This window comes from Budorcas taxicolor, chromosome 2, assembly GCF_023091745.1.
Source record: "Budorcas taxicolor isolate Tak-1 chromosome 2, Takin1.1, whole genome shotgun sequence".
NCBI classification, from domain to species: domain Eukaryota; kingdom Metazoa; phylum Chordata; class Mammalia; order Artiodactyla; family Bovidae; genus Budorcas; species Budorcas taxicolor.
In genome coordinates, this window is record NC_068911.1 from 166325297 (window position 1) to 166389200 (window position 63904).

Here is a 63904-nt window from a genome sequence, read left to right on the forward strand (position 1 = left end):
ACACAGAAAATCACACACTCGTGTGTACACACACCTGCACTCCCACATGCCCCCACTCCTATCACTGTCTGAGATGAGCTCAGTGCCAAGCCCAAGGGCCCAGAGGGTGGTCCTGAGACAGGTTCCGCCCCTGCTTCTCCTAAGGTTAGCCTGGTTAGATGGCCCCTGGAGAGTTCTCCATCACTACTCACCCACCAGCTGACAGGCGGGGATGCTGAGGCCTGGCTTTGCCAGAGGGGGCACAGTGTAAATAAGGAGGTAATGAGGCTCACCAACATCGCCCACCTCTCCACTGGAGACCGGGATACAGCCTGCCCAGGGCCTCTCATTGTTGGGCAGGGAGGAGCTTCTGAGCAGAGACACAGACACAGGGATTCACAGGGAGCCATCCACACACACTCAGACCTCCACGGGACACCAAAGGACCCAGGCATAGGCAGTGTCTGGCACTCCCCCTTGGGCACCCCCACACCCTGGCAGAGGCGCCCTCTCACTAGGCATGAGCCACATGCCAAAGCCAGGGCTAACCTTGCAGAGTGTCTGGCTAGACCCCTCATTCCCCAGCAGCCACCCACCATCTAATGAAAGCAGAGAGGAAACAGATCTGAGGGCCCCCGAAGCCAAAACATCCACATGTCAGTTTCTCCTTCTGTCAGTCAATCCAGCCTTCTGTTGGGCTTTTATCCATTCAGTCTCTGTTTCTCATTTGTTCATGTGTTAACTCATTCATTTTCAACCAAAAAGGATGTTAAACAAATCATTACTTTCAGGCTAATGACCTGGCTGCCCTTCTGGCATCCTGGCTTCCAGGCCTGCGGGCACAGTGGCTGGGAAGGGAGCAAAGCGGGGGCCCCAGGGCTCCGAGGGAGAAAGGGACAGAGTAGAAAGGGTATCCCATCCCCTACTTCTTCCTCAGACCCTCAAAGTGAGAGAAAAGGTGCTGCTTCTGCAGCTGGAAGGAAAAAACCAAGTCCCAGGATAATAGATAATAATAGCTAATACTTACAGGCTCTTACTCTGTGCCAGGCACTGTTCTAAGTGCTTTCCATGAATTAACTCAGTTCATCCTCATAACAACTCTATGAGGCAGTTACTATTATTAACCCCACTTAGGCACACAGGGAGGTTTGCCCAAGGTCAAACAGCTTGTCAGAGCCACCCCAAGCATTTAGAGAGCCCAGGGCAGAGTATAAAAGGAGGCATCTAGCCATCCAACGGTTCCTTTTCTCTCCCACTCTGCTCCCTGCGGCAGCACGAGGGGCCTTGTGTGCATGACTGTTGATGCCTCAACACTTGAGTTCCTGCTTGCCATGCTCTTGGCAAAGAGCCACCCTTCTGCAACCCTTCAGCTTTGAGGAGAAAGGACGTGGGAAGAGACCATTAGGCCCTGGCAGCTGGCTTAGGGCTGTTTGGGGAAGGAATTCCAGGATCCTAGGTTGGGGAAAGAGGAGAGTGAAAAAGTTGGCTTAAAGCTCAACATTCAGAAAAGGAAGATCATGGCATCTGGTCCCATCACTTCATGGGAAATAGATGGGGAAACAGTGGAAACAGTGGCAGACTTTATTTTGTGGGGCTCCAAAATCACTGCAGATGGTGATTGTAGCCATGAAATTAAAAGACGCTTACTCCTCGGAAGAAAAGTTATGACCAACCTAGATAGCATATTCAAAAGCAGAGACATTACTTTGCCAACAAAGGTCCATCTAGTCAAGGCTATGGTTTTTCCTGTGGTCATGTATGGATGTGAGAGTTGGACTGTGAAGAAAGCTGAGCACCGAAGAATTGATACTTTTGAATTGTGGTGTTGGAGAAGACTCTTGAGAGTCCCTTGGACTGCAAGGAGATCCAACCAGTCCATTCTGAAGGAGATCAGTCCTGGGTGTTCTTTGAAAGGACTGATGCTAAAGCTGAAACTCGAATACTTTGGCCACCTCATGCGAAGAGTTGACTCATTGGAAAAGACTGTGATGCTGGGAGGGATTGTGGGCAGGAGGAGAAGGGGACGTCAGAGGAGTAGATGGCTGGATGGCATCACCAACTCGATGGACATGAGTTTGGGTGAACTCCAGGGGTTAGTGATGGACAGGGAGGCCTGGTGTGCTGTGATTCATGGGGTCGCAAAGAGTCGGACACGACTGAGCGACTGGACTGAACTGAGGTTGGGGTATGGTCTCGAAGTGGGCTGGAGCTTCAAATGGGCACAACTGTGTGAGCCTGTGGACCTTTACTTTTTTTTTTTAATATTTCTTTATTGAATTTATTTATTTGACTGTGCTAGGTCTTAATGGGGGCTTCCCTGGTGGCTCAAGGCAGAAGATTCAGATTCAATCCCTGGCTCAGGAGGATCCCCTGGAGGCGGGCATGGCAGTCCAGTCCAGTATTCTTGCCAGGAGAATACTGTGGACAGAGGAGCCTGGCAGGTTTACCGTCTATAGCGTCGCAAAGAGTCGGACACAGCTGAAGCAAGTGAGCGCACGGGCACACTCGGGTCTTAATGCAGCATGCAGGATCTTCAGTCTTCGCTAAGCATGCGGGTACTTTTATTAGTTGCGTATACGGGATATTTTTTTTTTTAGTTGCAGTATATGGAATCTTTAATTGTGACATGTGGGATCTAGTGCCCTGACCAGGGATCAAACCTGGGCCCTCTGCACTGGGAGCAGAGAGTCTTAGCCACTGGAGCACCAGGGAGGTCCTGAGCCTGTGGACATTTAAATTCCTCACCCTGTGCAGAAGAGAGCCTAAGTGGGGTCATTTAAAACGGTGGCGGGGGTGGGTGTGGTTCAGGGCAAGGGCCTCGCTTGCTGAGGTCTGAAAATATGGGAGCTGGTAAACGACAGTCCCAGGCTATGATCCCAGGCTCTCTGGCTGGAGTCAGCTCTTAACAGACTGATGGGGGCCGAGGAGGGCAGGGGACTGACAGGAAGGGCAGAGGTTGCTGAGTTCTACTTCCCCACCCCGACTGCCAACCCTGCCCTGATCAAATCCAGGCCCTTCCCACCACGGGAATGCTGTGCCCAGCTCTGTCTGGGTGCTGGGGCTCTCAAGGATGACTTGATTCTTAACCTTGTTATCCCTCCCACCCAATTCTCATTGACATCCCTGCCCCTCCTGCTGCAGAGATTAGGGAAGGAATGGAGGCTCTGGGATTGAATGGGTACCAGTACATCGACACATCCAGCTCCCTGCCTCTGTTTCCCTGGCCCCAGGATTCCTGCTGGTCTCCAGAGGCTTTTTCACATAATTACCCAGGCTAGGAATTTCAATTTCTGGTGCCAGCCAGGTCCTTGTTATGCAAATATAGGCAAATGAGATGCAAACGGAGCAGTCCCAGATTAACAGAGAAATCCCCAGCAGCTGGAAGGGTCACCCTAACGTCAGCTCTCTGGAGCGTCCCCAAGCTCCCCGCAGCCCGTCCCTGTCCACCTGGGTGTGTCTGGCCCCTCCAGTCCTTGCTGCCAGTCTCGCGCCCCCTCCCTGCCGGAAGCTAACTGCCCAGACCCGGGGAGGGTCTGGACAAGAGGGGACAACACAGCCCGGGCCCTCCGCCACCATTCCTGCTGAGGTCTCTGCCTTCTTCCCATTTTTAAGAGATCCAGACAAGGATGGAGGTTAGGGTGGGGGTGGTGAGAGGGGCTGGGAGAAAGGGAGAACTCCTCTTTGCCCCTGCAGAAGAGAGAACTCATGCACACACGCATACCCATGGACACGTGGAGTTGAGGGTGAGAATCACCCCTAAGTACACACATATACACTATTCAGACACAAGCCTCACAGGCAGCACCACACAAATCTGGCCAAGCTCCCCACCTTTCTTCCCCCTGCGCTGTGCTCAGTCACTTCAGTCGTGTTGGACTCTTTTCGACCCTGTGGACTGTAGCCCACCAGGCTCCTGTGTCTATCGGATTTTCCCGACAAGAATACTGGAGTGGGTTGCCATGCCCTCCTCCAGGGGAATCTTCCTGACCCAGGGATCGAACCTCTGTCTCCTGTGTCGCGGGCACATTCTTTACTGCCCCGGGGAAATCTGTCTTTCTTCCCCCAGCACGCCATAAATTAAGCCATAGATGCCAACAGGCTGAGATAGGAGGGCAGGCTGTGTCCCCATCCTGGGACCTGAGGTTAGAGGCTGGGCTGGTGGAAGGACCTGAGGTCTGTGTGAAGTCAGAAGGGAGTAGAAGATCCTGCCTAGGGCCTGTCCCTGGGGAAGAGGCTGGGGGTGTGTGAAAGTCTCCACAGGAGCAATGTCCACCTTGAACCCCCAGGGACAGGGTTGAGGCTGGTGTCTATACCCTCAGGCACTGCCTGGGGAAGCCTGGCCCGCTGGCTGGCCCAACCAGTCCAGGCCCAACTTCTAAAAATAAGAGTCGAGAATCTAAGCCCCTGGTTGGTTCTGCAGGAGCCTGTTGCCTTGGCAACCCCTTCTTAGAGGCCTCCCTCCCAGCTGCCCCGTTTGGCTGCTGGTCTCTCTGCCAGTCCCCTATGCTGGCCCCTCTGTCCTGTCCTTCTGGGGAGGAAGGAGGGGGTGTGAGGCTGGGGGCAGAAGCCCTTGGGGGCTTGGGCTGAGCACAATAGCCTGAGTGTGCAACCTGTCTGGGGCTGACTGTGTCGGAGGCTGGCTGAGTGTGTGTGTGCGGCTGTGTGCGACAGGACCCGTGTCTGACAGCCTACGTCAGGCTGTGCCTCTGTGCGTCTCTTCTGCCTGTGCCTTGACTCTCAGAGTCCCTGTGGACAACTGTGCGCTCTCTGTGGATCCTGGTCCGCGTGCGGCCATGTGTACCTGTCGGAGGGAAGGCCTAGCCTTGGCCTTTCTGTGCCCGCCCCTGCCCACGGCTCCCCTCCACGTAGGCTTCCCCTTACCCCTGCCCACTCCCGCTTTCTGGTGCAGCAGACCGGGAGCCCACACATGCAGGGGGTCCCAGCGTGAACCAGAGGTCAGGTGGTGAGTGGACCAAGGTCAGCTTCTTCCAGGGTCTGCAGCCAGATATGAATGAGCCCCGAATCTGCTCTTTTGGGAGAATGGGGGGGAAAGCCACTCCTGAAACCATGCGGTCTGAATCTGAGTGCATGCACGAGTATGCTAGAGCCGCTGTCAGAGGCAGCGCCTCCCCTCCCCCAGCCGCCTCCCCTCTCCAATTAATCACCGAGTCCTGTCAAATCTCCTCATAATCACTGCTCCAGCCCGCCCTTCCTCTCTTCTTCTCTGTCACTACCGCCCAGCCCAGGCCAACCCCCTCTCTCACCCAGATGATGCAACAGCTCTCCCGGGCTCCCAGGTTTCTATATCCTGCCTCCCCGCATCTCCCACGCCCCATGCTGTGGCCATGATGGTGATCTTTGGAAAACACAACTTGGATCCTGTTATGTTACAGGACCCTCCCCGCCCCCCTGACACCTCCCCACAGAGGAACATCCACTTTATTCTCAGGGCAAAGTGCCAGCTCCTCAACCTACTCAAGGTCTCTACTCACTGACTGGGCTTACCTGTGGCCCCTTCACTCAGCTCCACAAACTACGAAGAGTTTCCAGGAAAGGTCAGGATCTCTCTTGCCTCTGTGCCTTGCACATAATGTTTCCTAGCCTAGGACCAATCCTCCCTCCTTTGGATAAACTTATGCATGTGAGACTCAGCATAGGCATCACCTCTAGCAGGAAGCCCTCCCTGACTGTCCAGGCTGTGTTCTCATGACATCCTGAGCTACCTAGCCCCTGAAACTCCACCACCACACACGCTACATATATTTCTAATGACTTTCCCCAAAAAATTTTGTAAAAGGTTTAGAAGAAACACAAAAGTGTTTATTGAAACAAAAAGTCACTGATAATCCTCTCAGACTTAACTAATTTCTTCCAGACTTTCTTTAAGTGAATTGATTAAATATTTTTGTTATAAAATTAAGTATATCCTCTAAGTATAGTTTCTTTTCCTGCTCTGTTTCACTTATCATTATATAATGAACCTTTCCCCAGGTTATTAAAAGTTCTTTAAGAGCATGACTTTTCTTGTTTGCTTAATATTCTTATATATGGATGGATATATTGTGTTTTATTTAACCAGCCCTCTATTGCTAGACATTTATGGTGGTTGTGATTTTTTACAGCTACAAATAATGGTAATAAGCATCCTTCTGCGTGGTTCTTTTTCAGCATCTTTGATTATTTCTTGGATTGAGTTCGTAAGAGTAGATTAAGAGGGCCAAGGGGTCTGTCTGTTTTAAAAGCTCCTGACACCACAGTGCAATGGCCTTCACCCTTCCATTGGGAGTCTGAGAATGCTCCAGATTTCAGTTCTCATCAACACTGATGCTATCTTTAAAAAAAAAAAAGAACCAAAAAACTATTAATTTCAATAGGTAAAATTGCATTGTATTGTTTTAATTTGCATGTCTTTGATTACTGGTGATGATAAAGCTTTTGTATCTCCTCTTTTGTGTCATGCACAGATCACGCTGAGCTATAATTATATTTTTACATCCTGCTTCTCCCTCACCAACCTTGGCTTCTGAGGGCAGAGCCTGTTTGGGTCCAATTCTCTGTATCAGGAGCAGGGACTGAGGAGGTGTTCCCAGAGGGCTGGATGGATTTAATTGAAGACTGTCTTCAGCCTACGCTTTAACATTGGGCAAACCTGCAGTCAAGCTTAACTCAGAGGATTGAACTTGGGCAAATTATTTCACCTGTCTGGGCCTCAGCTTCTGTGTATGATAAGTGGGTTTGAGTGAGGCTTCAGTGTGGAGAAGCGTGTAAAGAGGCATATGAGCTGTTGTTCGAGTTCTGCTCATGTTCACGTTCAGGTGGCCGAGGGAGGAAGGAATGTGTGGGAGTGGCCAGCTCTCCCCTCCCAGACACAGGATGGAGCCCAGATGCCTCTTGGTCCAGAGGTGGACAGGGAGCTAAGAGCCAAGGGTCCAGGTGGGCTGGGAAGGGCTGTGGCAGCAGTCAGGCCTGAGCTCCAGTTCAGTTGATAGGGTATTTGTGTCCTTGTGTTAAGTCCCGGAGGGGAACTATTGGCACTGTTCCCATCTGGCAGGGTCTCTGTGTGGTGAGCTGTTACCCACACCATTGTGTGATATGGTTAAAACTCTGTCACCAGAGAGGGCCAGCACCTCTGCCCTGGTGGCTCAGCATCTCACTGGGGACACCCTCACCCATTCTGGCTCAGGACATGTTCCAAGACAGACACGCACAATTTCTCTGAACATTACCAGCCTAATGATACTGTCATTTGAAGTCTGGAAATGAGGAGAAATCGGCTTTTTCTCGGTAATTAACGTGAGTGATGGGCCTTGAGATGGAGTGGCAACCCCCTTTAAGTGAGAACCAAGCTCTTACGAAAGTCAGCCAGGTCATCCCTATGCTTCCAGGAAGCTCCACATATCCACCCCTGGCCTCTGTTTGGTTTCCCCTGGATGGGCCAAGGCCCCCCTACCCCTTCCCCTTTGCCATTTCTTTAGGGATCACTTTAGGGGCTGAGCCTTCATGGTCAGGAAGTTCCTCCTTGTGTCTTCCCACAGTCCTTCATGCTGCAGTTCAGTTTACTCTGTCATTATCCTCCTGAGAGCTGCCTTTATTTTGGGGGGAGTATCCTGGGCTTAGTAGAGGCTTTCTTTATCTCACTTGTAGAAAGCAGAGATAAAAACACTTGGATAAGAGTGGACTGATATGAGCTACTCCAAGCTTTCCAGCAATGTTCCAGAAAAGAACCTGGAGGGATGGGGTAGGGCTTAGCTCTAGTCAAGAGAGAGTTGAAAGCTGACCCAGCTCTTCTAAGTGAAACATCACCAGATTCATGAATACTTCTCTGGGTGCCTGCCTCAGTTTCCCTACCACCCTCAGGAGAAAATGTTTTTATCCCATCCTTTTGTCTTCTTTGTTCACTTTTGGTGCTGAGGAAGGAGACACAGAGTAAATCAGCTCGAGGCCCTGCCCATGAACACCTTTGAGTCCAGTGGGATAAGAGACGCTGATATTAATGCTCTGAAACAGATATACAGTGTCACAGAAGAAGGAGGTTACAAAGGGAGCTCAGAGGAGAGAATGGAGGAATCTGGGAGGTAGAGGAGGGGGTCTGGAAGGAGGCATTTGGTAACAAAGGAGGGGTGTTGGAAGAGCAATCTGGGTAGAAGGAATAGTGTGGTCAAAGGCTGGGCGGTGAGCCAAGAACCTGGCATGATCCGGAAATGGGTCCTAGATCCTGGGACACAGGGTGGGTTTAGAGCCTGGAAGAAAGGGAAAGCTAGGAGGTTTCCAGGGGTCAGAGGGTACAAGGCAGTGAATGCTGAGATAGGGCATTTGAACTTGATCCCGAGAGCACTGGGGAGACAGAGGGTTTAACCAAAGGAGATATGGTTGAGTTTGTTCCTTAGGTTGATCATTTGGGGAAAATATGGACAGAGCATGCAGGATAGGACCAGCAGCTACTCTTACAGTGTCTGTGGTCCTGAACGAGGGCAGTGGGTTCCAGAGATATTAAGAGGGCAGATCAGACCCCACAGCACCTACAGGTGAGATGGGTGGTTGCTGGTGGTCCAAGGTCAGGAACCCAAATTGACTCTCAGCACAGTCTCCTCCTCCTCCCCCCATCCCTCAGTGGCTCCCTAGGCCGCCAGGAAGATGTTTCAGCTCCCCGGGATGGCCTTCCCAGTCTGGCCCTACCTACCTCTTAGAACTCAGCTCCTCCCCCCGCCCCTCCCCACCCTGTGCTCTGGCCCAACTAGTTTCTCCACTAGTCACCAGCTCGCATCACCCATTCTAGCATCCAAGCCTCTGTTCATGTTAATTACTTTCCCTTTCCCCATGTCTTCTGTCCTCCCTGCCTCCCCAAATCCTCCCCACCTCCTCAGTGAAGGAGGCCTTGTCTGCCTCTGCTTCCGCCACCCTGACCCCCCTCCACGCCCCCCGCCTCCTTCCTTCCCTCTATAACTACTTTCCCTCCTTTCCACTATAACCTTCACTTAGCAAAGGTCTGAGCAAACCGCGACCTCAGCACAAACAGTTGTTCAAAGATCTTTAAAGGAAAACTGCAGGCTTTGGCTCAGGTCAGGGAGGAGATCCGGCTCCCACCCTGCAGGGGCTCTGAGGGGGCCAGGCCAGCAGAGCAGCCTCCTTTGCAGCTATCTTGACTCAGCCAATGGAGTTGTTGTTATTGCTCCAAATTAGGCACCAATTTGCCCATGTAATTGTTTGCTAATTGGCATGAAATCCTAATGTAATTAGTTGGGCCCCTTATTGGGGAGCTTGGGGAGCCAGGGGCAGTGGGGGGGCCACTGGAGCAGGGAGGGTCTAGAAGTCTGGTGAAATGTGTCTGAGGGAGGAGGCCCTGAGCTGCCATTGCGGTTGAGACAAGGAATGGTAGAGACTGCAGAATCTCACAGTGGAAAGAACCTTTGGAGAGCCCGAGACGTGCAGCCCATCTTACAGATGGGGAAACTGAGGACAGGGGCCAGGAGGAAACTCCTGGGAGCTGGTGGGAGAGCTGGACCATATATCTGGGTCAGCTGTGTACAGGGAGCATGGCTATGGCCTGACTGTGGGTCCTTATGGCATGGCCCGTGGCTGTCTGGCCTCTGTTTCCAAGTAAAGGTACCCCTTTGAGAGGGGTGAAGGGAAAAGGTAGAGGCTGTGGGTACCAGATCCCTTTTGAGTAGAAAATGCAGTAGGTAGAAGGCCTAGGAAGGATGTCAAATGGTTAAAATCGGAGGAGCGATGGGGGCAGACAGGAGGCTCTGAGCCTCTCCCTGGGGAATGACTTTGGTATTGAGAGGAAAGATGGGGAGGCTAGAAAACTCAGCTTTTTCCCCCTCCTCACTTGCCGGCAGATACCCCCATATCCCACCCCAGGCTTTTTGCTTCTTCCGTCTCTGGAATGGGTCCAGCAAAGGTGCTGGAGCCAGCTCATACCAGCTTATGAGACCCCATTGTTAAATGTTTAGGAATTTTGCCAACCAGTTGACTTGGTGTTGGTGGTTGAAATTGGCCATCATGGGAGGATTTACACCACGGAAATGGATAAATGCTACAAATCAAGACCACACCTCCCTACACCCTACTCAGAGCCAGTTGGACAGTTACCAGCAGACCACTGAATCCATCTGAAATGTGATGAAAGAGCCTCAGAGACGCTAATCATGTTAGGGCTCCAAGGTCTCTCCAGATCCCAATACAAGGGGAAACTGAGGCTCAGAAGCCACCGAGGAAATCTATGGGCCTCCAGACTCTCAGTCCATGCCCCCCTGCTCCCCAGGACTGATAACAGCAGAGGGGGCCGCAGCGTTGCTTGAGGATTTGGCCTCCAGAGAGAGGAAGGAGGCACTGGAAATGCAGGCTGGGTGTGATGGCCAGGAAGGGGGCAGAGGGAGCCAGGGACCACAGGAAGTCATGTTTAAAGGGGCTCCTGTCAACAACCCAGCCTGTTTCCCTGACTCTCTCCCAGGTAGCTGGGTAGTTTGGCAAGTGAGGAGAGGCTGTGGGCCCAGGCAGGATCAGGAGGAGGGGAGGCTAGTGCCGGGGCCGCTCTGAGTATGCCATTTTAGTTTCATGGTCCCACCCCCACTCCCCACCTCTAGCAGCCAGTCTCCCCCAGAATTGACTCTTACGCCCCAGGTTGCTCTTCATCCTCCTCCCCGAAGTCTGTCCTTAGTCTCTCCAACTGCATCAGCTCCCGAAGTTCCATTCTCTCTAATCCCTATCTTTACCCAAATCTCTCCTATTTCCTGGTCACCATCCCCGGATGTCCTGAAGGCACCTCAATGCAGTGTGTCCAAAATAGAAATCATCGACTTCCCACGAGTCTTTCCCCATCTGAGTAAATGGCACGCTTCCCCTTAGGGCTTTTGCACTGCAGCTCCCCCTATTTGGACAGTTCTTCCTCCAATATCCCTCACCTCCTTCAGGTCTCTGCTTGGATGTCACCTTCCCAGAGACACCTTACCCCAAATTGACCTCATTCACCTCTACCTCTCCCGCCTGCTCACCCAACACTATCTTCCTTCTTTGTACTTATCAACGCTCACATTCCATATACTTATCCTTCTGTGTCTGGTTTTCCTCCCCCACTGGAAGGTCAGTTCCACATAAGCACAGCAGTTATGTGATCTCAGGTTCTAGAAGTTCCTTGAGATCCTAGTTGTATCCGTTTCACTCTCTTAGTACCATACACTTTTAGTAAGCTCTCACTAAGTGTTTGTTGAATGAATGAATGATTGAATGAGCCTCTAACCAGTCACCTTCTCCAGTCCTGGCTTCTCAAATCCACCTTCCAGTTGGCCATTGTCATTCCTTAAACAAACCTGACTGTGATTCTAAAATCTACCTCTAGTTTACCTTATAAGACCCTCAGTGATATATTTCCAGCTTAACCTCCAGTTTCACACATCCTTCCCCAAACAACTGCACACACACACACACACACACACACACGCACAGACACCGAGCCTAGATACATTATTTGTGCCTGTGTTTAGAGCTCCCTCAGCTCTTAGGTGGTCCTCTACTTTCTCTGACTCATTTACTGCTTTTCTTCCTTCAGTCCCTAGTGATTCTGGAGCAGCCCCTTGGTGCCAGTCCCTTGCTGAGCCTTACTGGGAGGAGTCAGCCCCTACCCGCCTCAAAATTCTCCCATCTTTCCAGGAATGCGTGTGTGTGCATGCTCAGGCTTGTCCAACTCTTTGCGATCCCATGGACTGAAGCCCACCAGGCTCCTCTGTCCATAGGATTTCCCAGGGAAGAATACTGGTGTGGGTTGCCGTGTCCTCCTCTAGGGGATCTTCCTGGTCCAGGGATCAGACCCGTTGTCTCCTGCATCTCCTGCACTGGCAGGCGGATTCTTTACCACTTGAGCCACCAAAGAAAGAGGACCTGAAATCATATTCTCATCCCTAGTTCTTCTCTTATTGTCCTTTGGAGCCCCCTGTCCCCAGGCAGGCCCCTGGAGGGCCCTCAGGAGGAGGCAGCCCCTGGCTCTTGTCTGCTTCTGGCTATGGACTCACACATTATTAGAATGATCAGGAATAACTGGATTTGAGGTCTTTGTGCCCCTCGCTGGCCTCAGGAAGGAAGGATGCAGGGTGAACCCTCCCTGTCAGGGCCCAACGTAGGGCCTAAGTGACTAAAGGGAACAAGGAGTGATTCAGGCTACTTCTCTTCCCTAGGACTTCTGAACCTGGGCACTCTTCACCCCCAGGGTGCGAAACCCAGGGAGGGCTGCGGTTCAAGGCAGTGAAATGTGCACACAAACTTGCTGGTCTCTGGTGCCTGGCCTCTTAGCCTGGTGTCAGAGGCCTGTCTCACACTCCTGTCTGTGTCAGTCGTGTTAACAGTGTGTCCAATGCCTTTGCATTAGGGTTGTGTGCGCCTGGCCTGTTAGGAGCTGGCCCCACCTTGGTACCCACCGTGGTCCTTCCTGCGCTCTAGCTTGAGCCTCAGGGCAGCCACAGCTCAAGACTGTTGAGCTGCCCCTACACCCTCAGAAAAGCGCCAGCGTGAAACAGGCTCCGCTCCGTCCTTCGGGCTAATGGCCCATCCTCTCCGGTCGTTGCCTCGGAGAACCCATTGAGCGCCCACAGGTGGGAGAACCTGAAGGCGGAGGGTGAGGGGAGGAGCAGGGCTCGGGCGTGCAGTGCCCCGGGCGGCGGCGTGCTCGGGATCCCCGTGAGGAGCGGGCTGTTCCCTCAGCCTCCCGCAGGCGCCCAGAGACGCCCAGCGGCAGCGCAGAGACACTCAGCACTGGGGGCCGCAGTGGCGGGCGGCCGGGCCTGCTCCCGGAGCCCTGCGCCCTCAGCCCCGCTCACGGACACCCACTCCTGCACCCTCGCACAGACGCACCGACACTCTTGGGCGCCAACACCGGCGGAGACGCAGTGACACAGACACCTGAGTGCGCAAACGCAAGGACCTGATCGCAGCTTCATGCGGGGGCTGGACGTGAACACACGCAGACCAACACACTCAGACAGACTCCGTCCTGCAAACGCCTGCCCCCTAGGCTCATCAGAGCAAACGCCGGTCCACACAGGCGAGCAGACACACCGACACACCCTCAGTGACATAGCGAGCCCCCAGTCGCGCTGGCACACTCGCAGACGTACGCAGGACCGAGACCACGGACACACAGACACAGACACGCTCCGGCGGACTCGTCCTAGAAACCCACGCTCACAGAGGCAAAGGCGTGCCCACAGTGCGCACAAACACCCGACACAACCCGGTGGACGTTCACTTAGTGACGGAGACCCCGACACCCAGGCTCCCGGTCGCTGAGTCGCAGCCAACGCCGGGCTCCTCCCGGCCCCACAGAGACCCAGTCCCAAAGCGCATCCACCCAGACGCACGCCACACATGCAGGCACGCGTGAGCAGACACACCAGCGCCGCACACACAATCGCACAACGCAGACGCACTTGGGCCCCAGCTGCCTTTGAAATTCAAATCGGCGCTGTCTTCTACCCGCTCTGCGACCGTGCAGCCCGGCACCCCAGCCGCCACCGCCTGCTCGAACTCCACTCGACCCGCCCCCCTCCGGACCTCCAGCGGAAATTAACATTCATTTCAGGGTAGACCTGGGAGGAGCACGGGGCACTGCAGCCTCTGCGGTGAGTGCCCTTTCTAAGTGAAGGGGTGCCTGGTGCCGAGGAACCAGGAACCCCTGCCCCTGCAGCTATGTGACCTTGACCCTGTGATCAGCAGTTTCTGGGTCCCCTCAGGAGGGATCCCCTTTCAAAAGGCAAACACAAAGCTCACCAAGTTTGTTGAGAGTGAGAGGAACCGCCAAGGTCTCAGCCTGAGAGTGGGTACTTCCCCCCAGGGCTTCTTGGGAAGAATTAGTTCAAAAAGTCCCCCAAGACAAGAATCACTATGTCATGTGTCTGGATCTGCAGACACACAAAACACATATCCACACATAATCCACACTCCTCATCTACACACACACACACACACACACACACACACACACACACATATATAACACCCAGGTCCACAACCCGCCACAGACACACACCAAATAGTATCACACACACACAGGCCCCCACGGGGAACTGAAGGCCTGCCAACAACCCCAAGCACACACAGGAACACACGTCACAGGCTGGTATAGACAGGTACCAAACACTGACACACAGACACACACAGACCTGCAAATTGCACACACCCTCACTCATATGCCACCCCAAGGCACAGATACTCAGAGGCTTGAAAACACTTTCTCCTACACACATGTACACACACACACACATTGAACAGAAACACCATACACTCTGATTGCACACAAACTCCAACAGCACCAAACACTGCCCTGTCAACACCCTGCACGTTCACCCAGACCCTGAGTGGGTGCACAAATTCTAGTATCAGCACAGATACTCATTCTATAACATATATATATATATATACCCCCCCAAATGCACAAAAACACCACACACACTCCATGCAAACACACACAGACACAGCAGAGATCCCCAGAGCCAGGCCCAGGCTTCTGACGTACAAGGCCTGGGCAGACACACACACAACCTGTGCGCAGGCACACCGTATACACACACAGACTCTGCCCCCACGCATTGACGCACACAACCACCCACACGTGTACCCAAGCTCAGCCCCACTCACTCCCACTCTAACGTGCAGCACACGGCCTTAGTGATGCACCCTGGGGCCTCTCCCCTTCAAACACGACACTGGGGAGCCTTCTTGGCCCCCTCCCCTGAGCCCTAGCCCCCTGACTCAGTCACAGGGCTAGCCTCCAAGTCTGAGACCCCCAGAGGTAAGAGTTGCCAGGGTTGGCAGCGAGCTGGCCCCAGCCCCTCACCTGGCAGTAGTCATTGCCTTCCTGCCAGCGTGATGTGGCGTATGTTAAAGATGAGTGATGTCCTCCCGGGCTGTGTCCTTGTGCAGCGGTGTCTGAGGGGCCTGTGGCTGTACCAGCCAGGGATGTGTGTAGGTGTCAGCCGGCATGTGGCGTGTGTCATGTCCTTCCCAACACGCTCAGCAAAACCCCTGTTTTCTCCCCCAAATATAGGCAATCCAGCTTCATCCTCTCTTTTCAGTTAGCAGGACTTGGGAGTCAGACCCCTCTCAGATCTCTCACCCTGAGGGAGCTGGTCTTCTCCGGAAGATAATCTCTAATCCAGAAATATATTATTTTCCACAGTTGGCCCTTGGTCTGTCCTCTGGGGGGTGGGGGGTGGGCATAGCAAGGAGGCCAAAGATGAGGCAGGATTAACACAGGACCTTCCTGAGTGAAGGGAGGTACAAGTTCTATCTCTGCCTGTCTCTCTAAGCTACAGTTTCCTCATCTGTGAAATGGGGATGATCCTCCCAACTTAAGGGGTTGTTCAGATCCCCTGGAGAAGGGAAAGGCTACCCACTCCAGTATCCTGGCCTGGAGAACTCCGTGGACTGTATAGTCCATGGGGTTGCAAAGAGTCGGACACAACTGAGCGACTCTCACTTTCACTGTCCAGGGGCTAATTGCGACAAGAAGTTACAAATAGCCGGCACAGTGTCAGGCCCACAGAGGCTGAGCGGGTCCCTCTAGGTCACCCCCACCTTGCCTGCTATGCTTGTTGTGTCTGGCTTGGCAGGAGTCCAGTTCAGCAGGATCCAGGTGGCATAGAGCCCACCTTGGGGTGGGGGAGGGTAGAGAGAAAATCCAGTATCCCAGATGGTGGGAACACACTTATCCCCTGACTGCCAGTGTGCCCCATGCCTGCCAATTATCCCAGGCCCTCCCCAAGGGACTTTCCCCCACACTCTGGAGTGGCTGCCAGGGCTCTTAGCCCCTAAGGCCTGCAGCAGCAGTGGGGGGTTGTGTGGGATTAAACCTCAGAGAGAATTTACCAAGGGAGTGCCTGGGCTGCCTCCTGTCAACCCGGGGGGACTGTGTCTGAAGGCAGCCTTGATTAGGAGGTGACAGGACCGATAGGTAAGCCAGACAGGTCTCTAATGCACCAGAGAAGTGGAGGAGGTCGCGTCCTAGGGTTGGGTGTGTGTGGTTAATTATATACCTGCGTGCCCTGGGCAAGTGTGTATGTCTGTGTGTCAGTGACTGTGTGTGGATGTAGTTTTTTCTGTATGTGCGTCTGTGTGTGTGTGTATGTGTGTATGTTTACAGGGACAAGGATGGCAGAAAAGGAACCAGGTCTTCCAAATAAGGAGAGGAGGTGCTACGGAAAAGTGGATCCGGACTGTTTCTCTACAGGAATCACACATGCACACTGTCTTGGTCACATGCTGGCTCCGGCCGCCTCCTTCGCTGCAATGATTTTAGCAGATAAGAACTCCGGCTGATATGGGGAAGGTGAGGGGGGCACTGGGAAGGCCTCAAGGCCAGGGCCCCATTCTGTAGCATCTCCATGACCCAGAACTAGAACAGCTCACACCCCAGAGTAAGTCTGAAAGGGGCCCATATTCACGCAGATGACACCTCCCCGCATCTGGCACTTTGTCTTTATTGTCTCACGCGACTCACATCAGCTGTCTTAGGTTGAGATCATTATTTCCATTTTACAGAAAAGAAAACTGAGGCTCAGAGAGCATAAGTGAGTTGGCCAAGGTCACACAACCAGTGAGGAACAGAGGCAGGAGTCTAGATCTCTGTGATCCCAGGGTCTGAACTCCTTCTGGTTCATCACATGGGGAACTATTAAACACTTGTTTTATTGGGCAAGCATGGATTGAAGATCTCAGAGTGGAAGCTCTTTGAGGGTGGGGTCTATGCTCGTCCTTTCACCATTCATTCCCTCAACATTTATTATCTCCTATGTATCGTGCCCTGCTTATTTAACTTCTATGCAGAGTATATCATGTGAAACGCGGGGCTGGAAGAAGCACAAGCTGGAATCAAGATTGCCGGGAGAAATATCAATAACCTCAGATATGCAGATGACACCACCCTTATGGCAGAAAGTGAAGAGGAACTAAAAAGCCTCTTGATGAAAGTGAAAGAGGAGAGTGAAAAAGTTGGCTTAAAGCTCAACATTCAGAAAATGAAGATCATGGCATCTGGTCCCATCACATCATGGGAAATAGATGGGGAAACAGTGGAAACAGTGGCAGACTTTATTTTTGGGGGGCTCCAAAATCACTGCAGATGGTGACTGCAGCCATGAAATTAAAAGACTCTTACTCCTCGGAAGGAAAGTTATGACCAACCTAGATAGCATATTCAAAAGCAGAGACATTACTTTGCCAACAAAGGTCCGTCTAGTCAAGGCTATGGTTTTTCCAGTGGTCATGTATGGATGTGAGAGTTGGACTGTGAAGAAAGCTGAGCACCAAAGAATTGATGCTTTTGAACTGTGGTGTTGGAGAAGACTCTTGAAAGTCCCCTGGACTGCAAGGAGATCCAACCAGTCCATTCTGAAGGAGATCAATCCTGGGTGTTCTTTGGAAGGACTGATGCTAAAGCTGAAACTCCAGTACTTTGGCCACCTCATCTGAAGAGCTGACTCATTGGAAAAGACTGTGATGCTGGGAGGGATTGGGGGCAGGAGGAGAAGGGGACGACAGAGGATGAGATGGCTGGATGGCATCACCGACTCGATGGACGTGAGTTTGAGTGAGCTCCGGGAGTTGGTGATGGACAGGGAGGCCTGGTGTGCTGTGATTCATGGGGTCGCAAAGAGTCGGACACAACTGAGCGACTGAACTGAACTGATTTGTGCCAGGAGATCCAATGGTGAATGGATGGACAAGGTCCCTGCCTTTATAGGACTCATAATCCAGTGGGGAAAACAGATGACATGTGGGGAAACAGACAACATATTTTCAGAGTAATGAGTGCTAGGAAGGAAATGCAGCAAGGCAATGGTATCAAGCGAATGGAGTGGGGTAGATGGGCCAGGAGGTGGGGGGTGGGGGTTAGGGGAGGGGACCTGCTTTAGAAGTGTCACCACTGAGGCCTCCAGGAGGAGGTGATAATAGAACTGTGATTTTCCTGATGAGGAGTCAGTGTGGGAAGTGCTGGGAAGAGGAGAGTTTGGAGTTTTCCAAGAGCAGCAAGGAGACCTGTGTCACCTGAGCTTTCTGTGGGGGTGAGGTAGTGGCTGTGGAGAGGCTTAAGGGCCAGGTCATGCAGGGCCTGGAAGGTCATGGTGCTCAGGGATGTGGGAAGCCATTGGAGGCTTTAAGAAGGTGTCCCTTGATTTACATGTTAAGAAGATGGCTCAAGGACTTCCTTGGAGGCCCAGTGGTTAAAACTCCATGCTTCCAAAGGATGCATGGGTTTAATCCCTGGTTGGGGAACATGGCCAAAAAAAAAAAAAAGGTGGTTCGGTGAGCTCCAGAAGAATGAGAAGTAGAAGTGGAAATCTGGAAATTAAATAAGAGAGAGTTCAGGTACCAGATATTGGCAACTTGGACCCTGGTGTTGGCAATGGGGATGTGAAGAGTGAATAAATAGATCTGAGATGTTCTGGGAGGTAGAAGCAATAGGACTTGCTGATGGTCTGTATCTTGATGTCTGAAGTGAGAGTCTTAGTTGTTCAGTTGTCTCTGACTCTGCAGCCCCATGGACTGTATGTAGCCCGCCAGGCTCCTCTGTCCATGGATTCCCTAGGCAAGAATACTAGAGTGTGTAGCCATTCCCTTCTCCAGGGGATCTTCCTGACCCAGGGATCGAAGCTGGGTCTCCTGCACTGCAAGCAGATTCTTTACCATCGCCACCAGGGAATAATCCCATCTTGGTACCTACTACATAGTAAACACGCAGTAAATATTTGTTGAATGAGTGAAGGCATCTTCTTCATGCCAGGCTCTTGTCCACATCCTCCAGTATAAGACATGTGTGAAGATCCCCCAGGACCCTAACATTCTTCTCCATCCTCTGCCCCAGGGGCTAGAGGCCAGAGAATGCAACACCAAGGATTGTACACAAACCAGACACTGACCTTCTGGAAAGATTTAGTTGTGCTGAGATAAGTTGCTTCAGTTGTGTCTGACTCTTTGTGTCCCCATGGACTGTAGCCTGCCACGCTCCTCTGTCCATACGATTCTCCAGGCAAGAATACTGGGGTGGGTTGCCATTTCCTCCTCCAGGGGGTCTTCCCAACCCAGGGATCGAACCTGCATGTCTTCTATCTCCTGCATTGGCAGGTGAGTTCTTTACCACTAGCACCACCTGGGATTTAGCTAGACAGCAACTAATCCTCCCTTTTCTCCTTAACTTATAGCACCAAGAAAATGACAAACATTCAGCTTGGGTTGCCCCAGGATCCTAACTCTTCTGGCATCTGCAGCAGGAGGGATGGGAGCTAGATATGCAGGACATCCTGCAGGCAGAGAGGGTTGGCCCATCCCATCTTTTCCAGGATACCCCGCCAGGATCCATAACAGCCAGAACACTGAGGTATTTGTCACGTGAGCTCTGGGACAGATCCTGGTAGAAGACTGTCATATAGAAGTGGGTGTCTTTGGGGACATGTTATGAGCTCCTGATAGGTGTCTGAGGTGGGCGTGGGTGTCTGGAAAGAGACTTTGGTATCCAGAATTCTGGATTGCTGTAGGTGCCTGGCTGGGTGGCAGTGAAGGGCAGAGGCTGAGGGAGGGTTGCTCCTAGGTCCCACCAGCTAGAAGGAAACCTGGCCAGGCTCTGGGCCAAATAAATCATTGGGAAGGGAAGAAGAACATTTTCTCATCTGTTTAAAGGGCAACGAAGCATAGCGGTGGCGGGCCCAGCGGGAGGCAGGGCTGAGACCAAGCACACAAGGCTGGGGTTGTTCCGCCCTCTACCCTCTGTCCCCTCCTGTGCTGTCCCACTAAGGACTGTGCTGTCTTTTGCCTGGGCCACTGGTGATGTTTACTGTTAACAAGGATACAAATTAATTGGTAATCAAAACTATTTTAAAAAGGCCCTCTTCAGGGGCAAAGCTCTTGCTAATCCATGTTTTTAATCCGAGCTCATTTATACCATTTCACAGATAAGGAAACAGAGGCTCAGAAAGCTGAAGGATTTTCTCAAGGGCCTCCAGCGTGGCACTATGAGAGCAGGCAGACTGCTAGATGCCCTTGTGGGATCAGCCCCCTCTATCCCATCAGAGGTCCCAGAAGGGGCCCCCATAGGGCTGAAGGGCTGCAGTCATGGTCCTTGTCAAGTCTGTAGGGTGGGCACCCATGGGAGATGTCTCTTCACCCCCCACAAGCCCTCTGTGCTCAAACTCTGGCCGATACCCCTTACCTGGCCCAGGTTCTGAGCCAGGTTCCCTGCAGGCCCTCCTGGGGCTAAGACTTGTTGTTCCCACCCCTGCCAGGGCTATCAGAGAAGTAATTTCTCTTCAACCAGCTGGATTTGAATATGGAAACGATTTGTAATTACTCCAAGTCCTCCTGGGTGGCATTATCACCAGAGTGAGTGTAGAAGGGCAGGGGCTCCTGGAAAAGGAGGTGGAAGCCCCAGTGCAGAGAGGCACCTTGAGAGAGCCTTCTGGAGGTTCCACCTAACTCAGCCTGCTTCTGCACAACCCCTGGGAGGTCCTGCTCTCTCCACCCTGCTCCCAAAGGCCCTCCTGCCTTGCTGATTTCCCCACCCTGCCCCAGTGAACCCCCCAAGTATAGGGTACCATCTCTGTCAGTCCCTCTCTCTGTCTGACCACCTGTCTCTCCTACGGCATATGTTTTTGTGGCTGTAAGAATGGGGTCAAGAACTCTGAGGGCTACGAAGGCACAGAGAAATAGACAAAAGCCTGCTGTCTCTCAGGAGCCAGGCCTCCCAATCCCCTGCACCCAGCTGCATCCTAGGGGAAGGGGGAGGGCCTCAGGGATCCAGCTGCATCACATCTGCAAGAGCCCTTCCCTGGGTTTCTCTGGGTTCTGGGGCTTTAGTATACTAATATTGTGAATATTCATAGAGAGGAAGGCAGGCTCTGGGTAGGAGTGAAGGGGCTGGAGCTGTGAAGGACAGGGGCCTTACCTCGTCTTGGGTATCCCGTGTCCTGAGCACTCTCCTTACCTTTGCCCATCTCCTTAGGACCTCAACTCCAGCCACCCCACTGCCCCTCTCAGTGCCCAAGTAAGGAGGCCCAGGATCACCCACTGCCCTTGGGATGGCTCTCAACACACCATGCAGATGGCAAGGCCCGCTTGGGCATAGCTTTCCCCTCTGCAGCTGAACCTCCAAACCTAGAGACCTGGGGTGTACTTGAGGGTGCCCAGTAAGAACTCAGGAGCCCTGCCTGCTGGTGCTAGGCCCAAGGCACAGGCCTCCTTGGGCTCTCGCTGGGAAAGGAAAGGTGCCAGCCCTCCTGCCGGCTTCATCCAACCTCATAAATTCCCTTAAGGTGACAGGTGAGATTCCTTCATCACCCCTTATTACCTCCTTCTATTAAAGTTGATAATCTCTCACAATCACTCATAACAAATGTCACGGAGACTGCTGGAGAGGTGAGAGATGGGGGGAGGGAACAGGGGGCTTTTTCTCTGGTACTGTCCCCTGGGAAGAAGTGGTCTTATCCTGCCCCATATCCAGGAGACACAAATTCAAGGTGCTCCCGTAGAGAAGTGGGGTTGGGATTGGGTGGACTGGGGACTTCCTTGCTCTCCAGGTTTGGCCTCCTCCTGGTCAGACAATCTTCAAAAAGTAGAGTTCCTGAAACCATCCCACCCTCACTGCAAAGCTGCCCCCTGCTGGCTACTCCTCTGACCAGAGCCCTCCGATTAACCTACTTGTCTTTGGCGGAAGTGGTGTGTCCCTGGTCTGCCCACCTTCCTGGTGGCAACAAGCCCAGGCCACAAACCACCCCACCAGGGCCCCAAGTGATGGGCATCTCCCTGAGTGCCATCTTTACCGTGTGGGCTCTGGCCCCACCCAACTGTTCCTGGGTGCATTGCCAGGATGGGGAGGGGGTGGGCTTGTAGGTTTCTGCTGCTTTTACACAAACAGATGCAACATGGGGGCGCCCCTGGCACAGGGAAAGGCACTTGAGGGAATAGACAGGCACTCAGGAAAACATGTAACACACCGCACACGTGTAGCATCCCCGTGCCTAGGGACATGCAACACGGCCCAGTTTACACAAGAGTATGCACCAAACCGAGCACACTGCAGTGAACATGTGTGGCTCCTACATACAAGTGATGCGCAGCATTCAGCACATACGTGGCACTTGGAAGCTTGCACATATATAGCATCCTTACCCACAGGAACAAGCAACATGCATGCAGGACCTGAGCACACGTTAACGCACCGTGCATGTGTGTGGCGGTTGCATGCAGAGCCAGGCAACATTGCAGGGCACACATAGGGCACCTGTATGCATAAGCATATGCAAAGTTCAGCGCACACGAGTGGCACCTGCATGCACAGGGATATGCAGTTTGCAGTGCACACGGGGAAATGGGGGTGGTAACGCTTCAGCCCTCAGGGTCCCAGAGACTCTGGTTGCGCGAGATGCCTCGGGCCTGGGGTATCTCCGGAGTGGTGTCGCCGATCGCCTCATCCTGCGATCCAGGAGGTCGAGGGAGGGGCGGGGGCTTACCCGGGGCTTCTCCCGCGCCGGCGCCTGGGGCCCAGGGCGGGGAGGGGGAGGGTGCGCTTGGCTCGGCTGGCGCTGCTCCCCCTTTAACAGGAGGCGGCGCGCGTCGCCCCCACCCCCCTCACCCCCCTCCCGCCCCTTCTCCCGCGGCTCCTCGCGCCCAGCCCGGCGCGCGCCCCCTCCCGGGCCCGGCCCGCGCAGGCGCCGCGTCCCGCCTCGGCCGTCACTCGGCCCGGCGCGCGCTGCGGGCAGCGGCCGGAGCGGCCGGAGGAACCCGGTTTGGCCGCGGCGGCGCTCGGAGACCGAGGAGGATGCGGCGCCGGTTTTCAGAGCCCTGGGCTGCGGCCGCCGCCCGCGAATAGGAGGCGGCGCGCGGCGCGGGCGGTGCTCAGGGCGGGGGAGCGGGGAGCCCGGGGGTGGGGGGCGGCGTGGCGAGGAGGCGGCGGCAGGAGCCCGCGCCCGGCCCGGCGCCCGCCCGCCCCGCGCGGCTCCGCGGCGCCTTTTCTGCACCCGCCGCTCCGCGGAGCGGGAGCTTCGGCCCTCCGCGCGGCTGCAGCGAGCTGCCCCGCGCCCGGCCAAGCCCCCGCCTTAGGGATGGCAAACTTGCGCCCCGTGGCCGCCTCCGCCAGCGCCGGCCCCCGCTCCTGCTGCTGACGGCGCCCAGGTGAGTGCTCGGCCCCAGACCGCGACCGGGCCCGCACCGAGCCCTCCCGGCGCGGTCCCGATTTCCTCACCGGCCCGGACTAGGGGCGCTCCCCCAACCCACCTCTGCTGAATTCTCCCCCTCCCGAACTGAGTTCGTTCAGCATCTATTTACCCACTCGCATCTCTTTGGGAACTTACAAGCCTGGGGCCGAGGTCCCCTTCATCTCTGGTGAGTCCCTTTTCTGTCCCCCTCCTCCTTACCCATCTCTGCCAAAGCCCCTCGCCCTCGTCCCCCAGCTCTGACCCAGACCTCCCCCATCATTGCCTGGAGTCTTTTCCCAATCTGAGCCTCGATCCGGGGTTGCGCCCCCACCCGTCAATAGAATCCCTCTCTCCAACCTGCAACTCGACTGTGTCTCCCCCGTTAATCTCCCCTCCTCGTCTGAAGCCTGCTCCTCCTCTCCACTTCATCTCTGCACAGAGTCCTTCCCGTCCCCGTCCATGTCTGCCCAGAGTTACTGCCTTTCCCGGCGCCGGTAACCCGACCATGCTTCCCCCTCTCATTTCTGCCCTGATTGCCCCCTCCCCCATATCTGCCCGGGCGTCCCGCTATCCCTCACCAATCTCTGCTGCAAGTCCCCTCCCCCTCAGCCTGGACTTGGGGCCGTGTCCCCCATGTCCCCCTCCGAGCCCCCTCCTCTCCAGCCTGGGATCTCGACTGGCCCCGCATCCCTGCCTCCCTTGTCCATCTTTGGTCAGAGTCTCTCTGTCCATCCCCCATTCCTCTCTTTCCACCCCCAGGGCATAGAGCTGGGCACCAAACGCACCCTCCCGCAGCCCCGGGGGCTGGCACAATGGCGGGGGTGGGGGTGCGGGTTGTAGGCTCTGAAGTTGGCGGCCACTCCCGCAGTCAGCTGGGTCCGAGGGAAGTCCTCCGCGCCACGGCCAGTGCGGAGCGGGCGAAGGGTCTGGTGCCCGCGGGGGGAGGGGCTCCCGGGCCAAGAGATGCTGCCCGCCTGCCCGCCTCGCCAGCTGCCGGCCGGGCCGCTGGGCGTCCTCTGGCGCCCCCTGCCCGCAGTCCTGGACCCGCCGCCCCTTTTCCTCCCGCGGGCAACCCTAGGTTTCCGCAGCCCGAGCATCAGCGGTGGCTGCGGGATTGGCACTGGGAAGTCCCTGAGGAGAGGAGGTTGGTGGGCGAGGCCGGGTGCTCCCTCGTGCTAGCAGTGCGGGAACAGTCCTAGCTGTCTGGCCATATGCTCTAGGGATGGGGTGTGGGGTGGGCAGGAGGGCTTATCCCAGGAGCCCTGTGAGCCCCCAGGTACAGACCAGCAGGACTGGCCCCTGGATTTGAGGTGGTCTGGTTGGGATTGTTTGGGCTTGGGCAGGTGTCCCCGGGGAGCCTCTGTCTGTCTACCCTATGGCAGTACCCACTAGGTGGCAGGGGAGGTGTGCCAAAGGTGGGCTCTGTCTTGGGCCTGAAGTAGGCAGTGGGGGGAATCCACTTGGCCTTGCCTGGGACAGAGAGGGGACCTAGGGAGCATCCCTGGAGCTGCCACAGGGGTGAGGGTCAGTGTGGACCCTGCAGGGTGTGCCCTAGTTGGGGGAGAGGGGCTTGAGGGAGGGTCTTCCCTGGACCAAGATTGACAGATTTCTCCCCTCTTCTTCCCTTGTCTGCCTTCCCCTTCCCTTTTCTTTCCCCCTCCCCCATCACTCTTCAGAAGGAGCTAGGTCCAGTCTAGGGTGGGTGTGTGTGGCAGGCATTTCTCTAATCCACAGTGAGGTCCCAGCTAGTCCCTGCCCTCTTCTCTCTCTCCAAACCTCCAGGAAATGGAGCTGAGTAAGTAATTAGAAACTCAGCTTTTGGTTGGGTGACCTGGGTTCAAAACTGTGTGACCTGGGCAAGCTATGTAACCTTTTTGAGTCTCAGTTGGCCCTCCATAAAATGGGTCAGTGATAACTGCCTCATATATCTAATGGTATCTAATGGTATTAGGTAGATTTGTATAGTCTAGCACCTAATAATGCTTGACAATGATAGGTGTGTTGGGCTATTTCCTCTTCAAGGCCAAGGTCAAGCCCCTCTCCACTCCACACCACTCCTAATCCCAGAGGAGAAAGGCAGGACAAGTTCTGTGACACTGTTCCAGCCTCCAGGATAATAAAGCCAGAAAACAGCTCCAGGGCCCATCATGATGGGTCCAGGGAGTCAGTGACCATTAGTCTCTCCTACTCCTCACCCACGCTTCAACATCCCTGCTAGACTCCTGTGTGATCAGAGGGGCATCGGTGAAAAGCCAAGGCCTCTGAAATACTGGCTCAAGTGCAGAGGCTAGGGAGGTGGAGGAACCCCAGCCAAGGTCCCCCAAGGTAGGCTGCCTCTTAGTGGGGGCCCACACGGGGAATCAGTCTCAGAGGAGCAAATGGGGGCACAGAAGAGCCACTACCTCCCCCGGAGGGAGGAGAGATGAAATCAGGAACTTTCCAGGGCAGATAGTGCTCCAGGTCAGAGTTAGGGGGCAGCTTGGCTAGAGGGCCCCCAAGAGCTGGAAGAGACCTGGCTTTGGGGGGCAAGGGGCAGAGAGAAGGCTCGAACCCATGACGTTCTGCTGGGCCGGAAGCCCTCTGGGCAGCGTGGCTGGGTCTGGGGCCCACCGGGGAATCGTAGCTTCCCGCCTGCCCGGGCAACCCTGACATTGGGGAACAAAAGCTTTCGGTTCCTGTAGCAACGGCGGCTCCAGCTGCTGCAAAGTTCCGGGAGGCGGGCGGAGGGCGGCTGAGTCACCGACCCCTCCCCCGCCGCCTCCACCGCACCGCCACCCCCCGCCCGGGGGGCTAGGGGACCTCATCCTAGAGGTGTGCGGGAGGGCCCTGGAGCCCCCGCGTCCTCAGACTTTGCCCGCCGAAGAGGGAGGGGCGGCACTGGGGAGGGTCGCCCCTCCCCTGAGTCTGGCCCGTCGGCTCTCGAGGCTGGATGGAGGGTGTGTGCCCTTCCGGGTGCCAGAGCTCCGCGAGAGGGGTCCTTGAAGACCCAGCCCCCGGCCGGGGCCAGGGCGGGGTACCTGGAGGCGCTGCGTGGGGGTCCCCGCCCGCGTGTCGGCCTGGGCTTGGCCGCGCAGCGAGCGCCGGGGAGGCAGAGGGTGAGTGACAGGCAGGCGAATTGGAGCTGCCAGGTGGATAAACGCGACGGATGTGCGCGCGGACGCGCCCCCTCCCCCATCCGCCGCCCCTCCCCCGCCCGCGGCCCGGGGCAGCCGGCTGCCACCACCCAGCGCCCCTGCTTCCAGCCATCGGGAGGCTAGGGGTCGATCCCAGGGATCCCGAAGACCCAGCTCTTTGCCCTGAGGTGCCCCTCCCCGCCGCGCTACCCACCATGCCCCCTCCCGCTCCAGTCTGGTCTTGGTCCTTCCAGCTGCTGGAAAAGCCTCAGATTACCTCACTGGTGCAGAAGGGAAGCCCAGGCCTGCGGGGTTAGGGAAGAAGCGGGCCTGAGTGTGCTTGGAGAGAGGGTGGGATTCTCACGTTTAGGGTGGCAGAAGGGAGCTGGTGGCTGGAGGAGGGGGGTCCCTGAAAATGAGATGACTCCAACCAGCTCCTCACCCCTCTCAGCCCAGAGAGGTCTTGAGGGAGGTGGCCTTCAGCTTATCCCCTTGGTCAACCTCCGGACCCAGGAAGTTCTTCCTCAGAGCTGACCTCCATACTCCTCCTGTCCGCCTCTGTGCTTGGAAGGTTTGGTGGTCTTCCTGGACTTGCAGGTGGCAAAGCTACCCTGAGGTTTAACCCAAAGAGCCTTCAGAGGCAGCAACTCTACTCTCAGCAGGAAAGAGGAGAGACTGAGGTTCTGAGAAGGGGGGTAAAGGGGAAAAAGATGGTGTGAAGGGTCTCCCCCACAGACTGGCTCCAAGTTGGGAACCCCAGGGCAGGGATTGGGTCTCTGCTCCACAGAGGGAGAAACTGAGGCTCAGGGAGGCTACTCACAGCTGGTGACCATCTGAGCTGCCTGTGAGACAGGGCTCCTTCTAGGTCCCTTCCCAGGGGAGGCAATCTCTGACCCAGCTTAGAACTGGGCTCCTGGCCTTGTTTTGTGGGTGGGGAGTGATATAAAGAGGGACCCCTAAAAGGTCTTACGTCACTGCAGGAACAACAGGAGTCATACACACCCAGGGTGAAATACCAGAATTGATGTGAGGGGAGGTGTCTGAAGGAGACTGACTGGAGTAGGGGGCTTGGGCAGGGTTTAGAGGTGGCTCAGTTCTGGAGAAGCCGGGCTGTGGCTCTGAAGGATAAGAGACGTAGTGCTTTTTAGCAAGTTGGAGCTTACGGAGTCTGCGGGAGCCGGGGAGTCTCAGGAAGTGGGACTGGAGGCCTGAGCCGCTGTTTCAGGAACACCAAGGAAGGAGCAGCAGGTCAGATCCTGCGTGCTACTTAGCTGTCATAGGCTGAGCTTCAAAGAACCAAACACCTGTGTGTGTGTTCACAGTAGAGAGTACATTTGCATCTCTATGCAAGTGTATGAGTGTCTGGCTCTTGACAGCCTTGTACATGTGAGTGTGTGCACCTCGTGTGCATTGAGTTCACTCATCTGGGGTTTACGCTGATTTCTGTGCATGTGTTATCTTTTCACATGCAGAATGCCTGGCTAGACATGTGTCTGTGCATCCACGCGTTTGTGTGTATGTCTGCAGGGCACAGGGGTGTTGGTGAGTTTGTGCGTGGAGATTCCCTGATCTGCTCTCAGTGGGGGAGACAAGGCCAGTTATAATGAGCCCCCTCCTCCCGTCTACTGAACAGTAGCCATGGCCTGAATTTTGCAGCCTGCTTAAAAATAACTGGGGGCAGCAGGGGGATTGGATGTCACTCACCGTCAGCCGCTGGCTTTTGCTGGGGCCTGGTGCTGCAGCAGGCTGGCTGGGCTGGACGGTTGATTTGGGACAGGCACGATGTGGAGGGAGAAGGCCAGGGGCCTGGTCCCTTTTCTAGCTCTGGGGGCAGGTGGAGTAGAGGCGCAGCCTATCCTGGCTTCTGCTGAATAACTCCAGGAGGGTCTTTGGAGGAGGGTTGGGGTGATTCCTCCCCAATCAATGCTCCTGCCTGGAACCTGCTTCCCCTCCTGTCTGTGGCCCAGGATGGGCAAGTGTGTGTCTGTGGTCGGGGCCTGGGGTCTGGCTCAGAGTGGCAGCACATGGGATCTGGGGCAGTGAGGCGTTCCCTGGAGGCTGCACAGGGTTTGGAGTTCTGGGGTTCTAATTCCTGTCCATAGCCCCCCACCCCCTCACTGCCTCTGGCCACTATTTAGACCCCTGAACAGCCACAGCTCCCTGGGGGAGCAGCTGTGTCCTGGGACAACCTAGCCACACCCTGTGAGTTATCCTAGGTTTGTGTAGAGCTTGGGCCTGAAGTCTGAGTAGCAGGGAAGGGGACAGAGCAGGAGGTTATGGGTGGATGTAGGAGAATCCGGGCTGGGGCCTCAGTTCCTGGACTCCAGTCTCAGCCTGGCTTCTTTGGGGGTGATCTTGAACACACTGCCTCCCCTCTCGGAGCCTCATCTTTTCTCCTCTAATGTGAAACAAGCAGACTCTAGGGGCCTATCCAGTGCTGTGAGCTATGCTTTGGGCATGGAGGAGGGAGGCAGTGTGGATCCCTTCTGGGGGCAGGGCTGGAAGGGGGTCTCAGGCAGCCCAGGTGCAGCCCTCTGCCATCTGGACAGCTGGGGTGGAGGCCGTGGGCAGTGGCTCTGCCTGACCTGGTAGGTGAGAGACACGTGCAGCGCCCCCACATCCCTTGTCCACAAGGGGGTGACTGCTTTGTGTGTCTGTCAACTCGGGTCCTAGTTACCGTCCTGTGCCTGGAGTCCATTCAAAGCTGCTGGGAGCTCAGCTTAGTGCTTTGGGGGAAGGTGGAAATCAACGAACTCTGGTCTCCCCACCTTGAGCTTGAAGTCTCATGAGATGAGCGAGCTAGCCCTAGGGAGACAGCAGGGGACAGTGGTCTCAACTGGATGATGCAGACTTTCTGGAAAGGGCTGTGGCAGCTAAGAGCAGGGAGACGGCTCGGTGGCCTCCCTGGGCCAGGCCCTAGCAGGCCAGGAGCCAGGCCTTGGAGGATAACCCTTGGAGGGGAAGAGGAGTTAGAGGGGAGCAATGTACCCATTTTGCAGATGCCTCTCCCACTGGTTTCCAGCAGGAAGTCCACACAGCGGTAGTCATGGCTTTCATGCCTGCGATGCCCTCCCATGGGCACGGCTCAGGCGGTGCTCAGTCCCTGGCACACGGGCGGTAACTCCTCCCCTTTCTCTCCCACTCAGTAAAGCAGAGTGAGTGAGAATGACATTGTTCCGGGAATAACCTTGATTTGCTCTGATTTATAAAAAAGCAAATCGTTGTCAAACATCGCTACTTTGACAATTACTGCTGGATTGTGTGTGACACGCCTCACAGCCGATCACGACACATTGCGACTCTGAGCAGCGCCGTGCTGGAGAATAATACAAGCTGCGTGGTGGGGCTGGGTCTGGGGCTGGGTCTAAACATCAGCTGAGATGCTGGCGGTGGATGGGACTGATGGAGGAATGGTATAGTCATAGTCACAACTAATGTTTCTTAGGGACGGATGAGATTCCAGACCATCTCCTGCATGCCTTGGTTTAAGAAGTCAGGGAACTGGGGGTCAGAGAGGTCAAGTCTGTTGGCTTAAGATCACACAGGTGGACCTGGGTGACTTAAAAGAACCTAGTCTTTGCCACGAGGCTACAACCTGCAGCAGGCCACAGGGGAGTCAGAGCCCATGCTGGCTGTGCTTGGGGCCACTGACCACTGTCTCTCTCCACAGGGCAAGGGACATAGGATGACCCCAGCCTGTCCCCTCTTACTATCTGTGATTCTGTCCCTGCGCCTGGCCGCCGCCTTCGACCCCGCCCCCAGCGCCTGCTCCGCCCTGGCCTCAGGCGTGCTCTACGGGGCCTTCTCACTGCAGGACCTCTTTCCTACCATCGCCTCGGGCTGCTCCTGGACTCTGGAGAACCCAGACCCGACCAAGTACTCCCTCTACCTGCGCTTCAACCGCCAGGAGCAGGTGTGCACCCACTTCGCCCCTCGCCTGCTGCCCCTGGACCACTACCTGGTCAACTTTACCTGCCTGCGGCCCAGCCCCGAGGAGGCGGAGGCCCAGGCGGGGTCGGAGCTGGGGCGGCCCGAGGAGGAGGAGAAGGAGGAGGAGGAAGCCGCTGGGTTGGAGCTCTGTGGTGGCTCTGGCCCCTTCACCTTCCTGCACTTTGACAAGAACTTCGTGCAGCTGTGCCTGTCGGCCGAGCCCTCCGAGGCCCCGCGCCTGCTGGCGCCCGCGGCCCTGGCCTTCCGCTTCGTCGAGGTCTTGCTCATCAACAACAACAACTCCAGCCAGTTCACCTGTGGGGTCCTCTGCCGCTGGAGTGAAGAGTGCAGCCGCGCGGCCGGCAGGGCCTGTGGCTTCGCCCAGCCGGGCTGCAGCTGCCCCGGTGAGGCGGGGGCCGGCCCTGCCGCCACCACCACGCCTCCGGGTCCGCCTGCTGCCCACACCCTGTCCAATGCCCTGGTGCCCGGGGGCCCTGCCCCACCTGCCGAGGCTGATTTGCACTCGGGGAGCAGCAATGACCTGTTCACCACGGAGATGAGATATGGTGAGTCTGAGCAGGGCCCAGGTGAGGCGGGGGTGTCTGGAGGACTGATGATTCCCATCTCAGCAGATCCTGGGGTGTTCATGTGGTTGTCCACCAGTGTGCCCTCTGGGTTCTGCCTTATCCAAGTGTGGGAGTCACCAAAGTGGATTGGGGTGAGGGTCAGACCTCCCTCTGGAGGAGTTTGCAGTCTGGGTGGATGAATGGGGGCACAGATCAAGCAAAGGAGCATGATAAACCCAGGGAGGGGATCCCCTAGCTGGGCAGTCAGGGAAGGCTTCCTGAAGGAAGCGATATAGGAGCAGAGATGAAAAGGACAAGTGGAAACAAGCCAAGCCAAAGCAGCAGTGAGGGCATTCCAGGCAGAGAGAGGAGCGTGTACAGAGGCTCAAAGCTGGGAATGACCGCAGCAGGCCTTGGCATTGCAGGCGGACAAGGTTGCCTGGAGGCTGGAGTAGGCAGGGTGCAGGGACATCTTCCTGCCCACACAGGTCAGTGAGTTTTGCCTGTGGCCCCAGGGTCAGGGCAGAGGAAGGAGCAGAAGAATGTGAAGAGGCCTAGCTTCTTCAAGGCTGCCTTGGAGGGCTGGCCTGGCTCAGCTCCCAGAATCCCCTGTCTTTCCCCTCTGGGCCCACGTCTTCTGGGACCAAGGCCGCCAGCTTCTGGAGCTTCCTGCTGAGTGGGCAAAAGCTCTCTGAGCCCTTGAGTCCTGCCTGCTGCCCCTCCCACTTCAGCTCCCGCAGCCACGGCCACCTTCTGCCGACCCTCCTTCCTGCAGCTTCAAGGCCCCAAGACCCTCAGCTGGGTCCTATGTGTCTGCTGAATGGGTCAGGGACTGGCCAGGGGGCTCAGGACGTGGGGATGGGAGGGAGGAAGATTTGGGATGTGGTTTCTAGCTCACTAACAAGGAGTTCCCCCACCCCCACCCCTTTCTGGGCCTCAGTTTCCCCATTTGGGATAACAAGTGCTGGCCAACCATTGGGAGGCTTCATGCATGGACAGAAGTCAGAAGGGACCTTCTAGATCAGGCTGAGAGTGTTGACAGGGAGACGAGGGGTCTTGCGTGAGGGCTGCTGGGAGCATTGAAGGAGTAGGACTGTTCCCGTGCCTGCTTTGGAGACAGAGCCCGGAAGTTGGGAGCTGTCTTTGTTACATTGAGTAGATACTGTTTTACTTACATCAGTGTTTTTGGCTGTAAAATGGAAGATAGCCCTGGTTTAATTAGAGATGGTTTATCATGACAATGGCCTCTCCCAGGGCTCTTGGGGAGACGCTTCTCAGCCTCCTCCGTGAGACTTCTGGCATCGTGCCCATCCGTGGCAAGTGCCCAGTGGCCTTGCTCTGGCCTCTCCCCTAGGCCACCTTGGCCTCTCACAGCAGTCGATGAAGCCATCGGAGTGACAGCCAGTCCGTGGGCAGGCTACGAGCCCTGGAGGCTGGCCTGGGATTTAGTGCCTGCAGGAAGAAATTGAATTTCGCTTCTTTGTCGAACATCAGCAGAGAGCGCCAGGCGTATATCAGGAGGCTTATGGCTCCTCCTGCCTGGCCGCCACTGCCTGTCACGGTGTGGGGGCCTCCCCCATTGTGCTCGGCAGAGGGCAGGTTTTTTTGTCTGGCTTTCCCTGTGGTCCATAGGCTCAGTGGTCCGCAGTGGATGGAGAGAGGCTCTGCTCTCCTGGGCGGGCACCATCCGGGCAGGCTGCCATGTGGAGCACAGAGCCAGAAGCAGCCAGCTGGGCTGGGCTGAAGCCGGAAGCAGGAGTTGGTTGGTAGCTGGGGTGTCTTTAGGGGTCAGAGGGGGCCGGTGACGGGAAGGGCACCATTGTTCCCACCATTCTCTGAGCCTCTGCAGGGTCCTCTGGGACTGAGGATGGGTGGAGATTGGATGCTGGTTGTCTCTGGGCACGAAGCCTGATAATTTTCTCTGAGTAGGCAACCCTGGGCTTCCAGCTCATGCCCCTTGCCATGCCTGGCGTGTTGCCAGGCTGCTCCATGGGATGGTCTGCAGGCAGGGCTCTTGTAGGGAGTTGTATGGGGGAGGGGTGGTGATGTGGCATCAGCTCTAAGTGGACTCACAGGGCACACTGGTGCCCAGAGCTGGGGTGGCACAGCCCCTTTGTCTCTCTTGGTAGGCAAGATATTCTTCCTCTTCACCACCTCTTCCTTTGGGCTTACCCTCTCTGGGTCAAGAGATGATGGGCACTTGATTCAATTGGTTCCATGGGGCGGGGGGCATCTGAGTTGCCCAGCGGCAACATCAGGACCCAGAGCACTCTGTGCCCAGTGGTGGCATCACCTCGGCCAAACCCTTGGCCTCACCTCCATGCTTCCCCTCACCTCCTCCCCACTGGGCCAGGTGGACACCTGGACCAGCTGCAGGACAACTGGCTGGCACACATGGGGCTCCCAGCTTGAGGACAAGATCGGTGGGATGGTGGTGAACAGAAAGCATGAGATCCCTGTCCCAGCCCCTCCGCCAGGCACCAGGGCAAGGCGAGCAGTGCTCATTTTCTCTGGGGCCTTCCAGGTAGTTTCAATGCAAGGCCAAGCAGGGTGGAGCTGGGTTGGTACTGGGAGAGTGATGAGGCTGGGAGTGGCGTGGCTGGGCCCGCCTCAGAACCGAGTGCATTTGACAAGAGGGTACAGACGCCTGTTAATTTCACGCAAACTGCCTTTGATAGATCTCTTGTTATTTTTGGTGAGTTGAGCCATAAATTTGTGCCATCTTGCTGCCGCAATCTGTTTGGTGGGGGGGGGGGGGGTGCGGGGAGAGGAAGAAAGGGAAGGCAGGCAGGAAGGAGCTCCGCGGAGGACGGGCACGGAGGCTGGCTGAGGCCAGGGCTGGAAGACGGAGGGTAGAGGTGGTACCCGCTGCAGAGCCCAGCTTCCGGGAGCTGGGCATCAACCTGCAGTTCTGCCCACTGATCCTCAACTTGAGGTGTGGCTGCTCCAGGAGACATCTGGGAGGAAGTGTCCTGGCACCCCCTTCCCTCCTCTGCCACACTCCCTGCCTCCCTCCAGGGGCACTGTCCCACCCTTGGCCGGATGCTGCGGGCAGGCCGTTCCCATCATCCAGGCTCCATTCCAGAGGCATGGCCACCAGGTGAACCTGAAGTCCCCTGAGTGTTGGGCCTGCGGTGGGCAAGAATGGTTTCAGATCCTGCTCTGCCACTGCTGCTGGGTGACTTGGACAAGGCGTGCCCCACTGGAGCCTCAGGACCCCCAGTTCTCTGTGTGTGTCCCTTCCCTGATTCAGCCCCGGTTAGGGCCTAGACTCCTCGTCCTGGCATTCCAGCCCCGCCCCTGATCCAGCTGACACCCGCTTCCTCTCTAGTTCTCTCTCACCCTTTCAACCCAGGCTCCTACTGGCCCTGGAATCCTCTGCTTTCTGGCTTCTCTGCCTTCGCTTGGGCTGTTTCCCTCACCTGGAATGCCCTTTACCCTGGGTTATCCTTTGCCCCATCCTTCCAAGCACAGCTCAAGCTCTGTCGGCTCCAGGAAGCTGCCCCTCACCTGCCTAACCCAGTCCTAGATTGGCTTTCTCCTCGACAGTCAGGCCCTGCTGTCTTCCTTTGACAAGCCTGGTCTAGTGTCAGGAAGAGGGGCCCTACCTGCCTTTTGGGGTGCAGACATGGAGGAGGCAGGGCCTCTCTCAGAGAGTAAGGGGGAGGCCCAGCACACGTGGTACATTTCCTGGAAGATCCTTCCAGCCAGATCTGTGCTGCTAGAAAGCTGTGCTCCCTCATGGGATGGGGAGTGGGACTCAGTCCCTCCACCCCCACCCCAGACATCTCAGAGGGGACCGAGCCCCAGCCCATCCATCACACACGTCTTTGAGTCTTCATCAGAATGGAGTTTGTGCCAGGCCTTGGAGTGGCTCTGAGTGAATGAGATCCAAGGTGAACTGGACAAACCTGCCCTCTGGTGGGGGACAGCGACCACTAGTTCAGTGGGGATCAAGGCCACCGGCTGAAGTCGCCAAGCCCTAGGTTCAATCCCCAACACCACCACTGACCAGCTGTGTGATCACGGGCATATTTCCCCATCCCTGTACCATCACCTATAAAATGGGGAGAGTGGAGCTATTCTAAAGAGTGGTGGTGACGATTAAGCAAGAGAATGTGGGTTAATGCTTAGCACAGTGCCTGGCGCATGGTAAACCCCTAATAAATAGGTGTGTGTTGTCAGAACTTAGTGCGATAGGTATAAATATATGTGCTGGATGTCAAGGGAGGAGGAAGAGTGAATGATTAAACCACAAAGGGGTGGGAAGGCTGTCTAAAGAAGGTGATTCTGAGTTGGGTTTTGAGGAGTGAATAGGAATTCACTGGCCTGTGAATTTTTTTCTTTAAATCAAATGGCTTTTTAAATTTAATATAGTAAAAAGAAATACCATATCATCAGTGGAAAAGAAGTATCACTTATCTGAAATAGGAGATAACCAAAGAAAATAAGAGATTCTAGCTTGACGCTCATCCTTTCTCTCGATTGGTTAGAAAAAGAAACCATCAGATACTGGAGATGGTGGTAACGTCTCAGAGTGCACAGACATCTTCTTTCTCATACGTTTGGAAGAATTAAAAGTGACATGAGTCATATAGTTTACCATCTAAACCAGGACATTTTCGAGGTTATAAATGGGGGGAGGGATACGGTCACTTCCATCAGGGCGGCAGGCCCAAACTGGACTCTCCCCAGCAGATTGGCAAATCGTCACTCTGCGGGAAGGAGGCCTGGAAAGGGGCCCAGTGTTATTTTGTGGCACATTTATGCACTTCCCCAAGTCATTGCCCCGGGCAAGGGGAAGGGCTTTCAAGGTAGAGGAAACTGCCCTTGGTGGGGCATGGTGTGTGAACATGCAGGGGACTGGGGGCTATAGTAGACCAGCCTTTACTAGACAGTAGCCCCAGTGGTGGGAGATGGGGGCCGAGGCTCTGACCACTGCCCCCAAACACTGGACCTCATCCTGTTGGTGGAGGGCCTTAAGGAAGCGAGAAGTTAGGCAGCGTGGGGGAAGAGGGATGAGTTAGACGTAGTCCCTGCTCTCGGGGAGCTCCTGGCCACGTGGGGGACGTGGCAGAGACCCAGCTAGCTCTGTTGAGAGGCTGGGCAGATAGGCCAACAGCCTGGGGAGGAAGTCATTGAAGGGGGAACTGGCATTCTGGTGGGGTGTATGTACCCAGTTGCCTTGTACTGCAGAGGTAGGGCCTGGAATTTGTAAGAGCTACCTTCCTCTGCCCTGGCCTTTCCCCCACACCCCCCACCCCCAGATCCTGATACACTGCTGAGATGGGGAGCCATGGAGGGAGATGACAGGACTGTGTTTCAGGGGGTCAGTTGGTGCCTATTTGGGGCTCTAGGGCCAGTCTCAGGGAGGATGTAGAGAGCCCTGGGAAGGGAGGACTGCTTTGTAGATTACACTGCTGTCTTGCTGTGGAAGAGATGATTATCGTGGTTATTTTTAACACGTTCATGACAAAGGAGGCTGAGGGGGCTGCACTGTGTAGTTTGGGGGCAGGGTCTGTGGAGCGTGGAGTAGCAGGTGTGTGTGGTCCTTCTCAGATGGCAGAGCGCCCGTGCTTACCCCGCCTGCCAGTACTTGGGGTGAGACTAGAGTGGCCCTGTGTGGCTGGGGTGGAGGAGCCCTCAGGAATATCTGGTGCTTGCTGGATGCCTGTCCTGTGTCTGGCCGTTCAGAGCTGGGCCGTTTGTGCGAGAAAGTCAAGGGAGATTGAGATCCTTCCTCAGGGCCTGGGAGAGAGGAGCCCAGAATACTCACAGCTACAGCTGGGGAGAAGGGACCTACACGCCCAAACCTCTGTGTAGTCAGTCTAGGGAGGCTTCCTGGAGGAGGTGGCATTTGGAATCTAGAAACTTTCGACAGATTGAGGTAGAGGAAGGGCATTCCGAGAGGTGAGAATACCATTAACAGATGAGTGGAGGGAGGAACATATTTGCATGTTCAAGGGATACCAAGAACGGGGTGGCAGCTCCTTTTCTTTAAGAGCTTATTATGCTCTAGGTGGCCCATATCTCTCATCATTTAATTCTCACGATGAATTAGGAAGTGTCATCTCTATGTTCGGTGGGAAATTCAGAGAGGTGAGGCGACTAGCCCAACGGCACTCAGCAAGACTAGGCATGCTTGGGAATCAGCCCTGTGTCTGTCTGGCTCCCAGATCTGTGTCCTTCCCAGATCTGTGTCCTTCCCACCGGCCCACTTGGCCTCACAGTGAGTTTGGCTGCCTGGGGGGAGGGGAAAGCAGGCCCTGACAGGTCAGCAGGGCCAGAGCATGCCAGGCTCAGAGGTTTGTGGTGGCTGTAGCAGTGGGAGGCACTGAAGTTTCCTCAGCAGGGAGTGTGTGTGGCTGGGCTTCCAGAGGGCCGCTTTGGAGGCTACAGACAAGACTCAAAATTGATGTTTTTGAACTGTGCTGTTGGAGAAGACTCTTGAGAGTCCCTTGGACTGCAAGGAGATCCAACCAGGCCATCCTAAAGGAAATCAGTCCTGAATATTCATTGGAAGGACTGATGCTGGAGCTGAAGCTCCAATCCTTTGGCCACCTGATGTCAAGAACTGACTCACTGGAAAAGACCCAGATGCTGGGAAAGATTGAAGGCAGGAGGAGAAGGGGACAACAGAGGATGAGATGGTTGGATGGCATCACTGACTCAATGGACATGAGTTTGAGCAAGCTCCAGGAATTGGTGATGGACAGGGAGGCCTGGTGTGCTGCAGTCCATGGGGCTGCAAAGAGTCGAACACAACTGAGCAACTGAACTGAACAGAGGAGACTCAGGCTTGCCTGGGGGAGGGAGGGGTCGATGAGCAAAGGAATGATTAGGAAGAGGTGTAGAAAAAAAGAGAGCGGAGGCAGTGGTGGGTGAGGGAGTGAATGGGGTCCCGTGGGAATTAGGAAAGGTGTCTCTGGGGAGGCCCGAGTTGACCTGTATTTTGTCAGAGCCAGCACAGTTCAGTGGAACGTGGCTGTGGGATGAGGCGGGCCAGAGTTCGAATCCCACACGGGCCTCTGCAGAATGAGACCTTGGAGCCTCATTAGTATCTCATTAGTAAAATGGGCAAACGCGCCCTAATGAGGATTAAATGAGCTGGTGCAGAGCGCACAGTGACTGGCACATAGCAGTGGTGTGGTGAATTACCTACTGCGAAGTTATTCAAAACCAATAGGACAGTGGCGAGATTGTTCAGGATTGAGCTGGGAGGCGGGTCTGGCACCTGGGCAGCCAGGTGGGAAAGCTGATCAGTTGTAGGGCGAGGGGCACCCTAGCCCCTGGTCCAGCCAGCTCATGGCACTCACAGTCTGGGGGTGCTCACACCCCTCCCTGGACTGCTCTGTGTCCTCTTGGCCCCGGGTCCTCTCACACCCTGCCCTGGCCTGGGCCCAGAGCCTGCTGGGACCTGCACGTGGCATATGTACAATAAACGTGTGTTTCAGTGGCTGACACCCCTGGTCTTAGCTGCCTTCTTTCCTGGCAAGGAGAACTGGCTTTCTTTGGAGGGGGCTGTGGTAGGGATGGGGAGGAGAGGGCAGTCAGTGCAGGCCCCGCTGTGTGGCCTTAGGCTTGTCACCTACCCTCTCTGGCCCAACCCAGGAGGCTAGAAGAGGGGCTCAAAAGCTGGATCTGGGACATGTTCTGATTTTCAAATGGGGTGGATTCTAGAACCACCAACACCACCTCTGGTTATATGGTGAGGCTGGCCAGCAAATGGGCGGTAAGTGGTTAGTAGAGGATGCAGGCACCATAGGAAGCAGTGTGAGCCCCTGACAAATAAGTCAGGCTGGTCTATCACGTGGCTATGTTTGATGGGCTTGGTGGATGCCAGGTCAGGGATGGGAGGGGGTCACACACAACAGTAATGGCCAAGGCGCTAAAAACAAGCTGGATGAGAGGACTCTCAGCTGGGTTCGCAACAGGTCAAATGGCATTTCCAGAACATTTATTAACAAATGGATGTCAGGCTTGGGGGTGGGCTTGGTGGTGGGGTGCAGGGCAGAGCTGATACTCAAGATTACAAATGACCGTTTCCAATGACCCCCATGGAGTGGGAGGATCTAGGAGCAGTGTGTCCATTGGTGTTTACTGCTGTTTCTCTGGGCTGGATTCTGTGCTCATGTTCACTGGTGGTCAGGGAGATGGCTCACCCAGCCTTCCTTCAAAGGGCTCACGGGTTGGGGGAAATTCAGTTACCAGATGGAATCATCTGTGATGGGAGCCCATGTATAAGATGGGGCAGCCAGCTCTGCTAGGGGAGCGAGGAATATGACTTCAAAAACAGGTCATTGGATCTGGGTTTTGAAGGTCAAGTAGGAGTTTTCCAGTTGAAGAAGGTAGGAAACAAACAGGTTTGAGAGGAGATGATGATCCTATTTTGGACATATTGAGTTTGGGTGGCCCCCCCACGCCACCCCCCCCCATGGGGGACCTGTTCAGGAGGCAGGAAGCTATACAGGAGTGAAGCACAGAGGGCTTCACTCTGTCTTAGGGGAGACAGTGATGTGGGAGCAACCATTTTGAGGGGGTTAATGAAGCCTGGGGGAGCAGGGAAACAGGACAAAGTGTGGACGCCTGATGTGGGAAGCAGCAGGAAGACCAACCCGGTCAAGGAGGCAGGGCAGGGTGAGGAGAAAGCCAGATGAGTCAGGGAGGGAGTGTTTCACGGCTGCAGAGTCTGCGGGGCCAAATGTTGCCGAGGAGTCACGTGAGTTGAGGCCTGCAAAGTGTCCTTAGGATTTAGCAACAAGGAGGGCGCTGATGACTCTGTCAAGAACGGTTTCAGCAGAATAATGTGGTCCGAAGTCAGATTGCAGCAGATTTAAGGTGACATTTGAGGCAGGATGTAAGTGGCAGGTGAGAAACTGGAGTGCCAGCTGCAGACCACTCACTGATGGTGATGAGAAGCCGAGGGCAGTAGCCAGAGAAGCCTGGAGGGTCAAAGGAGGGCTGCCTTCAGAATGGAAGAGGCATAGATCTGCTCCCCGGCTACCACGAGGAGAATGCTGACGAGATGCTGATGAGAGAGACGGCAGGCGGGAGGAATGATAGGCAGCACGTGGCTGGGGGGCTGGCCTCTGAGAGGACAAGGACTGCAGGAAAGTGGGGAGCTGGAGGGGGGATGGTAAGAAGTCAGGTGTGTGTTGGTCGGGGAACTTCCATGTCAAAGCTTCTGCAGTTTCTCAGTAAAGCAGCTTGTTGCAGAGAGGGAGTAGGCGGAGGTGGGCTTGAGGAGAGAGGTCGAGGTCTGGCTCAGCCGCTGAGGTTGGGGACGGGGGAGGCAGGGAGCCCTGCATGCCCAGTGGATGTGCGGCCCTGAATCTGTCGTGGTGCCAGTTGGCACAACTGTGGATTTCTTCAGCAGCCTGGGGGTGGGCGTGGAGAAGGCGGGTTGTCACAGGCTCCAGGGCCGGGGAATGGCTGAGCGGGTGTGGTGGAAGGGCTGGGTGAGGGGATTCAAGAACTTGCCAGACATGGCTCCAGCATCTTCCTGGTGGCCTTGACAGAGACAGGGCCCAAAGTGAGGCCAGGAGGGATGGCAGATGCTGTTCAAAGGGAGGAGGCCCAGGGGGCTGAGGGGTTGGTGAGGGGAGATGGTGAAAATAAGCCAGATAGTAGTGCCTTCTGAGGATTCTCCACGTCCAAGCAGGGTGCTGAGGGCTTCACTGGCCTCCAGTCGGGAAGTCCTCAAGTCAGCCCTCGAGGTAGGGCGTATACTGAGTATTGTTCTCTGGAAGTCAGAAAACAGGATCAGAGAGCCGAAGACAGTTGCCCAAGGTCATGCAGCTGGTCAGTGTCCACACCCCAGTTAGGACCAGAGTTGCCTGACTCTGAAGCTGTCCTGGGGACAGAGGGCCCACAGGTTTCTGAGATGGTGGAGAAGTTTGAGGGATGAGGAAGATCAGCTGCTAGGACTGGTGGCTGAATCGGAGGGAAGGGTCCAGGAGTGGATGAGACCAGAGGCTGGGCTGAGTGGCAGCTCAGGGCTCCTTGGACCTGCAGGTTTGCTCAGAGTGGCCACTTTCGTACCTGGTCAGGAGGAGCTTTCTCTTAGGCTTGGCGGCAGGGGGCAGGAAGAGTATACAACCTTCTTGAATTCCTTCCAACACGGAGTGCCTGTGCTGTGCTGACCTGGCTTTCAGAAATAGGAGAGGGCCTGGGGGTGGGGGAGAAGAGTACCTTCTAGTTTGGGGACAGCGTGGGCTGAGCCCTGTCCCAGGATTATGTTCGGGTCCCACCTGCCCCAGCAGCCTCTACACAGGCTGGGTCTTTCTCCCCTGTATTCATGTCTGCCGCCATGCCCGCTACCCAGCCTGTGGGAGGGGGCCTGATGAGCTCATGTCTGAGCAGGAGGGCCTGGCTTTGGAGAAAGGGAGCTCCCAGCCCCTCCTCCAGGGCTGGTGGTGCTTCCCAGGCCTAGACCAGACACATAAATCAGGGCAACCCAGAGCCCAGTGAGGCGGGGCCAGGGAGCAGCCGCAGACCCCAGAGCGCCTGCTGCTCTCTGGCCACAGAGCAGTGGGGCGTTGGGTCTGCTGGATGGAGGCACCTGCCCTAGGCCCTTAGGTCTTGGAGGAGCAGCGTTCTGACCTGTGTCTCCAGATCACAGTCCAGTGCCGCTTGGGCCCCAGGCCCATCGGCAGGACTGGGGGGTGGTCATGGCTGCTCACCTTGGCTGTTTGTCCGCCTTCAGGTCAGCCCTTCAGGTCAGGGGCAAGAGGCTGGACTTCCGGCTTAGCAAGCTGTGTCATCTTGGATGAGGCACTTCCCTTCTCTCCGGTCCTCAGTTTTCTCATCTTTAAACGGTGGTGATGGTCCCTACTTCCCAGGCGAGGAGGGTTTAGGGAGATAGGTAAGGACAGCACTTGGCAGAGAAGCCTCCCAGAGCTCATTAATATGAGCAGCCACTCCCCTGCAGTCTCCCCTAGTCTGGCTGAGGCAAGAGGCAGATAGTTGTGAGGCTATGCGTGAACCCGGTCTGGCCTTCTGAGCCTCAGCTTCCTTATCTGTAAAATGGTGGTGGTGGTGGGGCAGGGGGCAGGACGTGATGCGCTCAGCGTTGCCTGCAGTTGGTTCCAGGCCCTCCGGCTGAAGGCAGGCAGACCCGCTCTGTGCCACTCTGGCAGGACGGAGCTGGCCTCTGCTGAGCCCCTGCCACCACCTCCGTGTTCCAGGTGAGGAGCCGGAAGAGGAACCGAAGGTGAAAACCCAGTGGCCAAGGTCTGCAGATGAGCCTGGGCTGTACATGGCGCAGACAGGTAACTCGGGCCCGCCTCCTTTCCTCTGTGGCGGGGGCCCGACTGTGTGGCGTCTGGTGGCATGTGTGCTTGGTGTGTGCCTGTCTGTGTCCGTGTCCTGGCGCTCAAGTCATGTCTCTCTGCCATGTGACGCCTGTTGGGGCAGGGCGGGGTCGCCTCTTGAAGAGCCTGTCGCTCTGGGGTCAGGGTAAGAGGATTCCTGGGAGACAGTGCTTGGGAGATACCCCCTGCCGCCGACGCTGTCCCTCTCTCGTAGGCGACCCGGCAGCTGAGGAGTGGTCCCCGTGGAGCGTGTGTTCCCTGACGTGTGGGCAGGGTCTGCAGGTGCGGACCCGCTCCTGCGTGTCCTCCCCCTATGGGACCCTGTGCAGCGGGCCCCTGCGGGAGACCCGGCCCTGCAACAATTCAGCCACCTGCCCAGGTATGCCCATCCTCCCCGCCTGGTCTGCCTGCAGGGTCAGGTCCTGCCTGGGACTTGGGCAAGTTCATCTTCCAAAGATGGTTGGTTGCCTCCTCCTTTCATTCAGCAAAACTGACTGTCTGCCCCTGCCACCCCACCACCATCCATGCCCAGCCCCCACCCAGGGCACTGGGGACACAGATGAATCAGACCAGGGCCTGCAGTAGCGGGCTTGGTTCTGGGCACATCACTCCCCTGATACCTGCATCCTGGTAATCAAGGCGTGTCTTGTTACCCTCACTGTCCTCCCTGTTCCCTGTGCTCTGGCCACACTGGCACCTCTTGCACTTTTCCCACCTCCCTGCACTGGCTTATTCTCATCCTATCTCCTCCACCTCCCCCTGGGCTATTAAAATTCAGCCTATCCTTCAAGATCTGGGAGAAATGCCACTTTGAAAAAAAAAAAAGAAAAGAAACTTTCTCTGACCATCCCCTCTCTCTTCTGACTGCCTGTCCTACTCCCCAGGGAGTCCCCTCTAGACCCTGAAGCCTTCCTTGGTTCAGCATGGAGTTGTTGGGAATGCGCATGCGCCTGAGGGGCCTGGCGGCTTTAGCGGGTCCTGCCCCTTGTGCCTGAGGGAGTGAAGTGGTGCCTAGGCCAGACCGACTCTTGGCTGGGAACTTAGAGTAGGGCTACCCGGGGGAAGGGCGTCTTGGCAACTGGGGGTGTGCAGGAGCTTGCAAAGGGCTGGGGCAAAGCTGTGTTCCGATGTGAGCTCTTTGTGTCAGTGTCCATGTAGAGGGTCGTGTCTATTTGTGTGTCCACGTGCTTGGGATCGGGAGGGGCATTCTCTTGCCCCTGCCAGCCTTGTTGGATTCTTGTTCTGGGTCTGGGGTGGGGAGGGGTAGGGATGGGGTAAGGCGGGGTAGATCTTGAGCCCTTTCCTGGGCTTTCCTGTGCCCCCAGGAGAGGAGGACCCCTGGCTCCCCTCCTGGGTTGATTCTAGTCTCCCAGGTCGGGTGTCCACAGGCAGTGTGGCCTGTGTGAGTTGGGACTAGAAGTCTGTGTTTTCTACAGTCACCCTCAAAGGGCGGTGTCCTGGGGCCCAGGACAGAGCCAATGAGGAGCGGGGGCAGAGCCGCCGGAGCTCCTGATTGGTGGGCGGATGGCAGTGGGCGGGGCCAAGGTGCCGCCCAGCCACCGGCCACATGCTTCCTTGCAGTGCACGGCGTGTGGGAGGAGTGGGGTTCCTGGAGCCTGTGCTCCCGCAGCTGCGGGCGGGGGTCCCGGAGCCGGATGCGGACCTGCGTGCCCCCCCAGCACGGCGGCAAGGCCTGCGAGGGTCCCGAGCTGCAGACTAAGCTCTGCAGTATGGCCGCCTGCCCGGGTCAGTAGCACCCGTGGGCTTCCAGGCGGGCATTGCCCAGCCAGGGTGGGGGGTCGGGAAAGGGGAGGAAGTCAGGTCCAGTACCCTGCCCCTGGGGGACCCCAGGAACTTTGACCAAGCATGGGGAGACCGGCAAAGTCTACCTGCCAGTGTGCGAAGTGACCTGGCCCAGCACGTACTTGGAGTTGGCGCCCCAGGGACCCCCATCCGAGGGGGCTGCTTGCCCGTGCCCCTTCCCCTGAGCTATGCCTTGTTGTTCACAGCAGTTTGGAGCTCATGGCCAGCTGGGCTCTGAGAGGACCCAAAGCTGGGCTTATATGTGGGCAAAGATCAGAAGGTGGTGGCCCAGGGCCCATTTCCCTAGCCAGAAGAGAGTGTGCGTGCCTCAGTGTTGAGTGGAGAGGGTCCTGTGTTCCTGGAGCTGGTGGCAGGCAGGCCCAGGCCCAGGCACCACCAGCTCCCTCTAGCCCCCCTTCATCCACCCTTCTCCAGTGGGTCTGGCCTCGTTCAAATCTGAATACCATCTCCCTTCAGGGCTTTGCCCCCACCCATCCCTACACCTCTTGCTCAACAGCCACCCCTGCTTGTGTCTCCCCATGCAGTGGAAGGCCAGTGGCTAGAATGGGGTCCCTGGGGCCCATGTTCCACGTCTTGTGCCAATGGGACCCAGCAGCGCAGCCGGAAGTGCAGCGTGGCAGGCCCAGCCTGGGCCACGTGTGCCGGGGCCCTCACTGACACCCGGGAGTGCGGCAACCTTGAGTGCCCGGGTGAGTGTGCGGTGCAGAGGCAGCAGGTGGCAGCCCTGGACCAGGGGGCGCCTGGGGCCACTCACGCCCCCCGTCTCTGCAGCCACAGATGGCAAGTGGGGGCCGTGGAATGCGTGGAGCCTGTGTTCCAAGACATGTGACACAGGCTGGCAGCGTCGTTTCCGCATGTGCCAGGCCACGGGTGCGCAGGGTTACCCCTGCGAGGGCACCGGCGAGGAGGTGAAGCCCTGCAGCGAGAAGAGGTGTCCAGGTATTGCCCACCGGGCCCTGGGGCTTGGGGGGCAAGTGCCTGGGCCTGGCTGAGCCCCGCCACTGTACCCGTAGCCTTCCATGAGATGTGCAGGGACGAGTACGTGATGCTGATGACATGGAAGAAGGCGGCTGCTGGCGAGATCATCTACAACAAGTGCCCCCCCAATGCCTCAGGTCAGGGGCAGGTGGCTCTCCCTGCAGGCCCCCCACTCCCCCCTCCACCGACACCCGCCATCCCTGCTGTTCCCTTCCAAGCCTCCGGCCTCTTTGAGCCTCCATCCTGAAGTGTGGAGTGAAGTGGGTGAGAGCTGAGCCTCCACATCCAGCCCTCTGTCCTGTTCCCCTGCAGGCTCTGCCAGCCGCCGCTGTCTCCTCAGTGCCCAGGGTGTGGCCTACTGGGGGCTGCCCAGCTTTGCCCGCTGCATCTCCCATGAGTACCGCTACCTGTATCTGTCTGTGAGTGCACCCTGCTGGGCTGGGGCGACATAGGGTCTGTCCCAGACTCTAGTGGCGGGTGGAGGGAGCTTGATTCTTGCTCATGCCCATGTGCCTTAGGCTACAGATGCGTGCCCACTTCTGCCCAGCTCTGCCTCTCCTTCTCTGGCAAACTCCTATCCGTCCCTCGATGCCGGACTCTCTTCCCTTAGCCCTAGTGCCTACCTCTGCACCTACAGGCCGCTGAGCTTCTCCATCATTAGGTGTTGAGTGCTCATCACAGTGTCTGTGTCCTGTGAGTCTGTGAGCTCCTTGAAGACAGGAACAAAGCTGAAATTATTTTTATGTCCCCAGTGCCCAACCCAGGGCTCCCCGTGGGGTAAAAATGGTGTTCGCGAACCTGGCCTGTGTGTACTTATCTGACTGGAGCTGGTATTGTGTTTGTGCTTGGAACTTGTGTTTGAGAGGGAGAGAGCACAGCGCACTTCAGCATGGATGGACTCCTTTCCATTGGGGAGGTCCCTGGACTGTGTTTATCATCTTTTCTATGTGCATCTGAGCTCTTTCCTTCTCTTGCTACTTCTGTTTCAGTCTTTTTTTTTTTTTAAGTGTCTTTAGGGATTCTCTCTCTGTATGTCTCTTTCTGAGATTCTCTCTCCCCGCAGTCCCTTTGAGCATCTCTATCTGACCTTCTCCCTCTGGATGCGCGTGGTGGCTGAACTGCAGCGGGACGGGCCAGGGGCTGGTCCCAGCTCCTGACGCTTCTGTTACAGTGGTCCCCCTGTCACCTGCAGCTTCGGGAGCACCTGGCCAAGGGGCAGCGCATGCTGGCGGGCGAGGGCATGTCTCAGGTGGTGCGCAGCCTGCAGGAGCTCCTGGCCCGGCGCTCCTACTACAGCGGGGACCTGCTTTTCTCCGTGGACATTCTGAGGAACGTCACTGACACCTTCAAGAGAGCCACCTACGTGCCCTCAGCTGATGACGTGCAGGTACCACTCTGCTCTGTCAAGAGAAGCGGGGCTGAAGGTTCAGAAGCCCTCTTTTGAAGTGGAGGCCGCCAAGCCCCTATAGCTGAGTCTGCAGGCGGTGTTGCAGGTGTGGCTGTGGCGGGGAAGCTACTGTCCCTGGGGTCGTGACCTCCCGACACCCACTGCTCTCTCCCCAGCGCTTCTTTCAGGTGGTGAGCTTCATGATAGATGCAGAGAACAAGGACAAGTGGGATGACGCTCAGCAGGTGAGGGGCTGGGCTACCAGGCTTCTTGCCCTGTGGCTCACTCCTACCTCGGCCCCTTACACCCTTTCTGTCCCCAGGTGTCCCCAGGCTCTGTGCACCTGCTCCGGGTCGTGGAAGACTTCATTCACCTGGTGGGCGATGCTCTCAAGGCCTTCCAGAGCTCTCTGATTGTCACAGATAACCTGGGTACAAAGAGGCAGGCCGGGGAGGGGCTGCTGGATGGGGCCAAACGCAGGACGCCCTAGGGGAGGGGATGGTTTCCGAGGGCTCTTCCTGTTTTCCTCTCCTGTTCTCCGGGTCCTGTCTTCCCTCATTTAACTCCTTAATTGCATCTGTCTCTCCATGTTTTCTTCCCATTCCCCCATTTCTTTGCTGTTTCTCTGTGTGTCCGCCCCACCTCTGCGTCTGTACCAACCTTGACGTCTCCATCTGCAATCCTGCTCTGTCTCCCCCGCGTCTGTCTCTTCCCCGTGACGGTTCTCTCTGTCTCTTACCTCTCTCGGTCCATGGCAGTGATCAGCATTCAGCGAGAGCCTGTCTCCGCTGTTTCCAGCGACATCACGTTCCCCATGCGGGGCCGCCGGGGCATGAAGGACTGGGTGCGGTATTCAGAGGACCGCCTCTTCCTACCCAAGGAGGTGCTCAGCCTCTCCTCCCCAGGGAAGCCGGCCGCATCTGGGGCAGCGGGCAACCTGGGCAGAGGGAGAGGCCCAGGAACCGTGCCCCCTGGCCCCGGCCACTCCCACCAGCGCCTCCTCCCGGCAGACCCCGAGGATTCCTCCTCCTACTTTGTGATTGGTGCTGTGCTCTACCGCACCCTGGGCCTCATCCTGCCACCGCCCAGGTGAGTCCCTGGGAGGAGGGACGTGGATGGGGCTGCTATAGATCCCGGCAGGCCCAGGTGAGGCAGGAGGGCTGAGCCTATGCTGGCCACAGAGAGATCCGTCCGGAGCCTCCCGCAGCCTCTTGGACCTTTTGCCAGGCTCTGGACACAGGTGCTTCTCAGAGATGTCCACTGCAGCTCCCCAGAGGCTGCAGAGGGGTCTAGGGGGTGTTGGACTGGGTTCTAGACCTCACTCAAAGTCCTCGGCCCTGCTGAACCCTAGGCCTTCCTCTAGCCTTGTCCCCATGGTAGCGTCCTGCCTTTGGTCCAAAGCACCTTCCAGGTTCCCAGCTAGGTGTGGGTGCCTGCTGGCAGGAGCTGACCTCAGCATCTGTCCCCCAGGCCCCCTCTGGCCGTCACATCTAGGGTGATGACAGTGACCGTGAGGCCTCCCACCCAGCCACTAGCGGAGCCCCTCATCACAGTGGAGCTCTCCTACATCATCAATGTGAGTAGGCATCTGGGCAGGGGACCCTGGGGTAATGCAGCAAGGGCAACCAAGGGCCTGTCTGATGGGGAGGTGGTGTCCCCTTGACAGTGGACTGAACCTCTGACTGGTGGGGCCCTGCCGTGGCAGGGTGGGTGGTGATCGGGGTGGTGAGCGCCTCACTCCATGCTGGACTCAGCTCTTTTGCTCCCCAGGGCACCACGGATCCCCATTGTGCCAGCTGGGACTACTCCAGAGCGTGAGTTGGGCAAGGGCTCAGTGCGGGGAAGGCTGCAGCCACACTACTCCCCCTTGGGTGGGGGTGTCCCACCTGGAAGGCTAGAGGGCGGGTTCCTGGGCACCATCCTTGGCCTAAGGGATCAAGGGCAGACCCCGGGGCTCCGGCTGCCTGCCTCTTGGACGTGGCCTTGCCCTGGGTCTCACCTCTTCTTGGGCAGTGGCCGGCACTGGGGGTGGGACTGCCGAGCCAGCCTGGGGCTCATTCCCCCTCTCCCCGGACCCAAGAGACGCCAGCTCAGGGGACTGGGACACCGAGAGCTGCCAGACGCTGGAGACGCAGGCAGCCCACACCCGCTGCCAGTGCCAGCGCCTGTCCACCTTTGCCGTGCTGGCCCAGCCGCCCAAGGACCTGGTGAGTGGGAGGGAAGTGCCCGGGCTGGACAGGAGAAGAGGCTCTTGGGTCCCAGGGGCCATCTGTGGCGGTTGGTGGGGGGGGAACCTGGGTGATCCCACGTGGCGTCTGAGTAGGTATATTTGTGGGAGGGCACAAGGAAGTCTGTGCCCCTGGGATGGTGCCCACAACGATGACACACACCTGGGGGTGTGTGGCAGTGGATGATTTGCCTGCATGTACACACACGTGTGCATCTGGTTGTGAGCGGAAGAGTGTGGGCGACATAAATACGCGTGTACGTATGTGACTGGGTCTGCTCCGTGCACGTGTGAAGGCAGCAGTGAGCCCCCTCTGTGTGTACGCATGACCCAGATGGAGGTGCCAGTCTGTCCTAGACAGGAAGCGGGGGAGGGCGAGGGCTCCCCTGCAGCTGCCCCCCCGCCCCCCCGTGATGCATCGGACTGTCTGCCCCTCTACCCTAGACCCTGGAGCTGGCGGGGTCCCCCTCGGTCCCCCTTGTGATCGGCTGTGCTGTGTCCTGCATGGCACTGCTCACCCTGCTTGCCATCTACGCCGCCTTCTGGAGGTAGGTGGGATGGTGGTGGGTAGGGGTGGGGAAGGAGGTGTCCGGCCACCCCAGGTTGGGCACGGCAGCTAGCTTTTCTGTCTGTTCCCACTGTGTCCCCCCACGCCACCCCCAGGTTCATAAAATCCGAACGCTCCATCATCTTGCTGAACTTCTGCCTGTCCATCCTGGCATCCAACATCCTGATCCTTGTGGGCCAGTCGCGGGTGCTGAGCAAGGCAGGTGCAGGCTCACAGGGGTGCCGGGGTGCGAGAGTGGGGTGAAGTGGGGGACGGCACACACATGTGTGTGTGTATGAAACCGAAGTGTGTAGAGTCTCAAGCGGGGGTTGTGTGAGAGTGTGAGTGGGAGCTGGTGTGTGTGAGCATCCATGTGGATGTTGGAGACGGGGGTGTGTGTGTTCCAGGGAGAGATGTCTGTGTACATCTGCAGACGTGGAGGTGAGCTGAGTGAATGTGTGCACGTGTGTTGGACGTGCCTGCAGGCATGAGGGAGCCCAAGTGAAGCCTCTTGCACCCCTTGCCCACGTCTGATCTGTGCTGGCTGTCCCCCTTGTGCCCCCGTGGCCCTCTCTACCTGTCGCCAGCCCTGCTGGTGCCAGACGTGTAGCCCACCCGGCCGTGACGTCGCAGGCCCTCCTGTTTGTCCCCCTCCCTGGCAGCCCCGTCTCTGCGTGGGCAGCCCGCCTGCCACCCTCCCGCCCCCGGATGCCGAGCACCGTGTGTGTGTCACTGGGCCCGTGTCGTGCTGTGTGTGGGTGCAGGAAGACGGGGGTGCCTGGCAGGGCTCTGTGGGGGGTGCAGCTCAGGGGGGCGGCCGTGGCAGCGCCCAGCAGCAGCGGGCGTGGGAAGCCCAGCACCTCCCAGCCTGGCGGCTGCTCAGGGCCACTCCTTGCCTTTGGTCTCCCCGCAGGGCGTGTGCACTATGACCGCCGCCTTCCTGCACTTCTTCTTCCTGTCCTCCTTCTGCTGGGTGCTCACGGAGGCCTGGCAGTCCTACCTGGCTGTCATCGGGCGGATGCGCACCCGCCTCGTCCGCAAGCGCTTCCTCTGCCTGGGCTGGGGTGAGCAGGGCCCGTGCTGGACCCTGTCCCTGGGCCTCGGGGGCAAGGGCAGCTGGAGAGCTTCAGCTTTGGCCCCTGGTCTGCTCTCTGGTGCCAGATGTGGCCCCGGCCCTGCTCTCTGGGCACAGGGGTCAGCTGGGCTGGGGGTCTGGGAGGATCAAGGACCCTGAGGATGGGCGGCCGTCTCACTCTGGCTCCCCGGCTCTTCCAGGTCTGCCTGCTCTGGTGGTGGCCGTGTCCGTCGGCTTTACCCGCACGAAAGGATACGGTACATCCAGCTAGTACGTGGGCCTCCCGGGGTGGTCAGTGGGGGTCCATGGGCCTGATAGGGTTCCAGACTTCTTAGACTGCGATCCTGGCCCATGCCTGCTGTGGGCCTTTGGGCCAGTTGTCCCACGTCTGAGCCTCAGTTTCCCTGAATATAAAAGGCCGGGATTGGATGATCTCAGAACCGTTGACTCAGGGATCAGCCTTGTTTGACCCCCGCGGTAGCCCCAGAGCCTTTGTTAGGGGGGTGACTGAGGCTCTGTGAGAGCCAGTGGCTCACTCTCACCCCGTCTGGGTCCTGGCGCCATGTGTGATGTGACCTGGCAGCTCAGGGAGCCCTGAGGGATGGCGTTTGAGGGTGGCGGCAAGCCTCCCTGGGTATCTGATGCCTCCCTGGGTATCTGATACCCCATTTCCCCCTTCCTCAGCTGCTGGCTCTCTCTGGAGGGTGGCCTGCTCTATGCCTTCGTGGGCCCAGCAGCTGTCATTGTCCTGGTATGTGCCCCTGCAGTGTCTCGGGACGGGCGTGTGGCCCCAGGGGGTCTGCCTCCTCCACCTGGGGGTGTCCCTGCCAGGAGGGCATCTGGTGATCCTGTCTTCCCCCACTCCCACTCCACTGGGCCCCCAGGTGAATATGCTCATCGGAATCATCGTCTTCAACAAGCTCATGGCTCGCGATGGCATCTCAGACAAGTCCAAGAAGCAGAGGGCCGGGTAAGGGGAGGGGGGTTGTCTGTGCCATGGCCTCGTGGGCAGTGCTGTAGGCAGGGTGGGCCGCAGCCACCCTTGGAGACTCAGGGCTTGATGATGCGACTGGGGCTCCCTGGCCTTGGGGCATCAAGGGTGCAGGCAAGGTGGGCACCTGGTGTGCTCAGCTGCAGCCCCTCGCCCACCCTAACCCACCTCTCTCTCTCTCATCTGCCCTCCCCCTCCCACCCTACTCGGGGCTCACACTGCCCCATCTCCTCCCATTTCCTGTGTGCCTCCCCTCCTTCTCCCATGTCTGTGCCGCCCCCGAGGTCGGAGCGGTGCCCCTGGGCCAGCCTGCTCCTCCCCTGCTCAGCGTGTGGAGCGGTCCCCAGCCCCCTGCTCAGCTCAGCCTCGGCCAGGAACGCCATGTTAGTTGTGCCCCCGTGGGAAAGGGGGGTGGGCGGGGGCAAAAGAGTGGGGGGCAGTGCTCGTGGTGGGGGAGGGAGGAGGGATTCAGCCCAGTGCCCTGCCAACTCCTCCCACTCTCAAGGGTGATAGCAAAGGGGCACAGGGAATGAATGTCTGTGCCTTCCAGAATATGCTGGAGTCCTGTGCCCCCCCCCACGTTGCTCCCCGCCCCTGCCCCCTACCCCCGGCTTACATTTTATTCAGGCACAGCCACACCCTCCTCCTTACACCCCCACCCTACAGAGGCTCATAGAATCTTCGGCTCTCAGAATTTTTGAGCCCAAAGAACCTTAGAATTAGAATGATAGAATCTTAGAATAAGACAATCAGAAGCTAAGAATGTTCGAATGAGTGAATCAGAGAGTCTTATCATCTGTCATAGAATCTGAGACTTAGAATTTCAGAGGCATTGAATCTCGCAATCAGTTGGAGGACAGAGAAGCTTGGAGGTAGGGAATTATTAGGCTGAGATGTCCCCTGGCAGCTGAGACCCTTAAAATCCCAGCCACACAAGAGTAGAATGAATGAATGAACTCACAAGGGCTTCAGGCCCAACCTTCCACTGAGGCCAGAAAGGCAGCTAACCCTCCCTTGACCAGTGGGGGCCCAGCTCTGGCTTGCTCACCTCCAGGGTCAGGGAGCTCACTGCCTGTGGAGGTGGCAGGGACCATCTCCAGGAGCTCCATGTAGTAGAAAGCTCCCTCTCACTTGGGCTGCCATCTGCTTCTCTGATCCAGTCTCTCAGAACTAAGTCAAAAGCCTGGGCTTCAGAGGCAGCCAAGCTGAGTTTGTATCCTGGCTCTGGCTCTGTCTCTGCCCAGCTGGGCACACTCCAGTTTTCTCATCTGTAAATTGGGATAATAATCCCTGTGCCTGTTTATTAGAGTTGTTTTGGTCACAGTGTGACTCATGTATGTAAAGTATTCAGTGTAGGGCCTGGCGGAGCATTGGTGGTTAATCAATGGCAGGCTCTCATGGCTGTGATTAGGCCCTCTCTTTAGCCTTGGCTCTGCCCCCCGGGGGTTGTGGAGGCCACTGTGCCCGCTCCCTGCCAGGGTGAACAACCCTGGACCACTCTTCCTAGGACAGGTTTTGGCCCCCTGCCCATGTTTCTGCCTTGTCCAGAGCCATGCCCACTCCTGCCTGCCTCTCCTACCCCAGTGTTCATGAGGCAGAGTGGGCAGGGTGGCACGGAGGGCAAGACTGCCCCCACTGTGCCCTCATCGACTATTGCTGGTGGGGGCAGGCTGACACTGGTGCCTGGATGCCAGGGACCCTCTGCCTTTTTTCTCTGCCCTCCTTTGTCAAGGAGGCTGGGGACATGTGGGTTTGGCCCTGACCCCCGCCCTCCCCCTCCCACCCCCCCACCCCACCCCCTTCACCCCTGCCAGCTATGGTCTTTCTGCCCAGCTCTGAGCAGGCACCCTAGAGCCTGGCACCTCCTCCTTGGGAAACTGAGGCAGAGGAGCCTCTGCCACCCTGGCCCCCTCATCTCCCCTGAATATCTGTGCTCTGTGATGTCCTCCGTCCTCTCCGCCCGTTTAATCTTCCAGTGTGTCTCTGCCCGTCTCATCCCCCCTCTCACCGTGTCTGTCGTCTCGCTTTGTCCCTCTCCCTCTCTTCTCCCTCTCTTCCCCTCCCAGAGTCTCTGGGGATGCGGCCCAGGCCTGTGATTTTGTGCAAATTGGGGCTGAAACTCACAGCATCTGTATCTGTCTCCCTCCTCCTCTTCTGTCCCACTGGTCCTCTCCAGTTTCTCTATCTGCCCCCTAATGCTGCCTCCGGCTCCATCCCCTGTGTCAGTGTATCTGTCCCTTCCTCCTTCCTGGTCCCCCAGTTTTCTGCTCTTTGTCTTTGTTCCGTTTCTCTGCCCCCAGCTGCTCAGCCCCTCTCTGCCTGGGGACGTGACTGGGGTCGTATCGTTGGGGGCCCCACCAGTCTCGGGCAGCTCAAGGGCCCCAGGCTGAGTGCAGGCCCAGGCTCAGTCCAGCCTGGCCCCCGGGAGGGTCCCCGACGGACCGTCTGCCTCGTCCTCAGGGCCTCGCTCTGGAGCTCCTGCGTGGTGCTGCCCCTGCTGGCGCTCACCTGGATGTCTGCCGTCCTGGCCATGACAGACCGCCGCTCCGTCCTCTTCCAGGCCCTGTTCGCGGTCTTCAACTCTGCGCAGGGCTTTGTCATCACGGCCGTCCATTGCTTCCTGCGCCGAGAGGTGGGCTGGGCCTCTCCCGGGCCCCGTCCACCCCTGCCTGCGACCATGCTGGTCCCTTGCCGCTCCCTATGGTGCAGACGAGCACAGCTGGGGAGGATTAAGGCCCAGACCAGGCCCCCATTTGGGCAGCTCTTGGTGTGGAAGCTGATAACCTGGGCAGCCTTGGCCCCCCTGGGGCTCCTTCTACCCACCCCCCTAGGCTGGATACACGGCTTTCCTTCCATGCCCATCTGGGTCCCTGGGGTGGAAAGGCACAGCTCGCCATAGCCAAGGGGCCCTGTGATGGCCTCAGGCCCAGCAGACACCTGCTGTCCCCAGGTCCAGGACGTGGTGAAGTGCCAGATGGGCGTGTGCCGGGCTGATGAGAGTGAAGACTCCCCCGACTCGTGTAAGAATGGGCAGCTGCAGATCCTGGTGAGTGAGGAGGCCCGGGCAGGGCACAGGTCAGTTCTGAGTGCCCCCTGCCCTAGACCCCTCACCTTCCCCTTCCCTTTTCTCTGTTCCCATCTTTCTGGGAACAGAGATCAGGTTTGATTCTGGCTCAGCCGCTGACAGCTGAGTGGCCTTGGGCAAGTCCCCCCTTCAGACATCCCCCCCTCTTGGATGGGGCTGGAGGAGATCACACCGGGGAGCCCCTCTGCTCTGTTGGGCAATGTGCCACGGGCAGACCTTCTGACTGGGTAGGGAGGGGCCTGAGTTCCCTCCCACCCTGATACATGGATCCTCTCTCTGCCTGTCTGCTCTCTCCCTCTCTGCCTATAGTCAGACTTTGAAAAAGATGTGGATCTGGCTTGTCAGACTGGTGAGTGTGCCAGGGCAGTGCTGAGAATGGCCCCAGAGAGGGGGATGAACAGGGGGCCCCCAGCCCTACCGTGGGATGCTCCGATGGATTCTGGCTGTGGGGCCCAGCTTTTGAGTCAGGCAGCCCTGAGCTGGAATCAAGGCTATGAATACCACCCACTGTATGACTTTGCGTGGACAGCTTACTCCTGGAGCCTCACTTATAAAGGAGAGAAATCTGTTCTCCTAAGGTGGATAGGAGCCTTAAATCAATTAGGGGACACCAAATGCCTAGCAGGGTGCTCAGCACAAAGTGGCTGTTACGTTATTGTGTCATTTCCATGATTCTTATCAGAATCTCCAAGTTCTGTCACCTAGGGCGGAGCTGCCCAGGGAGCAGGGAGGAACAAGGCCCTTTTGACACCCTTGGGGCTGTGGGGTCAGAGGTCAGGACCTGCACCTGGGCACCGTGGGGGCTGGGGCCTTGGCTTCGTTCCTTGCTCTGCCTGGCTGTGGACCTTGGGGATAGTTGCTGTCTTAACCCCCGTGTTTACCACCCAGCCGTCACTCCGGGACTCAGTTGCCCACACCGTCCAAGCTCAGGGCCTTGGTACCTGCCCAGCCTGGGCAAGGGGACATCTGGGGGCTCGTGCTCCCCTGGACTGACTTCCCTCTGCTCCTGCCCCCAGTGCTGTTCAAGGAGGTCAACACTTGCAACCCATCCACCATCACGGGCACGCTGTCCCGCTTGTCTCTGGACGAGGATGAGGAGCCCAAGTCCTGCCTCGTGGGCCCCGAGGGCAGCCTCAGCTTCTCACCGCTGCCTGGCAACATCCTGGTGCCCATGGCAGCCTCGCCAGGGCTGGGGGAGCCACCGCCCCCACAGGAGGCCAACCCCGTGTACATGTGTGGAGAGGGTGGCCTGCGGCAGCTGGACCTCACGTGGCTGCGGCCGGCCGAGCCGGGCTCCGAGGGGGACTACATGGTGCTGCCCCGGAGGACTCTGAGTCTGCAGCCTGGCGGCGGGGCCGGAGGTGGCGAGGATCCCCCGCGGGCCCGGCCTGAGGGCACCCCCCGGCGGGCCTCCAAGTCCCTGGGCCACGCCGAAGCCTACCCCAGCTTCCTGTCTGTGGAACACTCGGGCCTGGGGCTGGGCCCTGCATATGGCTCTCTACAGAACCCCTACGGGATGACCTTCCAACCGCCACCGCCAACACCCAGCGCCCGCCAGGTGCCGGAGCCGGGGGAGCGCAGCCGGACCATGCCCCGAACCGTGCCTGGCTCCACCATGAAGCTGGGCTCCCTGGAGGTGAGGAGCTGCTGGGCCTGGGGCTGGGGGTCAGAGGCCTGCCCCAGGGCGCCTGTGACTTTGGCAGCAGCCGGGAAGGGACAGCTGGCAGCCTCCCCATACAAAGTCCCAGGAAGTGTGCGTGCTGTGGGTTTCTCCTCCGTTGATGCCCACGGTGGCTCCAAGGGGATCCTGGCTCCTCTGAGCTCCTCAGATGGGCGTGGTCTCCACACGCTGAGGGTGCCCTTCTCGAAGGTGCTCACATTTGCTTGCGTGCCTGTTTTGGGGTGAACCGGTCAGGGTGGGCCCTCCTTAAAGGGGCCCGTGGCTCAGGCCTGGGGCCTTATTGCTAGGGAAGCTGTATCTAGGAGCTGAGAACCTGGGCCTCCAAGTCCCTGAGTTGAGATCTGAGTGCTGCTGGATCAGCAATGAGATCTGGGGCCCAGTCTCCCCTCCCTGAGACTCACGTAATCTCTCTTCGCCCTAATCTCTCTGAGCCTCAGTCTCCTCATTTGTAAAGTGGGGATAACGTAGCAGCCTCTTGGTAGAGTTGTTGTGAGGACTAATTGACAGATATAAAACATTTATCTCTGTGTGGAGCAGGTAGAAAGTGCTAGATAATTGAGGAGTGCTACTGTTACCATTCCTGAGATCAGCCTCAGGCACTGCCCACAGGCCTATGGTAATTGCCTCGCTCCTCCCCCCCCCCCCCCCCCGCCCCCGAGAAAACAGAAGCCCCTCTCTTCCCTGCCTATGTGTGTTCTGTGGCTGCCCTGCCTTCTGTCTGGCTCCCTCAGGCCCACTCCCTGCAGGGAATCACTGGCAACAAACAGTTGATAGTGACCCACTGTAGAACTCTAGAACATTCTGGAACCTTCATTGGCAGGATGAGGAAGGTGTGAATGAGAGAAGGGGCAAGAGTCACCACTTGGGCACTGTTGGCTGCTCATGTTTGGGCCCCAGAAACCGGCTTCCCATCCTCCCTACGGAGAAAACTAAGTTAGCAGCTAGAAGGTTTGCAAGTTTAGTCTTTCCTCCCAAAATGTTTCTTGAACATTTGGTGCCTGCTCCTGCCGCAGATGGCAGAAACAGGAAGGCGTCACAAAGACAGAAAACTCTCGACATGGGCAGTGGGGAGGGGAGCGCTCAGCATCACGGCAGGTTTTGTTCTGTGGACACCTGCCCATGCTTGGGTCCCTGAGGAGGGGCCAGCGCTGGGCTCCTTGTGTGGGAGGTAGCTATAAACGTGGCAGAGTCTTAAGGGGTCAGGAATGACGTCCAGAATTCTGGTGTGGGCAACTGCGATGGGGCGGGGGAAGTTAGAGTTTATTCTGTTGGGCACAGCTGTGTGCACGGTGTCTATGGACATCAGGGAGCAAGGAGGAATCCCACAGCCTCTGAAAGTGCAGTGTGACCAGAAATGGGAAGGACACGCATGGGCTCCATGCACATGGACCGGGGAGAAGGGCCGGGGAGAGTCCAGGGCAGAGTATGGGGGCCTGGAGTTGGAGAAGTCAGGGTGGGTAGCTGAGAAAGAGTAGGCAGGGAGGTGGAAGGACCGGGAGAGGGTGTAAACCAACCCCAGTGGTGGTGAGTGTGTGCAGGCCTGCGACTGGGGAAATCCAGATGGTGATTTTAGCCACATCCTTGAGGACTTGTGGGCAAGTCCCTTCTCCCTGGACCTGTTTCCCTGGTACAACCTGGGAAGGTTGGTCTTGGTCTCATGAATGCTCCCATGCTGACATTCTGAGACGCTGAGGACTTCTTGAGTGGCACTGGATGTGGCATAGGCCACTGGGGCTTGAAGGTGGTCTTGGGCAAGTGAGAGCTGGGAGAGGCATGAGGGAGGGAGGTGGGGCCATTTGTCAGGAAAAGGGGACAAAGTGCAATCGAAGGAAGGCTTCTGTGATGCTAAGTCCTGTATCTCCAGCGGGGTGGAGGCTTCCAGGGAGAGGGGAGCCTGTTGGTGTCAGAGAGGATGGGGCGAGATGGGCCAGGACAGGGACTGCCTCCGGGGCACAGAGGAAGGAGGGTCTGCCCTGCGGTCTGGGGTGGGGATCCGTGTCCCTGCCTCTTTGGAAGTCTGCGCTGTGGCATCTGGCCGCTGTGTAGGTGCACGTCTACACATGTGCCCACCCACGTGTACCCCTTGGGGTGGGATAGCACTTCAGTGCCTCATCTCTCATGCCTCCACCCCATTTCCACAACCTCAAGGGCTGCCCTTTAAAGGATTCCTAACTCCTGGGCCTAGGCAGGGGGACAGACCCCGAGAGAGCAGACTTCCTGTCTCTAAAGCTCCTGCACTTGGTTAAAAAGTTCTCTTCTCCTTCACTGCCTCCTGGTTGCTCCTTCTCAGCGAAAGAAGTTACGGTATTCAGACCTGGACTTTGAGGTAAGTGCTCCAGTGCACGTGTGTTTGAATTGTGTGTGCGGGGGATGGGGGGTGTCTGGCCGTAGAGGGTCCCCTCCTAAAATTAATCCAAGCGCCAGTGCACAGCCTAAGCCCATGACAGTCCCTCTGCTGCCCAAGGCCAGAGCTCTGGGGTGAAGACCAAACCAGGCCTTGTCCTAGAGGGGGGCCAGCAGCAGGCAGGGATGTGGGGACCCAGGCGCTGAGTGCCCCGTGGGGAGCACCTCTGCTGACGCCCTGTGGCTCCCAGAAGGTGATGCACACCCGGAAACGGCACTCAGAACTCTACCACGAGCTCAACCAGAAGTTCCACACTTTCGACCGCTACCGCAGCCAGTCCACGGCCAAGGTGAGAGCTCCTCCCACGGCTGCCCCTGCCCAGAGCTGGGGGCCCGACCGGGCACAGTGGCTCCTGCGGTCAGACCCTGAGCCATGGTCCCCTGTTGCAGAGGGAGAAGCCGGGTGGGGGTGGGGGGTGTGTGTATGTGTGTGTGTGTGCGTGCGTGCATGCGTGCGTGCGTGTGTCCCTGGGTGGGGTGGCCAAATGGAGCGTGTCCAGCATAAGTACCCCAGATTGGGTAGGGGTGAGGTGGCCCACGGGGCACTCATTTTCTCCCTGCCCTCCTCCCCAGCCTCAGCCTGCCTCACCAAGGGCCTGCCTGTGGCATAAGCAACTGTCTGGGGTTTTTCGGGAGGTGGCGGGTATCGGTGGGTTCTCCCCCAGGATCTTGAGGAGGATGGGCAGACAGGAGACATGGTCTCAGGGGCCTGCTCTGAGCACAGGAGTCAGGAACCCAGCTCCGGAGCCGTGGGTCTGGATTTGAACCTCACTTGATTGGTGGTAACGTGAGACATCACCGGCCCTCTCCTTCGGCCTCCTCAGTTGGTTCTTCTGTACAATGGGTGAGAGGGTATTGGCCCATCTCCACTGGCCCTTTTTGCTCCACCCACAGGAGAAGCCCAGTCCAGGGGAGCGTCCCGGTGTGTCCCAACAGCGGCGACATCAGAGCTGGAGCACCTTCAAGTCTATGACGCTGGGCTCGCTGCCCCCCAAGCCCCGAGAGCGGCTGGCCCTACACCGGGCAGCAGCCTGGGAACCCACAGAACCACCAGATGGCGACTTCCAGACAGAGGTGTGAGTGCCACGCCGGACTGCCCACTGCGTATAAATATTATATATCTCTCTATTTTCACACTCCACTTTGGAACTACCCAGGAGCCAGCGCCCCCTCCCCTCTCCCGAGGGCTGGGCAGGGAGGCACAGTGGACTTGGCCAGGCTGGGGGAGCCAGACATGGTGTTGCTGGGGGGCCGGGACCCTTCCCTGTTTCTCAGAGGCCCCTCAGCTCCTGGAGCCCCATCTTCACCCCCAGCCTGTCTGTCCCTGTCCCGGGCTGGGGAGGGGGGAGGGGAACTTTGTTGGGAATAAACTTCACTCTGTGGATTTTGCTTCTGAGCTGCTTGTTTCCCCAGGAGAAGGCCCAGCCCTGGGACCCCCAGCTTTGTTCCTCTCTCTCTGTGATTCACCTCTCTTGGTCTTGACACATTGTGATGGGGTCCAGCTGGGAGGGCGGTGGCCTGGACTATGACCCCATCTTTGCCCCTGACTCTCTGGGTGACCCTGGATACATCCCTTCCCCTGTTGGGGTGTAGGCAGATTGGGAGTGTAGGGTGGGGCCCCTTGAAGCCAGACTTCCTCAGTGGCTGTGATGGGCATGGCTGCCTTTCACTGAGACCCAGAGGCCAGGCAGAGCTTAGTGACCTCAGTTTTCTCATCTGTGAAATGGGGATGGTGACAGTACCTACCTCATAGGGTTGTTATGAGAATGAAACAATGTAACAGATATAAAGAGCTTAGTAAGTGCCTGGCACATTAGCTGTTTAAGTATTAGCTGTTGTCCGAGATACTTGGTCTCCTGCTATGCTCCGTGTTAGGAGCTTCACGCCCTTGGCCTGGACCCCTCACCACTACTTTGCAGGAAGGTTTTAGGCGGCCCATTTTGTGGATAAGAAAATGAAGCCAGAGGTGGGAAATGACTTGCTCAAGGCCACAGTCAGAGGCAGGGCTGGGACTGCATCTTTATCAACACTCTCCTAGTAGGACTGGAAGCTTGAGCTCAACTTGTGGGGACCCAACCTTCATGGTTGCAGGAAACGTCAGGGAGCTGGGTGCTGGGGGAGCCTCAGGTTCCGGGGCTCAGGTGGATGTGGGGAGGAGCAGCCAGGCCGGCTCAGTGCCAGAGGGCAATTTCTGGGGCATAGTCTTTACAGGCCTGAGTGAGTGGACGCTGCTCAGTTCCCAGGAATGTAGAAGTGACCGGATAAAATCAGTGTGGAGATGTGTTGCTCTGGCTCTTCTGTGGTTAAGCAGCCTGGGCAGAGGCCACAGGCACATCTTCTGCTCAGTTAACAGCATGGGCACCTCTGAGACACAGGCGCAGCCCCTTGGGGAGCTAACCATCTCTGGGGTGGACATGTCAGAGGGAGGGATTAGGTGTGGCAGGGGACTGAATGGGGGAGAAGCAAGAAGGGACTGGCTACTGGGGTGGGGGTGGGTGCCACAGATAATGGCCTCCTGGAGCGGCTGGAGACTGAGGGTCATGATGATACAGGCTCCTCTGAATCCTGCCACCTGTGGGCCCAGTCAGAGGAGAGAGCGGACCACCTCCCCCCAGGTGATTGCTCAGCAGCTGGGCTTCCCTCCCCTCCGGCAGCACCAGCACTTCTGGGTGCAAAGCGTTCATTCAGGTACCACCTCACTTGAGTCTTCAAGGTGGGTATTGTGATTCCCCCATTTTACAGATGAGGAAATCAAGGCTCAGAGAGGGGCCAAACCCCCCATGGCTTGTAGGCGGCTATATTGGAACTTGTGGCCAGAAGAAGAGCCCTGGTACCAGCCAGTTTGGGCAGAGGGGACTTTGGTTGAAGTTGCAGCACTGGGGGCAGGGGGTGGGTGGTTAGTCTTGGGCAATGAGAGCCAGGGTCAGGGTGTGGCCAAATCTGCCATCCCTTCCAGCTGCTCTGTGTGTCAATGCCATTCTTTCAGGCAAACTCCCTCACTCCCCTGGGCCCCCAGGCTTCCTTCTCCCAGCTCAAATTGCTCAACTCTGCCCCCAGAGGGAAAGAAACTTTCTCTTGAATTCCAATCAGAAAACCCTCAAGGCAGGACTCTGATTGGCCCCAGCCAGGGGGTGGGGCACTGTGATTGGCAGCCCCCTTGAGAACCTCAGGGGAGGGGGAGGGGCGTAAGTCTCTAGAGAAGGGAGCCCTAGTCCCAGTTGTGCTTAGTCACTCAGTTGTGTCTGACTTGCAACCCCATGGACTGTAGCCCACCAGGCTCCTCTGTCCATGGGATTCTCCAGGCAGGAATACTGGAGTGGGTTGCCATGCCCTCCTTCAGGGGATCTTCCCAACCCAGGGACTGAACCCAGGTCTCCTGCATTGCAGGCAGATTCTTTACCATCTGAGCTCTTCCCAGAAGGGGATTTAAAGGCTCACACAAACAAAGCCCCCTGTCTCTGACCTTGTGCCAGCAAACCCCACCCCTCATGACTGGGCTAGGCTTTCTCTGATGCATCACCTAAAACCCTCTGGGTGCCTTTCCGTTGTTCCTGCCTTCCTCCTTCCCAGCGCTGAGCTCCACTGGCTCCACTAGGATCTCTCCAGCTGAGATACAATGTGCATTCACTCCTGCCCACCCCTCCTTGCAGTTTCTTAGTTTCTTTGCTTTGTATCTGGTTTGAGGAGGAGGGCTAATATTCACCTGATTGATTCTGCTCCAACAGCAGAGCTGCTGCAGAGGCTTCTGGAGGGCTTTGAGACTCACCACGTCCACGGTCAGGGGCAGAGCTTTCCTGTGTGGAGGGCTGTGCTCCTCTCTGCTCCTGAGTCCCCACTCCCCAGGCACTGATGCACTGTGTCTCCTCAGACAGGGTGCCGGGCCCTGTCTGACTTGGGTTTCCTTATCTATAGTCCTGATTGTCCTTTCATTTGGACTAATATCTAATAACCATTGTGTCTTCCTTTTTCTTTTTTTTTAGTCTTTATTGAATTTTTGTTACGCATTGCTTCTGTTTTATGTTTTAATTTTTGGCCCCTAGGCATGTGGGATCTTAACTCCCTGACCGGGGATCAAACCTGCAGCCCCTACATTGAAAGGTGAAGTCTTAACCACTGGACCTCCAGGGATGTCCCCTGTCCTGCCTTTGATCTCACTGTCTTCCTTATTCTTTCTGCCTCCAGTCACTACCTAGCTCTACTGTGATCTTTCCAAAATGCTGATCTGGCCAGGCCACTGCTGTCCCTACTAAGAAGCCTTTCATCGACCCTGGAATTAGCCTAGAATGCAAGGCCTTTGGTGATGTGGTTGTTGCCTACCTCTCCTGCCTGACCCATCTCTCTCACCTCTGTGCCTTTGCACATGCCATTTCTTCTGCCTGGAACTTCTGCTGGCTCCCATTGGCAACTTCCCCTTTAGCCTCCCAGATCCAGCCCCAGCGGCCCCCTCTGTGAAGCTGCCCCTGAACTCCCTGCTTCAGCCCTCAGCACGCACTGGGCTCCCACAGCCCTGGCACACATTGCCACTCTTGCTCTGTCACTGGCTGTCATCTGTGTCAAGTGGTTTGCGTTTGTGCACTCGGCTGAGGGCTCCATGTGGAACTATGGCTCTTTACTGGGAGACCAGAAAGTGAAAGGGTTAGTCACTCAGTCCTGTCCCACTCTGCGGTCCCATGGACTGTAGCCTGCCAGGTTCCTCTGTCTCTGGGATTCTCCAGGCAAGAATACTGCTGTGGTAACCATTCCCTTCTCCAGGGGATCTTCCTGATCCAAGGATCAAACCCAGGTCTCCCACACTGCAGGCAGATTCTTTACTAAACCACCAAGGAAGCCCTGGGACAGATGGAATGCACAAATCTCTCTAAACAATGGTTTTCTCATCTGCAAAATGGGGATACTGATCATCCTTACCCAGCCTTCCTGTACCAGAACATGGCTTGAGATTATTCCCAGGGAGAGTTTTGCAGGTGGTATCCATTCCTCCCTCCCCTTATTCCTTCCTGGGCCTCAGTGCTCTTAGGACCCCAGGTGGGAAGCAAGCCCAAATGCTGTCCATGGTGCTGAAAGAGACTTGCCGCCCTCCCAGGCAATAAGGAGACAACAGCCTGAGGAGCTCACCCAAGCTCTCCTGCAGCCTTTCCCTGCCTTTCAGACTGTGGCAAGGTCATGGGTGAGCAGACCATCCCCACTTTCATAAGATCATACCCTGGGAATGTCCAACAAAAATATAACGCAAACTCTCTCTCACTCTCAAAGTTGCTCAGTCGTGTCCGACTCTTTGCAACCCCATGGACTGTAGCCCGCCAGGCTCCTCTGTCCATAGAATTCTCCTGGCAAGAATACTGGAGTGGGTAGCCATTCTCTTCTCCAGGGGATCTTCCTGACTCAGGGATCAAACCTCAGTCTCCCACATTGCAGGCAGATTCTTAATCTGTCTGAGCCTAATGCAAGCTACATATGTGATTTAAAGCTTTCTAGGGGCTATTATTTTAAAAGTAAAAATTAGTGACATTCATTTAAATAATCTATTTAGCCCACTATATCAAGAATGTTATTATTTCAGAAACACATAATCAATATAGAAGATTACTGATGAACTACTTTACATTCTTTTTCCATACCTAATTCTCTGAAAGTG

At 57.0% G+C, this 63904-nt stretch overlaps 1 protein-coding gene across 1 annotated transcript; it reads left to right on the forward strand.

Moving 5' to 3' along the window:
- The first annotated feature begins 29939 nt into the window (after positions 1–29939).
- On the forward strand, positions 29940–59349 carry ADGRB2 (adhesion G protein-coupled receptor B2). The gene is made up of 29 exons (XM_052659428.1): positions 29940–30759; positions 41946–42029; positions 42286–42450; positions 43653–43817; positions 44420–44584; positions 44667–44834; positions 44909–45010; positions 45186–45292; positions 46066–46260; positions 46437–46505; positions 46583–46691; positions 47019–47349; positions 47731–47836; positions 48031–48074; positions 48341–48467; positions 48932–49035; positions 49151–49253; positions 49948–50098; positions 50310–50379; positions 50794–50860; positions 50994–51079; positions 51385–51483; positions 53561–53732; positions 54051–54146; positions 54495–54534; positions 55202–55821; positions 58157–58192; positions 58461–58559; positions 59164–59349. The coding sequence occupies exons 1-29, from the start codon at positions 29949–29951 to the stop codon at positions 59347–59349; spliced, it is 4677 nt and encodes a 1558-aa protein (XP_052515388.1). The 5' UTR covers positions 29940–29948.
- Positions 59350–63904: the final 4555 nt, after the last annotated feature.

What these genes read in the sequence shown, in the direction of transcription:
- ADGRB2 (XM_052659428.1), top strand. Translation starts at nt 29,949, where the DNA reads ATGACCCCAGCCTGTCCCCTCTTACTATCTGTGATTCTGTCCCTGCGC. An exon ending in CACCACGGAGATGAGATATG is followed by an intron (nt 30,760 to 41,945) that starts GTGAGTCTGAGC and finishes TCCGTGTTCCAG; the next exon opens with GTGAGGAGCCGGAAGAGGAA. An exon ending in CTCATCCTGCCACCGCCCAG is followed by an intron (nt 47,350 to 47,730) that starts GTGAGTCCCTGG and finishes TCTGTCCCCCAG; the next exon opens with GCCCCCTCTGGCCGTCACAT.